This window comes from Drosophila suzukii, chromosome 3, assembly GCF_043229965.1.
Source record: "Drosophila suzukii chromosome 3, CBGP_Dsuzu_IsoJpt1.0, whole genome shotgun sequence".
In the NCBI taxonomy this organism is placed as follows: Eukaryota; Metazoa; Arthropoda; class Insecta; order Diptera; family Drosophilidae; genus Drosophila; species Drosophila suzukii.
In genome coordinates, this window is record NC_092082.1 from 47,612,451 (window position 1) to 47,684,539 (window position 72,089).

At 40.4% G+C, this 72,089-nt stretch overlaps 1 protein-coding gene and 3 long non-coding RNA genes across 4 annotated transcripts; 1 reads left to right on the forward strand and 3 right to left on the reverse strand.

Annotated features, from left to right (window-relative positions):
* Positions 1-13,587: 13,587 nt before the first annotated feature.
* Positions 13,588-15,086, forward strand: LOC139353127 (uncharacterized). The gene is made up of 3 exons (XR_011604283.1): positions 13,588-14,192; positions 14,247-14,568; positions 14,631-15,086. It is a non-coding gene; the product is annotated as an uncharacterized lncRNA (long non-coding RNA).
* Positions 15,087-30,522: 15,436 nt separating this feature from the next.
* On the reverse strand, positions 30,523-31,770 carry LOC139353248 (uncharacterized). The gene is made up of 3 exons (XR_011604422.1): positions 31,611-31,770; positions 30,937-31,060; positions 30,523-30,828 (listed from the first exon to the last, which is right to left on the reverse strand). It is a non-coding gene; the product is annotated as an uncharacterized lncRNA (long non-coding RNA).
* A 7,804-nt stretch (positions 31,771-39,574) lies between these two features.
* Positions 39,575-40,884, reverse strand: LOC139353236 (uncharacterized). Its single transcript, XR_011604406.1, has 3 exons — positions 40,725-40,884; positions 40,051-40,174; positions 39,575-39,942 (listed from the first exon to the last, which is right to left on the reverse strand). It is a non-coding gene; the product is annotated as an uncharacterized lncRNA (long non-coding RNA).
* A 7,819-nt stretch (positions 40,885-48,703) lies between these two features.
* LOC139352961 (uncharacterized) lies at positions 48,704-69,553 on the reverse strand. The gene is made up of 3 exons (XM_070995872.1): positions 49,854-69,553; positions 49,180-49,303; positions 48,704-49,071 (listed from the first exon to the last, which is right to left on the reverse strand). Exon 1 carries the CDS (start codon positions 60,147-60,149, stop codon positions 59,355-59,357), a length of 795 nt encoding a protein of 264 aa, XP_070851973.1. The 5' UTR covers positions 60,150-69,553; the 3' UTR covers positions 48,704-49,071; positions 49,180-49,303; positions 49,854-59,354.
* Between the last annotated feature and the right edge of the window lie 2,536 nt (positions 69,554-72,089).

A 72,089-nucleotide genomic window follows, 5' to 3' on the forward strand; every position in this document is an offset into this window, starting at 1 on the left:
TCGAGTTTGCAAACTTAAAAAATGTATAGACGGCGAGTTTTTCTTAATTATTCCTTAAATTCACAGCTCTTGCTCAAGTAATGCTTTTTAATTCGCCAAAGTAATGCCATTACTGAGGGATGCCCTGCGGTTGTTCTACATTCAAAAGGAAAATGGCAGATGGATTAAAAGACCCAAACGCAAAACCTGAGGTATTTTTGCAAAAAATTAAAAGCTAGAGTTGGTAAGCAAAAATATTTAATTGTTTTTGGTGTTGTGCACCTCTCTTTCAATGCTTGATACAGACGTATCGATGTAGTAGAGGTAGTTGTGCTATTACAATACAAAATTGCAAGCCTACGCACACATAACTAATAACAAATCAAATTTATATTAACAATTTTTTTTATATACGCGCGGATGCAGCATTCCTTCCGAATATTATTGCAATAACTGTTATATACAAGCAGCTGCAAAGGTGAAACTTTCGTTTTCGCTTGTCCGCCGTTAGCAAGTTTGTTATTGTTGTGTTTTTTTTTGGTTTTGCGCGCTGGCGATTAGCTGACCGTTAAGTGACGTGCTACCCTGCATTTGGTCGGGTATACTGATTTTGGACGTCATTTGCAACCACTATTATTTTTGATACATCGTGGCTAGGTATTCCATTTTTTATGTTTTGTTTTCATTGTGAATAATTATTGAATAAAATTTTTCAAGCAAATTTAATAATTTTATACAAAGTAAGTTATTATTTTGCTCTCGTTTTGTTTTGAAAAATTTTTTTTTTTAATTACTTTTTCACTACTGCTACTTTTTGTTTTGTAGATAAATTATTTATTATATATTTATCATTAGAATTTATTTAAATAAATTATTTCATGGCTTATATATATAAACGTATTTGAAATGAGTCCATATAAGAAAAATCTATTGAACTTCTTGCTGACCTTAAAACCAAGCTCAAAAAACCAGTCAAGAGCATCTGCTAATTTAATGATCGAGTAGAAACCAGCCAGCTTTCGATTCAAGAAGTAGAACTAAATTGTAGGCTAGAGAACTAAAATTCTGCAATTAACAAATCTGTTACAAGAACAGATATAAGATTTAGATGATGGCGATAAGTTCGGAGAAGGGTGAGAAGAACAAGAACAGATATAAGATTTAGATGATGGCGATAAGTTCGGAGAAGGGTGAGAAGAGCTTTCAATAGCAAATAACGCAAAATAATATCACTTATCTCGACCTTGAAGTCAGCAAGCGGAACCAAAATTCTAGGATCCGCTCCTGTAGCCCCAACTCGAGCTCGACTTCGGAATTTGGCATTGCCGAAATGCAGCGTCAAATATACAGAGTTTAAGAACTACATTAGATTTTCAAAACTTTTGTTTATCAAGACGATCGCATTCCCGTTATTGAAACATTCAATCACTTAATCTCTTGTCTTTCTGGTGAAGCTTTGTGAACTATTAAGGCAAAAAGAAAGGTTACCGCTTTGGTCCGATTTAAAAAAAAGAATTTGTCGCCGATATCAGCATTTATCCGCGAAGAATCGACGAAACCGAAGCAAGATAAAGCAAGCCACATAATTGTAGCTCATTTTGTACTTTGTACTTCGTCCAACAGCAAATCCCAGCAAGGTTGTAGCTATTGCAATGCGGTAGACCATATACTAGCGAACTATGGACCATTTGGTCGTCTTTCGGTAATGCAAAGGATAGACTTTTTAAAATCTGCTTCCTTATGCATTAATTGTAAGCGAAAGGGCCACACTGCTTCTAAATGCAAATTTAATAAATATCGAGCTTGTGGCCGCTCGCATCACGTTTTACAGTATAGATTTAAAGTTTCCGATAATAGTTTAGCGTTGCCACCACCCCGAGAGATTCTTTCTCCCTCTATAAATCAAGGTGAGCCGTCACATGTTATGGTGATGTTGGGTGATTTTGGCCACGTCGATCGTAAGCGTACGCACAAGAATCAGCGAATATATATTTTAGCCCGAGCACTTCTTGACTCTTGTTCCCAAACAAATTTTATAGCAGAGGACCTTGCTGACCGCCCACAGACCCGTAAAGAGGAGTCGTGGAAGAGTATCTTTCCTTAGGAACCAAGGTCTCCTTCAAATATAATGGAGACCTCATAGTACGTCAACCAAGTTACGTGTCGTTTTCGATGCGTCTAAATTGTCACCTTAGATCTTTCTAAATGATATTTTGATGGTTGGCCGAAAATCCAACGTTACTTCGCTTCCGGCTGCATATGTTCGCTCTGACCTAGGCAGTTTCAACTTATGGTGTGGAGAAAAGAACCCTCTGAGTCCTTGAGATTATATAAGCCCAACACCAACAGTGAGTCTGCCAAACTTTCTTTTCCTAGAGCTACTGAGCAGAGAGCCAGTGAGAACAGACCGAGAGCGAGATGAGACTACGTCTGGAAACTGCTGCTCGTTTTAGTTTGTTTAAGGAGAGGAGAGCGGGAACAAAAGGCATTGTTGTGGAGACTCGGAGGTTGCCTTATCCTCCATAGGAAGGAGAACTACTTTGTGGACCGGACGTTTGACCACTCTAACTCTGTCGTCGGCGGCGGATCTTCAGACATTGAAGAAACCAGCCTACAATTCAAGCAGGCTTCGATCTCGGCTAAAAGCGTGCAAAGCTCCTCGAATGTGTATTTGCGGGTGGCAGTGGATTTGTACGAAAGGGTTTTAAAACTTTTCAACCCAACTTCCCCCCGAACCCCCGGTGAGATGACCCGCCACACGAGTCCCTGATGGCTTCAGGTATCAGTCACGGATTCTCGGACTGCTCGCGTTAAGTCTCGAGAAAGCAACGTTGTGGCACCTACGAACGTTTTTCCATTATCGGAATGGACCCGCTAAAGACACCCTCGCCTAGCTACGAATCTGGCGAAGGCCGCGAGGACATTTTCGGTCGTTAGGTCGGAAGTGGGTTCCAAGTGGATGGCCTTCGTTGCAAAGCACACGAACACGAAAACGTACCCCTTGGTGATGAGGCACGCTCGCCCTGTATGATTATAACCGTTACTCGTAGAGTAAATGGGTATACTAGATTCGTCGGAAAGTATGTAACAGGCAGAAGAAAGCGTTTCCGACCCCATAAAGTATATATATTCTTGATCAGGATCACTAGCCGAGTCGATCTAGCAATGTCCGTCTGTCTGTATGTCTGTCCGTCCGTCCGGATGAACGCTGAGATCTCGGAAACTATAAGAGCTGGGCTATTGAGATTTGGCATTCAGATTCCTGAGCTTCTTACGCTGCGAAAGTTTGTTTCAACAGCGCGCCACGCCCACAAACCGCCCAAAACTATGGCTCCTACAGTTTTGATGCTAGAATAAAAATGTTAACTGAAATGTCTTCATCAATATCTATCGATTAACACAAAAAAAATTTACACGCCCACTTTAACGCCAACAAACCGCCCACAAACTTCAAAAAATTGTAAATATGAAAGCGGATATCTCAGAAACTATAGAAGATAGAGAATTGGGATTTCAGATGAAGATTCCATATCCTTGTACGCAGTGCAATTTAGTTACCGCCCACAAACCGCTTAAGTCTGTGGTGCTCACACTTTTTATGCTAGATAAAAAATTTTAACTGAAATGTATTAGTCTTGTTAATACCTATCGATTGATACAAAAAAAATTTGCCAGGCCCCGTCTAACGCCCACAAACCATCTAAGCCTGTGGCGACCACAATTTTCATGCTAGAAAAAAATTTAAACTGATAGTATTAGTCTCGTCAATACCTATCGATTGACCCCAAAAAAGTTTGCCACGCCCACTCTAACGCCCACAACGCCTAAGTCTGTCTGTGGCGCATTTCAATCTCGCTTTACTGCTTGCATATCTTCATTTCCCTTTGGTCCATTTAGCTGAGTAACGGGTATCTAATAGTCGAGGTAATCGACTATAACGTTCTCCCTTGTTTTTTATCTCAGAGGGGCCTGGGTAGTGAATGCCCGTGTAAGTGAAAGGTTCTGAGAAGGAAACTCGATCGACAGGCAGACCGCCCATTAGTTGGGTTTGCAACCTCCTTTTGAAAATGAATCGTGCCTTGCATGAGGTTATCGCTGCCTTTGTGTGAACTGGACTAGGAGCCGGGAAAGTCGACAACTTTATGGCAGAATGATAGGATAGCGCTCGTCATACTGCAGGTTTTTGGGATGCCGTAATACGCTTACATGCTCTAAGGTATCCTGGTCATCTATAAATGAAAATATGGAACTTTTACTTCGCAACAATCGAAGCTCATGAGCGTATGTAGGTCCTCTCAGCCTCCCGGATTTCCTGATTACTGAGCTGCTTATCTGGACTTACAGAAGCCTTACGACAGCGATTTAGGAACCTTTGAACATATGCCAGGACTCGTAGATCCTTGTCTAGTCCGGAGAAACGTTCAAGGAAATTATCGGCGGGGAGCTTTTCGAAATGAACCTTCACCGCGCGCTCCTCTAACTCAGTGACTGGGAAGGATTCGAAGTTTCTGGCCATTGAAGTTTGGGCATTTATAACCATTAACAGAGGGTTCTATCGCCCAAGGACGATCGTGGAATCCGTCCAGCGGAAAATCTCAGAGCTGGCTGTTGGCATATTTGGAAGGATGGTGGATGCCATCTGTGCCAGCAACAGGGCACCGCACAGCTCAAGTCGGGGACACAGTTTTCACAGGGGCATCTCTGGTCTTTGCCGTAAGCAGGTGGGTCATTATCTGATGACCGACTTAAACCGTGACATACAGCGTAGCCCCTTAAGCCTTTTGGGAAGCGTCACAGAACCCATGGTGCTCGACTTTCACCTAAGGCTGATAGCCGACCCATCTCGGAACACGAATTTGATCGAGATCGGAAAAGCTTCAGGAAGATGGTCATCCCAACCCACCTCCTGCAAACCAAATCTCTTGCACGAAGACTTCGGACCGGACTATAAGGGGAGCCAGCCACCCGGCGGCGTCAAAAAGCTTGGCGATCTGGGAGAGAACTTCTCGCTTTGTATAGGAGGTTTCGATAGTAATCTCTGGCGGTACGAAATATAACTCATCAGATGTGGCCTTCCACCGAATAACAAGAGTTTTCGAAGTACTTTCGGCATCTATACTAAGAAAATCATCGTGGAGAAGTTGCTCTTTCGGAATGTCCCCAAGAATACTTTTTTTGTTGGAAGTCCACTGCGGAGCTAAGAGCTTTCTGCCGACCTCGAAGGGCTAGTCGGGTTTCTTGTAATGAATTTGCTCCCGCCAGAACTTCATCGACGTACATGAAATGCCGAATAACGTGGCAAGCTCTTGGAAACTTTTCTTCTTCGTCATTTGCCAATTGCTGCAGTACGCGTATGGCGAGGGAAGGTGCACAATTGACACCGAAGGTCACGGTATTCAACTCAAAATCGCGAATTTCTTCTATCTTATTTCGGAATAGGATCCTCTGGAATGGAGTATGCTTTGGATCGACCCAGATTTGACAATACATTTTCATAATGTCCGCACTAAAAACGAATTGGAAATATCACCACTTCAAGGTCTGAATGGTCAAATCAGACTGTAAGATTGGACCGGCATGAAGAACATCGTTCAAGCTTCTCCCATTTGCTGAAGGGCTGGAAGCATTGAATACCACTCGTAGCTTCGTGGTGGTGCTGTCGGGTTTAATTACAGCGTGATGTGGAGGTATTAGTTTAGAGAATATTGAGTCAAAGGAACCTTAATTATGTGACCTAGTTCCAAAAAATCCGGCACATTGTACTGCTTTTTTAAAGGACAGTCTCTGTTTAAGCGATTCTCATTTCTCAGAAACTGAGCCAAAGCAATGAATCTTGAATACCCTATATTTGATCCGCAAAGGACTGGGTCGCGAAAAGGCAACGTTACCACGTATTTTCCGTATGCGTTTTTGGCAGTGATTCGGCGAAAATTGCTTTCGCGATAGGAATCCGACTCTTTTACCATTTTTATTGGTATATTCTCCACCTCCAAAAACTTTGTGAGAAGTTTGTCTAAGGACTCCTCAGAAGTTTCTCGAATTTGCGCTGTAAAAACTGCCACCCGATTGGTTATGGTTACATATGTTATTTCGTGGCAACACGGATGGCAAAATATCAGCTCCGATCAAAACGTATATCTGGGAACTTTGGAAAACGTAGGATCTATCAATGGAAGGTTGTGCACAGCGCTTAGGGCGCCTTGTGGAACCGGATAAGACGGCAGTTTTCCTGCCAATTCCGGTACCACGTAAGCTGCTGTATCTAACTACAGGCCCGGCTTCGTAGATGATCGAATTCTAAAATGGCATAGCCGAGTCGACTGAGCTGCCAATGTCGTATTTAAGCCCGAGATTTGGGCTTGGATGATGCGGAATGGGAGTGTAATTATATTGAAAAGGCGTTCCATAATGAGTGTAGCCTCGGAGCCTGAGTCGATCAGCGCTCGAGCTCGAAAGTTCGTTCCCATGTGACATATATTAGTTTTTGACGTACCTAATAGAAACTAGCGGAGTTTTTAGATAGGTAACTTCCCACTGGTGTGGCGCAATGTTGTGGGCTTAGTGCCGTGGCCGACGCCAAATTTTACCCATTTGGATTAGATTTGCCCCGATGAAGTAGCGTGTGGTGCTTACCTCGGCAAACAGCTGTATGTACTGGTACCTTCCCCACTGGGAAAGCTTACTCACACATAGTGGGTATTACAAAGGTTTAATAAATATCGTAAGTACAATCGTTTATATACATGTTTCTCTTGACAGATTTATCCTTCCTCAGCCCTTAAGACCGAAACCTGGCCGCCGTCTCGGATATTTACGCGGTCAAAGCAGAGAATTCGTTTTGCTGAAAAAGGGTACAGGCGCCGCGGAAACTATGCTCTACCAGCCATGTATTGGTAGAGCTCGCATGGAAACGCGGCCCTCAAAGGAACATGCGCGATGCGCGTGTGTATGGTCACCTAATCCTGAGGAGCTCCAGGGGAAAAGAAGGGACAGGCCAAAAAGGTACGTAACTGCACTGTAAGCTATACCATTTAACTAATGCTCGCGACCTTTTTAGTTTTAGGCAAACAACGAGGACAAATAAGGCTCTCGGGTCTAACTCCGGATAAACTCACAAACAGGTAAGTAGATATCAATATATACATTCGAGGTACAGGTGTATTTAATTTCCCGAAAGTTTCAGCCACCGTCGGGCCGGGCCTGGAGGCGATGATAGCCCGGGCTGATGACTTTCCGCCGGAGGCCAGCAGCGATACGGATCTCCACACGGGAAAACGGCGCTCTCCGGTGAGTGGTGCACGGGCAGTCCGAGATTCGGCTGCCAGACAAAATGGCGATACTTCTCATCGCCGCAATGCGACCGCTGGAAGTTCCCGAGAGGAGGAGGACGCGGTACGCCGGAACGGACTCACCGGGAAATGTTGACGTCGTCGGCGTCGATTGCGGAAGACTTTCCTGGCTGGTCGCTGGCACGGGTCGAACGTCCGTTCCGGTTGCTGGGCAGCCAAGTCGGGCTGGTAGGTATGGCGAAGTATGGCGATGTCAGTAGAGTCCAAATAAATTCTTCCGGGGCCCTTTGTATTGGGACCCCGGCTGCCTTTATAAATGATAAAAGAAAATTTATACTCTCACTCCTAGCTGCATCTGCCTTGATTGTTGGACAGTATGGCCGCGACTATCACGATATCTGCTGATCATCGCCCCCGCCATATTACATGGCCTCTCTCAGCATTGGGTCATTGGATACATGGGCCATTTGAAGTAATCCCAGAGCGAACCGGGATTAATCTTCAAATGGCCAGATCGCCCGCCAGACTCATCCCGCTGCTGCAGCTATCGCCCTATCGACCTAATCTATCGATAACGTCGCTCCCACTCGACTGCAATTGCAACATCAACCAAAGATTTCGAGGGGCGCTGCCCGGAGTTTCAGCAGAACGATGAAATAATTGGTAGCTTTGGAGATACGATGGGATTCAACACGGCACTGATACCATCCTGCAGTTCGATCGGCGCCTAACGCGGGGCCCACGCATGACGGGAAGTATTGCAGATGTGATCGCGATGCTCGTATACTTTGTTTTGTCCTTCTTTCAGGTCACAACCGGATGTCTTTGGCATGATATACTCCCAGACTGCGGCCTTGGAGGTCCTCCAGCAAGTATGCATTGCTGCCGACGGATTTGACCACCCTGGCTTTAAGGAACTTGCGAGCAAATTTGGCGTTGAAAGATTTGCTGAAATCACTAAGCACGAAGTTGCGGCGGAAGACTTCTTGTCCTGGCTTGGCGAGCAGCGTACGGGCTCGCTTATCGTAGCGCTGCCGGCTCGTCTGGTATGCACCCTCCAGTTGCTTCTGCACCTTGGCGTGGATAACCCGAACCTTGGTCTGCATTCCGGCCATTTCATGGTCGACCAGAGACCTGAGTCGTCTGGCTAGTTTGTAGCTGGAACCGTTGAGGAACATGTGATGGCCGAATACAGTGAAGAATGGCGCTTCCCCTGTGGCTGAGTGGACAGTGTTTCGGATGGCCACCACAATCTCCGGCAAATGTGCATCCCATTCCCGGTGATCTTCGTCCAAGAAGCTGCGAATTGCGGCCAAGGCATTCCGGTTTACCCTCTCCGCGGCATTGCTCTGTGGTGAGTATACGGGAGTCCTCATGTGCTGTATACCGAAGCCATCGATCATCTCCTCAAACGCCTTGGATACGAACTGTTTGCCGTTGTCCGAATGTATCGTCTCAGGCACCCCGAACTTGTAAAATACCTCGTTTACCAGGAAATTTACAACGTTCGACGCCGTCGCCTCCTTCATCGCCTTTAAGAAGGTGTACTTCGAGAAGTGGTCCACCACGACAAATATCCAGGCGTGTCCACTCTTGGACCTCGGATACTTGCCCAGGAAATCGATGTACAGTTTCTGGAATGGCCTCTCCGTCTCTACCCTTCTTCCGATTCCGACCTGCATCCGGAAGTTCGGCGCCTTGGATTCCTTGCACACCTCGCAACTCCGGACGTATTCCCGTACCTGGACGGTCATCCCTGGCCAATAGAACTGGCGTCGCAGGATCTCCAAGGTCTACGTCATCCCACCATGGCCAGCCTTGGGGTCCGAATGAGCACGCTCTATCAAGATGTGCGTCAGGCTTTGCGGGATCCACAGCTTCCAGTCGGATCCTTCCAATTCCTCGTCCATTTTGGGGTTACTCATGCGCTTGAAGATGAGTCCGCCGTCCACCTTGAGGTGCGGTAAGTGCTCCCTGTTGGACTCCACGTCTTGCTCTAACTCCGTATAATCCTCCGCAGCAAATTCGGTCGTCTCGAATCCCAGTAACTCCGTTGGATCTATCCGGACTTCCTCTATGATGCGGGACAGAGTGTCGGCGACTACGTTCTCGCTGCCTTTACGATGTTCAATGCTGAAATCGTAGCCCTGCAGCTGAAAGGCATCCCTTCCACATACGGTCTGAACTTCCGAATAGCTAGGATGGCCGCCAGACATTCCTTTTCCGTGACCGAGTAGTTAACCTGGTGTTTGTTCATCTTGGCCGAGAAGAACGCGATGGGCTGCTCGTCTCCGTCCTGGTTCCGCTGAAACAATACCGCGCCGACGCCAACGTGGGATGCGTCGCACTGGATGAAGAAATGCTTCTTGAAATCCGCATGAACCAGGACCGGCGCGCTCGTCAAGGCCAACTTCAGGTCATCCACTGCCTGGGTAGCGCTGGGACTTAAGGAAAACTTTGTGTTTCCAACCTTCTTCAAGGACTCGGAGAGTGGTGCGGCTAGCGTAGCGAAGTTCTTGACGAACCGTCGATACCATCCCGCTGTTCCGAGGAAGGCACGTACTTCCTTCATGGATTTCGGGTAAGGCATCTTCTGGATTGCCGTAACACGTCCAGGATCCATCCGCAGCAGTCCACCTCCGACTATAAACCCTAGGTAAGTCAAAGATTTGAAGCAAAACTTCGACTTCTTTAACCCTATGGTCAATCCGGCTGATTTCAGACTGTGGGCTACCCGACGCAAGTATTTCAGGTGCGTCTGAAAATCTGGAGCCAGGATTAGCAGGTCGTCCAAGTAGACGAAGACGTTGGATCTGAGCTCCGCTGGTATCACCCGATCCATGAGTCGCACCAAGCGTTGTGCCGCGTTGCACAGTCCGAACGGCATCATTCGGAACTGGTACAACGGCCTGCCTGGAACAGTGAACGCAGTGTACTCCTTGCTTTTCTCATCCAGTTCGATCTGCCAAAACGCAAACTTCAGGTCAACGCTGGAGATGTAATGCGTCTGATCTATTCTGGAGAGGATTCCTTCTATACTGGGCAGAGGGTATGCATCCTTGATAGTCAAGGCGTTCAACTTCCGGGCATCCAGGCAGAACCGGTCTTTCCCTGGCTTCGACACCACTGTTGTTCCGGGCTTTTGCTCTCCTCGATGACACCCAGCTCCAACATCTTGTCGATCTCGTCTTCGACCACCTTCTGCTTCGCCGGAGACATCGGATACGGACGATCCTTAAATACCCGAGCTCCTTCCATCAGTTCAATGGAATGCCTCTCCATGCTGGTGACTCCGAGGCCGTCCCTTTCAAAGGTAAGGAACTCCTCCTTGACCTTGCCTAACGCCAGCATTTCCTCCGCAGAAAGGCTCCAGGATTCGGGTTCCTCCCTTACCTGGTCCTCATCTTCCTGATCGGCATAGTGCTCCATCTGGCTGGCATGGATTTCCTCCGCTGCCTTGGCGCGTCTCGTCGCCGGCTTCCCCACGACGGCTGGAGCTAGTCCGAAGGCTCGCCAGAAGTCGACTCCGAAGTACGCCGTTTGTTCCAGGTATGGGCACAGGTAGAACGTGACCGGCTTACTTACGCCTTTGTACCTCACAGGCAGCTCCAAGCGTCCGATGATGGATCGATCTTCGCCAGAAGCCGTACGGACTACCGAAAAATGCGGTTGGACGGTAACTCCCAGCGCTTCCACGAGCTCTCGACAGCCTTTGCCCAGCACACTTACGCTGGCGCCTGTATCCAACAAGCCGGTGAGCTGCTTGCCCAAGGTCTCCACGTCGGCGAAGGGTCGAGGATCAGCGGAATCAATGCGCTTAACGGCCGCCACCACCTCTCGTCGTCTGGATCTCCTCATCCTGAAGCGCTCCCTTGCCTTCTGGACTCTCCGTGAGACTAGACGCATGCCGCTCAGCTGATGCTCCGCAAAGATCCGGTTCCGTGCCTCCATATAACGGCGAAGCCTCTCATCCTCCGGTAGGTATCTTAATAAATACTTATTACTATTAGATGGACTATGTACTTTCTTTTCTTCTTCTTCTTTCTTCGGAACTACTTCGCGGGATTCCAACCTGGGCGAGTCCCTCCCGCTTTCGGACTGCCCAGCCGACCGTTTTCCGCGCAATCGGGACATTTTGGAGAAATCACGCCCAGCTTGCCGCACCGGAAACAAAATCTCCTCCACTCCGTGGCCTCGCAATCTTGGAATTCGTGCTCCGCAGCCCCGCAATTCCAGCAACCTGGCCTAAATAGATTTCGGACTCGCCCACGTAGCTCGTCCACCTCCAGGTGTCGCTGTTCGTCGACTTCGTCCTGTACGTGCGCCTCGCTGACCCGTACCTTGTTCTGCTGCAGGTAAGCAGCACGCCCTCGACTACCGAAACTCCTCTCTACTTCGACGCACTCCTCCCGAAGTTCGTCTACCGTGAGTACGTCCATCGCGTAAACATACCTAGCGATGCCATCCCTCAAGCCCTTTTTGACCACCTTCACCAACTGCCGCTCTGGCATTGGTTTTTTCAGGCGTGAGGCGAGTTGCTGAATCGAATGGATGTAGTCATCCGCGCTCTCTCCCGGCTGTTGCTCACGTTGAAGAAGCTCGTGCATCCTTTCGTGTTCCGTCTGGTGGCCACGGAACCGATCCATCAGAGCCCTGCGCAGCTGGGCCCAAGTGTCCACTCTGGACTGGCGTACATGTACCCAGTACCACTCCTTCGCTCTGCCCGATAAGAGTACGTGGAAGTTGCGCAGAACTTCACACCACGGACATTGATGCTGCCGCTGCAGGAACTCCAGACGGAACACGAAGTCGTCCACGGAATGGCCATCGTCCTCGCCGCCGAATGAGAGGTTCCAGCGGTCCACTCGGATGAAGCGGTTTCCGTTGCCGGCTCCCGCGTTGGCGTATAACCGCGGCTCGTCCCGAAAATCCGCCGTCCTTCGGTCCTCAATGCGCCATGGCCGTGCGTGGCGATCGCTCCTGCCTGCCGGATGATACTCCGGTTCCTGGCTCAGGCTGCTGTCGATCCCTGGCGAGTCATTTACCGGCAGTCGAGGTCGCTGCCTGGGCGGCAATTCCGGCGGCCTTCGGTCGCATCCTCCTGTATCCTGCCGCTGCTGAATCCCCGCTGGGCCATTTGCGCCGCCTTCTGGACACGACGGGGTGGGCACCATCGACACTTGGCGACTCGCGCCCTCCTGAAGCGGCTGCGGTTTGCTCTCGGCTGGCCTCAGGACGTCGTTCAACAACTTCATCATGTCGATGAATCCGTTCCTGATTTCTTCCCGCAACGCCTGGCTTACTCCTACCTCCTGTGACGCGCGATAGGTTTGGGCAGCCTGTGCCAGAGCTGCGTTCATCGCCGACTCCGCCGCTGTATCCCGTTCCGTGTTCAGCTTTTGTGGTGCCGTCTGCTCCGGAACCAGAAGTCGATCCTGCGCCTCGACGATAGCTTTGAAACCCAGGACCCTGGGCGACCGATGGGGCTCCAGATCCGCCGGTTGATCCCGAATCCAAATCACCGCACTACCGCCTACCGGCGTTCTGGGTAACCCCTCAGCCAGCGATATCCGCGGCAACCCAGCAGCACCCTCTACATCCGTGGACCAGACATCGTCTCTGTCGTCGCCAGGAGGACCCATCGACCTAAGCTAGTGACCGTGCCTATCCCTGACGTCCTTACCCTCGGACATACTTCCCAAGAAATTTTGAATAAATACTTAATAGCTACTAATACGATAATAAATGTGATAAATAAATAAATAATTAAGACAACAAATAAATACAATAATAAATAATATAATAAATATCAAAATAAATACGAAAATAACTAATAGCAAAAATAAATAACAATAAACAAATCTTCCTCACTTTCCAACACCTTTCAAAATCTCCTATTTTTTCGTATTATTTTTTTCTTCCTACTACTCTTGACGTGGGGAGATGGAACTGACCCTCGCCGGTGGGCTTCCGACCTACTTGTCTTGCGCTTTCTCCAAAAATCCTATTTCCCGTCTCCGCCTAGCCGATCGTCAACTGGACTAGCTATCACCCGTGGTGATAGCCGCCAGTTAAGGACATCGGCTCGGTTTGGCTCCTGTTGGCTTTTCTTTCCCGCCCTCTTTTTTTATTTTAAATCGAGGTAACCGTCCAGCGCGTAGGGTTGCTACGGGTCACGATTACGCAATTAAGTTCACAACCGATATAAAATTAGAAGTCCAGGACGGGGAGAAAAACCCAGGAACACCACATCCTAACAAAAAAACATTTCAAATAAATAAATAACAACATACAAGCCTTAAAACTACTCTATCACAGAAATTATCACAGATTCTCTTCAGTGCATCCCGTGATGCAAATCTTGGTTTGCCCCAAGATGCCATCACCGGTTCACTGGTAAACCTGTGACCAGGAGCAAATCGTCGGCAATGTCGACGTGCCTCCCGTTCTACTTCCAACTTCCCTACTCAGCTGACTTCCCCGTCACCACTCCCTAGCAATTGCAATCTATGCCATAGGTCGTGATGGCGGGGGCGTCAGGGTTACGAACTGCTTTTTTCGGTGGCAGTGCCGCTAGCTCAGTCGTTCCTCAGGGCAGAGTACCTTTAATGCCACAGCTCGCAAAATAAAAATCGATACTTCACGGTCTCACATTACTAAATTATCGGACATCACTAATGACAAAAAAACGTAAACAAAGCAAAAATCTACAAATATTGACGGAAAAATGGATTACATTTGGTGGCTATCGATGTCCTAGCCAAGCGCTCCCACCCATCCATGGATGCCCTCAAGATGCTGCAGGGCACCACCCATTCGCTGTCGGCAGGAGCCCCCTCCTCGCGACTACGGCTACGGTTCCATCTCCCCCACTGGGAAAGCTTACTGACACATAGTGGGTATTACAAAGGTTTAATAAATATCGTAAGTACAATCGTTTATATACATTTTTCTCTTGACAGATTTATCCTTCCTCAGCCTTTAAGACCGATACCTGGCCGCCGTCTCGGATATTTACGCGGTCAAAGCAGAGGATTCGTTTTGCTGGAAAAGGGTACAGGCGCCGCGGAAACTATGCTCTACCAGCCATGTATTGGTAGAGCTCGCATGGAAACGCGGCCCTCAAAGGAACATGCGCGATGCGCGTGTGTATGGTCACCTAATCCTGAGGAGCTCCAGGGGAAAAGAATGGACAGGCCATATATACCATTTAACTAATGCTTGCGACCTTTTTAGTTTTAGGCAAACAAAGAGGACAAATAAGGCTCTCGGGTCTAACTCCGGATAAACTCACAAACAGGTAAGTAAATATCAATATATACATTCGAGGTACACGTGTTTTTAATTTCCCGAAAGTTTCAGCCACCGTCGGGCCGGGCCTGGAGGCGATGATAGCCCGGGCTGATGACTTTCCGCCGGAGGCCAGCAGCGATACGGATCTCCACACGGGAAAACGGCGCTCTCCGGTGAGTGGTGCACGGGCAGTCCGAGATTCGGCTGCCAGACAAAATGGCGATACTTCTCATCGCCGCAATGCGACCGCTGGAAGTTCCCGAGAGGAGGAGGACGCGGTACGCCGGAACGGACTCACCGGGAAATGTTGACGTCGTCGGCGTCGATTGCGGAAGACTTTCCTGGCTGGTCGCTGGCACGGGTCGAACGTCCGTTCCGGTTGCTGGGCAGCCAAGTCGGGCTGGTAGGTATGGCGAAGTATGGCGATGTCAGTAGAGTCCAAATAAATTCTTCCGGGGCCCTTTGTATTGGGACCCCGGCTGCCTTTATAAATGATAAATATTAAATACCGAACTACTATAGAAATCTAAAATAACTCACTATTAAATTCAAAGCACAAAGAAAATTTATACTCTCACTCCTAGCTGCATCTGCCTTGATTGTTGGACAGTATGGCCGCGACTATCACGATATCTGCTGATCATCGCCCCCGCCATATTACATGGCCTCTCTCAGCATTGGGTCTTGGATACATGGGCCATTTGAAGTAATCCCAGAGCGAACCGGGATTAATCTTCAAATGGCCAGATCGCCCGCCAGACTCATCCCGCTGCTGCAGCTATCGCCCTATCGACCTAACCTATCGATAACGTCGCTCCCACTCGACTCCAATTGCAACAAACTAAAACTCTGCCTTATATCCTCAATAGTTTCTAATGTCCTATACCTATCGCTAAGAAAAGCGTTAATTTCATCCCACTTAGGAATATCGGACTTGGATGTAAGGGATTGTTCCCACAAGGAAAGGTTCAGCCTTGGCAACTTACTGGCGCACAGGTATACCAGCACGCAATCCCAATTTTCTGGGGATATTTTGAAATAGGCTAATGCTGCTAGGCATCCTTGGATGGTGCTCTTTAGCTATTTTATGGCGCTGCCAGTTTCAGCATTGACGGAACTCAAGTTTAATAGAAGCTTGAGTTGGGTATTCACTAAGAGTCTTTTGTTTTCGAAACGCATTCGAAGCGACTCCCAAGCAGAAGCGAACACATTATTGGTCAGCGGGGACTTAGCAACGATTGCATTTGCCTCACCGGTCGTCTTAGCGTTGAGATGGAATAACTTCTCGACCGGCGTCAACCCTGTGTTGTTGATATACACAGCAGTAAAAAGGTCTCAGAATGTTGGCCATTTGAGATAGTCTCCCTCGAATACTTCTGTATCAAAGGGAGAAAAACGGCTCCCTGACGGAATGTAAGTGGGCGGATTATTTGTGATGGCTATTGCCTGCGGCCGTAATATTGGCAATAGTTCTAGACAAGCTTCAAATTCCTTTACGCCTTTGTCCCAGAGCGAGCGAACTTGTCCTTTACGGACTTGGCAGGTGTGGACAGACGGAAATGACGGCCTGGAGATTCAATCGTTGCTTTGGAATGGCTCATACGATGGAATACGGTAATGAACGTAGCTAGGGCTGCAATTGCAATTTTTTTACTAATGATAGACTTTACGGACGTTTCGGTCTGGACTTGCGGCCTAACTTTCGGTGTCAGCAGATTCAAGACGATCGTTTCTGATTGGTTGTTGGATGTCTAACGAAGTTATCGTAATCGATTTGTGGGCAATTGAACAAGTTGTAGGCGCGCGGGGAGATGCAGAAAGTAATCTCGTTGTATTTCCGAAAACTTTTTATTGTCTCCTCCTGGCATTTTAGAAATCAGAGTAACTGGGCAACCGCTATTGTTTCTGTATGATTAATAAGGCCCGAAAAAGTCTGTGCCTGGAATGTGGTTACAGTATCGCGGATCACAGGATTGGATTCCGATGAAAAAACGAAAAAACCGCAGATAACTTAACGATAACCCCGATTCTTAATACCGGAATGTAAATAATGTAAATATCGTGTGGAGCGAAGCGAAAAATCGTCTGGAATTAATTTAATTTAATTTTGAAAAACCAAAAAAATGTACGGTGTAGCAGTGTTTGTTAATGGGGATTCCTCGTTATATTACAAGCCGTCCGCTTGTGTTTACTCTTAGCGGTACGGCTTAGGTCTAAATGGAACAGTAATACAAATTTAATAGTTCAGGAAAACTACTTTGATGTACGTTTTCGGAAAAGTAATCTAGGAAATATCCCAAGTTGGTTGCTGAGCTGTGGAAATAAGTGCTAGGAATAATTGGAAAATATATGTATATATTTATCGCACCGTCACTGCTTGCACAGAAAAAAAATGTATTTATTTATTTTATTCAAATGCAAATCATGCATATGTTGGAAAGGCGTATCGGAGGAGATGTATTCGATGAAATCAGGTTATAATCAGATATTTTTGACAAAAATATTTATTTAAAATTTTACAACTCCAGTTGTTCAGTGGAAATAGGTTATAAATAGAAGTCAGCCGTTAATTGCCCTGCAGTACCATTCAGCGCTTATTGAGCACTCAATCACTGCAAAAAGCTCATCACTGAGCGCTCAATGAGCGCACAATTTGTATGGAACTAAGTGCTTAAATTAACATAGGCATGTCCTAGGGTTCATCAGTGCTCATAAAATAGCACGCATTGAGCGCTTTTTTGAGCACCCTTTTGAGCGCTTTTTTGAGCAGCAGAAAAAGCACACGTTCAGCACATGTTGAGCGCTCGATTAATCAGCGGAAAAAGCACACATTCAGCACATGTTGAGCGCTCATTCAAGCAGCGAAAAAGCGCACATTCAGCACACGTTGAGCGCTCATTCAAGCAGCGAAAAAGCGCACATTCAGCACACTTTGAGCGCTTAGCAGCAAATAAAATTTCAGTTGTAATTTTTATTTTTATTTGTTTATTTTAAAATTTGAGCTCGGGGGTTTCCAGTGTTATCGGGGTCGCTGGCACCTCCTTCTCAGCATCTGGTGCCGGCGTTGCCTTTTTTTTGGTACAACTCAAGTTTTTAACGCACCGCATTGCCTTCAGCAGCGCCTTTTCGGGAGGCTCCGAGGGATCCACCAGGGCGATTGCATCTAGTATTAGAAAAAAATTAGTTTTCAAAATAAAACAAGACGAGAATAAAAACGAGTGACCGAAAGTAATCGTTATTTGTAAGATTTATTTATAATAAAAGAAATGTTATGTTTGGCATTCAATGTAAAAATCCCTCATAAGTTATAAAAACAAACATCTCTTATTTTTGGTCCCTAGGAACTTAGCACTCAATAAGATTTTCAAATTTTTTCACAGATTCATTCATTTGTTTATTTATATGCATCGTTTGTTGTTTTTCACGTCAAAAATTAATATTTTTCACAGCTATTTTTTTTGCGCCACGTGTTTTTTTGTTAGTCTTCTATTTTCCATTTTTTCAATATACTTTAACTTGTTTTTACTCCCACTGATTAAATAAATATTGGTCTGCGACAGATTTACCTGGGAATCGTATAGGTATCACTTTTAAACCACTGGTTTTTTTTATTTAACTACCTTAATTGCGTGCAATTCTAACTCCTTCACATAAGTAAACCCAAGTGAAAAAGACGAAAAAAGTCGCGTGCCTTCCAGAAAAACAACAAGCAACAACAACAACGGTTCCGCTAATCCGTTGTTGTTCTGTTTTTTTGGCATGTCCCGTTTGGTCTATGCATCTTGCACATAAAAGCAGCGTATTTATAGACATATCCGACTATGCAAATCGGTTTATAAAAATATATTCTTAAAACTTCACATAATATTAAATAATATTAATAAGCCTATACATTTTTTTAAGAAATACAAATATTTTAAAACAGAAACCTATTATTTTAAATGGTTGTTTTATCATTTACGAACAAATGTCGCATTATTCAAAAGGCAAGGGTGCACAAAAGTCTATATATTTTAGTTGCTGGGCCTCCTTCCCATCACACGCACTTTTCCGTCTGAGACATGGCGAGAGAGGGAGAGCCCAAAATTACTTTTTGTGCGTTCTCTTTGCGGACCCGACTGAGAGCGCGTCGCTTTGCCGCCGTTGCGCTCAGCTCGCCGGCGTCGCTGGCTTCTGTGCCGACGTCGCAGTCGGCTTCGTGATGATTGGGCGCTTAACTCAATTGTGGAACTGCAGGGCAGTCTTAGGGGCACATATGATGTAACAAACATAATGCTGTCTGCTAGGTCGGTATCCATCATCGTCTGTTTATATTCTGCATGCCCAGTACTACCATCGAATCCCCATTTGCCGAATAAAATCAAATGATCATCATTGACACTGTTGATAACCTCATTTTGAAGTTCCAATATGCGTGTCGCAGTGTGATTCAATAAACTTTGAAGTTCAACTTCTGCTTGAGATTCGCTGATAATAATATTATCCAGATAGCTTTTTTGTTTAGCAGACAGCATTTTATCATAGCTGGGCAACATTTCATATGATAATTTTGAGTTAATAAATGACCGTATCATTAAATACTGGTGTTTGGTTAACTGACATTCCATGAAAAGAGCTAAAACTTCTTCATTTCTTGGTTCGGAAATTGATTTATTCCCTTGCAAATCAGATATCCGTAAAAGGGATGCAGCAGACTCATTTCTAATCGCAACCTCTGCTATGCGTCGGCGTTTCGTCCTATTCGAAATGTCTGCAAAATCCTTTTTTGGCCGTCCACGACTATTATTAGTTGCTTTTAGTGGCAAGGAGTATCTTATAATTATAGTTTCCTTGCACTCCAGCCAATCAGAATTTTTGTTAAGAAATCTCTCTTTATTCCAATTAGCAATCTGCCAAAACGATGCCAGCTATTTACAAATATAGCTTATTTGTGTTTGGAATTCCTCCAAATTCGGCTCATATCTTTTATTTCTTATGTCCTTAATTAGGGCATCCAGTACATTTTTAAATCTTTCCGCAAGTGTGCCAGATTCCTCAATCCAAATGTTTAAAACATCATTTCGAGTGTACTCGCTTTGAATTTGGATACCTAAGAAAATTAAAAAATCAAACAAAAAAAATTCTTAAAACACATAACAAACAACGCAAAAACAACAAAAAACTACAATGGCAACAACAACATAACAGACACAGAACAAAAAGTGCGTCCCTCCTAGATAGAGCTGCTGAAAAATAAAAGAGGTTATGTTGAATTTTGCAATGGCAAATGTGGAGACGCAGGTTGTCGCAGCTTAAGTAAACATTTTTATAATCTAGAAATATTAATAAATAATATAATGTGTACTTTATTGGGGGACCAATGTAATGGACAACAAATACAAACTAAAAAAGACGCACTTCTTTAAAAATAGATATACACAAGAAGCAGCACAAAATATTTATATATTTATCTGAATAAATAAAGTATATACATACCACAATGAACAATATTCATTTGAGTTCTATTGATTTTACGGGTGTTTTATAATTAATTTGCCTTTTTTAAATTTGGGCTGTTGCACCTGACTGCTGGCAAATTGCAAATACGTAAACACGTGCTCGCTCTTTTCGTTCTATTTTTAGAGAGTCCCGTTAGAATTGCCAAAAAAACGGTATTGGGTCGTTAAGTTTGGACAATCAGCTGTTCGAAAAAGTGGGTTGCGTTGGAATAGCTCAAAATCAATTTTTTGATTTATGGCCTATGGCAGCGACTACTGTGCGATGGATCATGTAATGAAGTGGGGTGGATTTTCCTCTGGTTTCCTCAAGCTGTTGGGAATTTTCTGGAAGAAATATACTTGAGGGCACAGAAACAGACGTAGACTTCGTTTCACTTTGGACTTCACTTTATTAATGCTTGAGCTTACTGAAAGCTATTGAAGTGAGCGTAGGGCCACTGAAAACATCCCGAGAGCGAGATGAGAGTACATCTGGAAGAAAACTGCTGCTCGGTTGTTCCAGTGCACTGCTCCAAAAGCCTTAGGAAAAAGCCTACAAGTTAAAAATGATATTGCTGTACCCATGACGAGCGACAAAGCGGAACATACTATCGGTGACATTGAAGCTGTTAGAACCCCTCCGCTCGTTAAGTCCTATTTTCAGGAACTTTGGCTAAACAAGTTCGATTGGAATTAGTCGACTCCGATGCATTTGGAAACGGCATGGAATATGATACAAATGACAGTGTCTAAACTAGAAGAAATATCTACTCATCGGTTTGTGCATACCGATCCAATGTCACCGATTAGATTACATACCTTTGCCGACGCATCTTCAAGAGCTTATGGAGCTTGCGTCTATATTCGTAGAAAAACTGCTGAAGGCTAAAATATAGTTTTTGACTTCGAAGTCAAAAGTAGTGCCGCTCAAGACTAAGACACTCCCAAGGCTAGAGCTATGTAACGCTCATCTTCTCGCAGATCTCTGTCGCCAAATCAAGCCCCTAATGAAAGTACCTATCGAAAGAATTTATCGGTCGGATTCTGAAGTTACGCTTCATTGGATCCGGTGTCATCCATCATCGTTGTCCACATTTGAATCAAATAGAGTTGCTGGCTGTCCGCTGATGTACGAAATTTAGTTTTCGTAGATGTCATCGTGGGATTTCCATAACATTTTGGACTGCTTAGGGTATTCGTTTACATTTATATGAAACTTTTATTTTGTTTGTCAGTCTGCAGCTCGTCAGTTTGTCCCAAAACGATTTTTTAGGGTCCTTATGATGATGCTAGACAGCTTAATATAAAAAACTTTAGTCCTGCCAACTTGGGAAAAACTCGCTGGTTCGACGGAAAAAATATATATATGTATAGCTAAATTTCGTAGGCCCATTACATGTGAATTGGGGTGCTGAGACCAAAACGGACTCGGGTGTGTTGGTGAAGCTGTTTATGTCTTCTAAGTTGTTCTGCCGTGGACTCAGGTCAGTTCGTTCTGTTTGACGTTATTTTGGAAGGGTTGTCTTTGGTTTCTGGCCGCTGGTGTAGACTAAGAAGCACAGGCGAGTGGTTAGATGATAGGTCTGACAATGGACTGGCGCTGATCAGATTACGTGGGATGTTTTTCGTAACTGCGAAGTCAATCAAGTATGGCCGATTTCTGGAATCTGTTGGCCAGTATGTGTGTGAAGCAGGTGAAACAAGCCACCGTATTGCCAACCTTAATAATGGCGTTGTACAGTTCCCTTCCTTTTGGAATCGCAAGGCGAGATCCCTAGCGCGTGTGCTTGGCGTTATAGTCTCCTGCAGCTATGAAGTGTTCGCCTAGTATGTTGAAGTAGTTCATAAACTGTGCTTCGGTTATTCTGAAACGGGGAGGACAGTATACAGCCGCTAGAGATATATTTTAACCTTCCATTTGCTGTTGTTGCGGTTGCAGTAACTGTTACTGTGCTAGTAACCGTAGCCAAGCACATAGGCAATTGATGGGGGGAAGATGAGTCGGGGGGGAAGCGGACTTATCGCTTACCATGTTTTGGGTCGAAGATAGCACCGACGGGGATAGGGAACGGGATCTGCCGTTTACTATTGGCTTGAGTTCCGGTCCTGCCAGACGCTCACTCAGGATCGGCATGATGCGCCAGGGCCACGTCTGTCCAATTCCTGGTTAACTACTAGAGCAACCGTCCGAAGTAGCTAGATCAGTCCTCGTAACAGTCGACTTGGTTTTCTCTGTACTCCTCCCGAGCCTGCGTTTTCTCGTTGAGATTGATCGTCTCCACAATCCATTAGTCAAATAGTCCTCGCAACAGTCGGTCGAGTCTCCACTCAACTTAGCCGTATATTTGCCTTTAAAGACCTCAGCTACCTGAATCTCAATTTGGAGAATTATTCTGTCCCGAACGTCTCGACGTAGCGACCCGGCTCCTTTCACGACTGACGTTGTTCTCTTGCGTTTTGATTCTCGATGACTGGTCAATCTTCCAGTGCTGGGCCTCCTTAAATAGGCCTCCTGGTACAGTTATCCTCGGCCTCTGCCTTTCGCCCTCTGCGCAAAGCAACACACCACGGTCCAAAGTGTACGGTTTTACCATTCGAACTTTCATTCTCTGCGCACGGCACCACACTAAGGTGCAAAGTCCGCGGTGATATACTGTTCTTTCTTTCACTGACGGCATGCTGGAATTCTTTTGTCTCTCGCCCTCACGTTCATACTACTGCTGTCTCGCTCTGTCGCCTCTTTCCGCTTCCTCTCTCCAAGCTCTCTTGTTCCAAGCTCTCCATCCCGCATTGCCGTTACAATGAGACTTCGCTGCGTATTTAGCAAATGGTAGGCCTCCGTAAAGTTATTTCTCACATTGTTTAAGCGCAGTTATTTAACTCTTCACCCCGCGAATTTGGTCAAAAGTTCCTTTAAGCCTCAGATCAACTTAGAGGTTCCCTAGACGAATAATCGTATTCCTTGTAGTACTGGTGCACAAAGAAATAAATATACATGGAATAATCAAAGGATGTTTATACCCGTAAATCGTAGAGTAAAAGGGTATACTAGATTCGTCGGAAAGTATGTAACAGGCAGAATGAAGCGTTTAGGACCCCATAAAGTGTATACATTCTTGATTAGGCGAGTCGACCTAGGCATATCCATCTGTCCGTATGAATGCTAAAATCTCGAAAACTATAAGAGCTAGAGTGTTGGGACTTGGCATGCAGATTCTTGGGCTTCCTGCACAGCGCAAGTTTGTTTCAGCAGGGTGGCACGCCTACTCTAACGCCCACAAACGACTACAACACTAAAACCCGTCTAGCGCCCACAATTTTAAATATTTTTTACAAATTTAATTCGGACCAGTCATAAAAACGTTACAACCAAATAATAATCCATATTTTTGAATCAATTGAGTTGACTATGCAGCAAATAAGCTGTTTTCACTAATACGCCAACAAGCAGCTATGGGCGCTGTAGGCTAGTTTGTGCTGTAGACCAAGTGGCGCTATAGAAGAAGTAGATAGAAGATAGGTGCTATAGGCTAGGAGTGTTATTGAACAAAACCGAGCTGCATTAAGCATATCTACATCCCTCTCGCACTCCCTTATGCTGGTTAACGGGTATCTAATAGTCGAGGCCATCGAATATAGCCTTTTCTCTTGTTAAAACTGCCAATTGACTGTACTTTTGGGGTAAAGCCTAGAAAAGGTATTTTTCTTCACAAAGCGTTTGTCAGAAGTAAGCTAGTGTATGCATACTCTTTTTATAGCAAACACAGCCTTTGATAAAATTAAAGGTCACGCAAACCTGAACCTTAGAAAAGTTGTGGGTCTGATGAAGTGCACCCAATACCTATCACGTACCACGGCTGAGCTTTCGGCTGAACATCCCAGTCGGACCGCCAGGCATGTGGTGCTTGATCCCAAAATAATTTCCATAAGAAAAATTCAGGGGTTGGCACCACGTGAACTTTTTTAGGGGGTTCAGGTCTTTTTCCATTGGAATTTCCTATGTAAAGCGGTCGCGAACGTTTCAGTACTAAACATTTTGGACAGCCTTAATAAAAGCGAATGGACTTTGCCCATAATGAGGATGTGAACCTGCAGGCCCTATCGATAGGAAAAATGTACAGACGGACAGGTCCGACTGGGATAGGATACGTTTCCAAGCCGAAAGGGAACTAATTAAAGTCTTTGCACACGAGCTGCCTGCCAAAGAAGTTTTACTCACTAACATCAAAATGAACACCAGCTACGCAAAATCTTACTAAGACTTTAAAAATATATTAGACCAAGTAAAAGTCTGTGATTCGGAGCCAACCCGCAATAACAAAATAAGGGAACAGCCGAAAGAAATGTGATAAAGACCAAGGAAGTACTAGGAAATTATTTAAAGGAAAAATTATAGAAGTAAGCAAAAACAGCTTTGAGATTATTTTTACAAACGGATCAGTCACTTCAAATCATTCAAGAGCAGCATTTAAGGATAACAGTACAAATCATGTAGAAAACTCTAACCTCCCTGTCCGTCGAACTCTAAGCGATAGACAAGGACATTGACCCTGTCATCTCGGTAGGCATGCCTCGAATAGCCGTCTTAAGGGATAGCAAAAATAGCAATTCAAAAAGCCAGCCATAACAGCTATATAACCTATAATATGCAAAATTAAATAGCGAGTAACTGAAAACTGATAGCATTAGAAATTCACCACATACCCAGTCACATCGGAATACCGCAAAATGATCTCGTGGGATGGATCATCGCCTAACTCAAGAGGGAGAAGGATTACGCCCACTTTGTTGCAGAAAAGCAGCGGGGTTATTGTAACCTCTTGTTGTTGACCCACATCAACAATAGCAGTTCTTTAAACACGATAACATAGACGCTTTCCAGCCGATAATTCATTTTCTTAACGAAATAGAAATAACTATATAAACAGCCAGCTTAAAATTAAATTAAATTAAAAGCAAAAACAACAAAGGAAGTAAGCTTCGGCAAGCAAGAAGCTTGTATACCCGTGCAGTTATATTTATTAAATTTAAAAATACAAAAAATGATATTCCCAATAGTATATATGTCAGAAAACAGCAATTTTCCGATCGTTCCTGTGGCAGTTCTATGATATAGTCGTCCGATTTTGATAAAATTAAATTCGAAATTCAGAACTAATTAAAAAATGTTATTTCCAAGCGTAGGAGGTTATATGTTAAAAAACACGGAAGCTATAACTTGTTTCATATTATTTTCCAACCAATTATCCGATCGTACCTATAACAGCTATATTATGTAGTCGTCCGATTTTGATAAATTTCAATTCAAAATTCAGAACTACTTAAAAAATGTTATTTCCAAGCGTAAAAGGTTATATGTTAAAAAACACCGCAGCTTTAATTTGTTTCATATTATTTTCCCACCAATTCCTATGGCAGCTATACGATCCGATCCGATTTTGATAAAATTTAATTCGAAATTCAAAACTAATTTAAAAATGTTGTTTCCAGGTTATATTTCATATGTTATGACATGGCTAGATCGAATCGTCTAGTCATGCTGATCAAGAATATATATACTTTATGGGGTCGATGCAAACTTCTGACTGAAATCAATATACCCTCAGCAAGGGTATAACAAGGAAGAACGCTATAGTCGAATACAAAAGGGAAATGGCGGTATGCAAGCAACAAAGCGACATTGAAATGCGCCACCTACCCGCGATCTCATTATAGGGTTATGTGGGCGGTAGACAGATTTATGCGTTATGGGCGTTAGAGTGGGCGTTTCTGGGTCAATCAATAGGTGTTGGCGAGACTAATACATTTCACTTAAAATTTGTTTCTAGCATTAAAATTGTGGGCGCCACAGGCTTATGCGGCTTGTGGGCGTTAGAGTGTTCTTCATTGTTTTTCTTTAGGTAAATGTAGCTGCTTGTTGGACTGCTGCGGCTGGCGTGGTTTCTGGTTGGCCGCTCAACGACCGAACAATAATTGAACGGAGGGTAAGTATACAAGGCTGGTCAAAAGTATTTACGCAAAACAAAAGTTAAAAATACTCATAATTTGAACTTACATATGTACATATTGTCATCAATGGAAAGGTCATTTAAATTCCGTGAAAATCTAGTTTTTAAACTTTATCCACGTCTTGAAAATTAAAACAAAGAAGAACGCTATAGTCGAGTACCTCGACTATCAGATGCCCGTTACTCAGCTAAATGGAGATATGCAAGCAGCAAAGCGAGATCAAAATGCGCCACCTACCGGCGGTAGACAGATTTAAGCGTTATGGGCGTTAGAGTGGGCTTGGCAAATTTTTTTTTGGATCAATCGATAGGTATTGACGAGACCAATAAATTTTTTATCTAGCATGAAAATTGTGGGCGTCACAGCTTTGGGCGGTTTGTGGACGTTAAAGTGGGCGTGGCAAACTTTTTTTTAGGTCAATCGATAGGTATTGATGAGAACAATACATTTCAGTTAAAATTTTTATTCTAGCATCAAAACTGTAGGAGCCACTGCTTTGGGTGGGTTGTGCGCGTTGGAGTGGGCGTGGCACAAACTTGCGCTGCGTAAGAAGCTCAGGAATCTGCACGCCAAATCTCAGTAGCCTAGCTCTTATAGTTTCCAAGACCTCAGCGTTCATCCGGACAGACAGACGGACAGACGGGCATGGCTAGATCGACTCGGCTAGTGATCCTGATCAAGAATATATATACTTTATGGGGTCGGAAACGCTTCCTTCTGCCTGTTACATACTTTCCGACGAATCTAGTATACCCTTTTACTCTACGAGTAACGGATATAATTATAGTAACAAAACTTATAGTAGCTGAAAAGAAAATTTTTAAAAAATCGTTTGGCTTATATTTTTGCCAGATCTTTGAAAAGAACAATCTTCCTTTTACGTTTATGCCTTCATATCTAATTATACCCGTTACTCGTAGAGTAAAAGGGTATAATAGATTCAACGGAAAGTATGTAACATGTAGAAGGAAGCGTTTCCGACCCCATAAAGTATATATATTCTTGATCAGGATCACTAGCCGAGTCGATCTAGCCATGCCCGTGTGTCCGTCTGTCTGTCCGGATGAACGCTGAGATCTAGGCTATTGGGACTTGGCATGCAGATTCCTGAGCTTCTTGCGTTTGTTTCAGCAGGGTGGCACACCCACTGTAACGCCCGCAAGCCGCCCAAAACTGTGTTCCTACCCTTTTGATGCTAGAATAAAAATTTTAACTGAAATGAAATGTTCCTAACAATACTTATCGATTGACCCAAAAACAAGTTTGCCACGCCCACTTTAACGCCGACAAACTTAAAAAAATCGTAAGTATGAACGCGGATATCTTGAAAACTATCAAAGATTGAGAACTGTGATTTCAGATTTAGATTCGGTAGTCTTGTGCGCAGCGCAAGTACACTCTATACTCTAACGACCACAAACCGCCCAAGCCTGAGCCAGCCACAATTTGTATGCTAGATACAAAATTTTAACTGAAATGTATTAGTCTCGTCAATACCTATCGATTGACCCAAACGTTTGCCAAACGTTGCCACGCCCATTAACCATTCTACCGCCCACATAACCATATATTGAGATCACGGGTAGGTGGCGCATTTCAATCTCACTTTGCTGCTTGCATATCTCCATGTCCCTTTGGTCCCTTAAGCTCAGTAACGGGTATCTGATAGTCGAGGTTCTCGAATATAGCGTTCGTCCTTCTTATATTTAACTTTATATAAATATTATATTGAATATTTAAAAGAAAAAAAGTTTATATTCTTCACTGTCTTCACAAAAATTTCGACAAATTTTTAAAAAAAAGGACAGATGCCCTTAATGCAGTGGTCGGCAGCGGCCTATCTAGTGAGCATAGGGAAGTGTTCTGCCCATCCTCTGCTCGCTGACGTATAACGTACATGTTCGTGTGACTTCGGCATGGGTCTTCGGGTAATTTTTTTCTCAACTTCGGCGCGCTTTTTTGTTGCTGCGGCAGAGGATCTCAGTGCAAAGCAGAGAAACGTCTCGCTTCACACTAATGCAAGGCAAACTTGTAATGGTATGTGTGTGCCGACCACTGCCTTTATGTGATTAAAGTAAAGATACTGTTATTCAATCAGAAGAATTTAAAACCCATCTAAGAGACAAAGATGAAATAAAAAGTATTTTCTTAAATAAACAAAAAAAAATAAAAGAAAACATTTTTTTTGTTTGCCACTTTTGATCTTCAAAAATTGAAGTATTTAAGAATAAAAATTTGGGAAGAAAAATATGGACGTCGTGGATGCAATGAATAATAATAAATACCTATTAATATTAGATACACGAAAAACTTTCAAGGAAATAAGTTTGAATTGCGATAGTTGCTCACAAAATCGTAATAAGGCTATGATAGTTTATTTTCTAAATTCAGCGACATTTACTAAATCTATTAAAATAACATACTAATTGCCAGGTCATACAATGATGCTCTTTGACTCCGTTCATAGCACAATTGAGTAATTTACTCGAAATAGAACAGTGTGGGATCCTAGTGAGTGGCATACAATTATAACAATTATTCGAAGTGCAAGAACCAACCCTTTTTCATATGGATGTATACCGCTAAAATATATAGATTTTAAGATTTGTAAATTATTTTCTAATATACTTACATAAAAGGTTAATAAATTACAATTAAGTTTGCTTCGGTCAGCTACTTATAACAAATAGAGCTTTAAATTTAAACACGGGTATTTTGAAAACAGCCATAAAAAATCCATTAATATGAGTTTTACTCAACATCCAATTAGTTTATATACTGGAGAATTAAAAATATTTGAAAATAAGTTTAACGACTTAAAATTACTTTCCCAAAAACAACTATCCCAAGCCAATTTCATGACTAATATTATAGCCTTAACACATCGAAACAATTTAGAGACACTTTAAACGAAAGCGACGAAGATGATTGAATATTTATAAAAATAAATATATAAACATTTTTTTTTTTTTAATTACCAATAAAAATAAGTAAAAATCATTTAACGTAACCGCCATTTTCTAACTGAGCTTTAGAAAATTATGTTAGAAAAAAATTGTAACTGAAATGTATTAGTCTCGTCAATACCTACCTGCCACGCCCGCTCTAACGCCCATAACGCTTAAATCTGTCTACCGCCCACACAACCACATATAAGGTGGTAGGTACACTGGTAGAAAAAACATCGTAATGTCACTATTTCGCCAACGTTTCAACTATTTTTTCCCAGCGGTTTAGAACCTAACATGAAAATCGTAAAAACGAAAACGCAAATAGTTAATTATTTTTTGAATAATCTCGTAGTAAATCCAACGATTTTTTAATTTCGATCAAATATGTTAAAATAGTACAAAATAATTAAATTAAATATGTTTCCATAGTAAAAAGTATTATATTTATACCCGTTACTCGTAGAGTAAAAGGGTATACTAGATTCGTCGGAAAGTATGTAACAGGCAGAAGGAAGCGTTTCCGACCCCACAAAGTATATATATTCTTGATCAGGATCACTAGCCGAGTCGATCTAGCCATGTCCGTCTGTCCGTCTGTCCGTCTGTCCGTCTGTCTGTCCGTCCGGATGAACGCTGAGATCTCGGAACTATGGGAGCTAGGCTATTGAGATTTGGCGTGCAGATTCCTGAGCTTCTTACGCAGCGCAAGTTTGTTTCGGCACAGTGCCACGCCCACTCTAACGCCCACAAACCGCCCAAAACTGTGGCTCCTACAGTTTTGATGCTAGAATAAAAATTTTAACTGAATATATTGTTCTCATCAATACCTATCGATTGACCCAAAAAAAAGTTTGCCACGCCCACTTTAACGCCCACAAACCGCGAAAACCTGTGACGCCCACAATTTTCATGCTAGATAAAAAATTTTAACTGAAATGTATTGGTCTCGTCGATACCTATCGATTGATCCAAAAAAAAATTTGCCACGCCCACTCTAACGCCCATAACGCTTAAATCTGTATACCGCCGGTAGGTGGCGCATTTTAATCTCGCTTTGCTGCTTGCATATCTCCATAAAGCTGAGTAACGGGTATCTGATAGTCGAGGTACTCGACTATAGGGTTCTTCCTTGTTTTATATTTATTTTAAATATTTTTCATATTTAGTTCCAGTAAATAGAATATTTCATTTGAATGGTTTTTATAGTTAAAATAATTATAGCCCGCCCTCAAACTCAGCATATTTTTATTTGGATTAAATAATTCTCATATTTAAATCAGACTGGGATGAACTTTAATACAAATAAAAATTGTATTTAAATTAAATATAATCCCCGTTAAAATAACTGTACTTTATGTTTGATTTAAATGTATTATTTAACCATACTGTTAGGGTGCGTATTCAATTTAAACCAATCTGTAGTTTAAAACAAGCGTGATTTATATTTAATAAAGAACCAAATAAGTATTGTGGTTTTATTGAAAATAAACTTAAACTTATAATCCAAACAATTGTTCTGCTTAAACTCTATTTTTACCATGCTAACACGTCATCATTACTTTTGTTTTAAATACATTTGTACTCAACGTAACTCTTAGAATTTATATGATACATATATACATATACATATTATACATTATTATACATATTTTTTATAATCACACATTTTTTTTGTTTTCCCACATTCGTACGTCTGCATGTGCGTACAAAACTTTCCTGCGAGTCATAGTCGTGATAATTTCTTTCGCTTGTTGGTTCCTTTAATGACGGTCCACGAATTATTTAAGATGACAGATGTGAGCAATACGGTGTAAATGTAGTCCTTGTAATCTGTGAATAAGAATATGTTATTAGATTTTTGGTAATGGCATAATTTAGAAAAAGTCAAGCTTATCATAAAAAGATAAAATTTATAAATTTAAAAAAATTATACATTACCAAGTGATACAGTTTTCTGAACTGTCTTTAATAGTTTAAGTCGCTCTTTGTTTTGCATTTGCTCTTCGTAAAAGCAAAAAACCTTTTCCTTAAATGGGTCCCATATATAAAATTGCTATAGTTGCTATAAAGAAAAAGTTAAATAGTTTTATAATAAGTTTCGAGTAGGTGTTTTTATATAAAGGGATTTAATAAGACAATAATATTGTTTTAATTTATTTCGTTTTTTATTTTTTTTTTAATTTGAAAATTAGTTACATTTAAAGAAAAATCACGTGAAAGAACCAAAAAATATTATAAAGAAATAGATGAAACGACTGCGACGCCACAGAACCGAATGCAACGGCAGCAAAGCGTCTTTTTTGCGTCTTTTTAGTGTTTTCCTTCTCGTGCATTCTACTCATTTTATCTAGTTTTCGCGCGTTTTCACTTAACTTCCTTTCATATTCTTCATTTCTTTCGCGTATTTTTTATCCACTTCATGTTTATTACCCAATCGTATATATTTTATCGTTTTTAAATGTAATTTTCTTTTGAGCTTTGTTTATTTCGTTAAATGTATTATCTAAATTTTCACGAAATAATAACGCGCTCAACAAAGAAGAAACTCAAAAAAAACGTGGACATGCACATGCCTTAATATTAAGTAATTATTGTATTTTTATTTGACTCACCTTTTTTCAGTACTTTTAACTTTTTTATTACACTTAAATTAACACTTGTATATCGAGCTCTATTAATCACTTTTACATCCGATCAGGAGAACCGCTTGCTTCGAAGTGATCGCGGGATTCGCTACAAAGCGGAGTGTCAAACTATTTCGTATATACATACATACATATGCATGTGTGCAAAAAGGACGCACAAAATCTGTCGCGTGCCGTTACTTTACAATAGAGGTCAAAGTAATGGGGAAGAAAATAAGAAAATATGTACAAATAAGTCCTTAAGTTTAATAACTTGTATATGTCAATTTAGTATCATTTATTTTATTTTATTATATTTATATATTATAAGAACATATCTTATTGTCAAAACATCGGTACACAAGAAATATTTATGTTCTTATGCACATACATATTTTCTTGACCGCCAATGTACAAATGCGAATGGAAGAAGAAGACGCGCTTGCACATTGTGCCGTTGGTTTTAGTTTTTGGTTACGGCCCAGCGTTTACAATGCACGCACATTTTTTCTTTGGCTAAGCATGTTTTTGTACTTTTAATAGTAAATTACAAAGCCAAATCTTATGTTAATTGTCATGGAAATTGAAAGAGGCTGCCGGTCGTTGGGCAGCCGTAACTAAAACCCTTTTCTTTAAATATTATTTTATTATTTATTTTTATATTATATTATATATTATTATTTATTTTATTTATATATATTGTTCTTTTGAAAATTACTAATAATTTAAATTATTTTGTGTATATGGGTCACAAACTTAATACATATACATACCTATGTAATTTGATTTATAATTTACAATTATTTGGTCAAATACAAATTTTTAAAACGTTCTATATTTAAAATAAAAGAGTAAATATTCCGAACAAATTGAAAAAGTATTTACTTGAAATATAAAAAACCATCAAATATACTATGAATTTAACTACTTATTATAATAGTTAAAACCAAGATGGCAACATTGAGTTTAAATGTGACTAACTTGTTTTTAAATAAAAATCACTTTGATTTGAATGTTTACATATTTGACATAAGGCTTAAATATGTTTTTTATTTAAATGAAAGGTTTTTATATTAAGTATGACTATGCAGGGAAGTAAAAAAAATCAAATAAAAATATATTTGATTTCACTACGCGTTTTTTCTACCAGTGTAGGTGGCGCATTTCGAGGCCATCGAATATAGCCTTTTCTCTTGTTAAAACTGCCAATTGACTGTACTTTTGGGGTAAAGCCTAGAAAAGGTATTTTTCTTCACAAAGCGTTTGTCAGAAGTAAGCTAGTGTATGCATACTCTTTTTATAGCAAACACAGCCTTTGATAAAATTAAAGGTCACGCAAACCTGAACCTTAGAAAAGTTGTGGGTCTGATGAAGTGCACCCAATACCTATCACGTACCACGGCTGAGCTTTCGGCTGAACATCCCAGTCGGACCGCCAGGCATGTGGTGCTTGATCCCAAAATAATTTCCATAAGAAAAATTCAGGGGTTGGCACCACGTGAACTTTTTTAGGGGGTTCAGGTCTTTTTCCATTGGAATTTCCTATGTAAAGCGGTCGCGAACGTTTCAGTACTAAACATTTTGGACAGCCTTAATAAAAGCGAATGGACTTTGCCCATAATGAGGATGTGAACCTGCAGGCCCTATCGATAGGAAAAATGTACAGACGGACAGGTCCGACTGGGATAGGATACGTTTCCAAGCCGAAAGGGAACTAATTAAAGTCTTTGCACACGAGCTGCCTGCCAAAGAAGTTTTACTCACTAACATCAAAATGAACACCAGCTACGCAAAATCTTACTAAGACTTTAAAAATATATTAGACCAAGTAAAAGTCTGTGATTCGGAGCCAACCCGCAATAACAAAATAAGGGAACAGCCGAAAGAAATGTGATAAAGACCAAGGAAGTACTAGGAAATTATTTAAAGGAAAAATTATAGAAGTAAGCAAAAACAGCTTTGAGATTATTTTTACAAACGGATCAGTCACTTCAAATCATTCAAGAGCAGCATTTAAGGATAACAGTACAAATCATGTAGAAAACTCTAACCTCCCTGTCCGTCGAACTCTAAGCGATAGACAAGGACATTGACCCTGTCATCTCGGTAGGCATGCCTCGAATAGCCGTCTTAAGGGATAGCAAAAATAGCAATTCAAAAAGCCAGCCATAACAGCTATATAACCTATAATATGCAAAATTAAATAGCGAGTAACTGAAAACTGATAGCATTAGAAATTCACCACATACCCAGTCACATCGGAATACCGCAAAATGATCTCGTGGGATGGATCATCGCCTAACTCAAGAGGGAGAAGGATTACGCCCACTTTGTTGCAGAAAAGCAGCGGGGTTATTGTAACCTCTTGTTGTTGACCCACATCAACAATAGCAGTTCTTTAAACACGATAACATAGACGCTTTCCAGCCGATAATTCATTTTCTTAACGAAATAGAAATAACTATATAAACAGCCAGCTTAAAATTAAATTAAATTAAAAGCAAAAACAACAAAGGAAGTTAGCTTCGGCAAGCAAGAAGCTTGTATACCCGTGCAGTTATATTTATTAAATTTAAAAATACAAAAAATGATATTCCCAATAGTATATATGTCAGAAAACAGCAATTTTCCGATCGTTCCTGTGGCAGTTCTATGATATAGTCGTCCGATTTTGATAAAATTAAATTCGAAATTCAGAACTAATTAAAAAATGTTATTTCCAAGCGTAGGAGGTTATATGTTAAAAAACACGGAAGCTATAACTTGTTTCATATTATTTTCCAACCAATTATCCGATCGTACCTATAACAGCTATATTATGTAGTCGTCCGATTTTGATAAATTTCAATTCAAAATTCAGAACTACTTAAAAAATGTTATTTCCAAGCGTAAAAGGTTATATGTTAAAAAACACCGCAGCTTTAATTTGTTTCATATTATTTTCCCACCAATTCCTATGGCAGCTATACGATCCGATCCGATTTTGATAAAATTTAATTCGAAATTCAAAACTAATTTAAAAATGTTGTTTCCAGGTTATATTTCATATGTTATGACATGGCTAGATCGAATCGTCTAGTCATGCTGATCAAGAATATATATACTTTATGGGGTCGATGCAAACTTCTGACTGAAATCAATATACCCTCAGCAAGGGTATAACAAGGAAGAACGCTATAGTCGAATACAAAAGGGAAATGGCGGTATGCAAGCAACAAAGCGACATTGAAATGCGCCACCTACCCGCGATCTCATTATAGGGTTATGTGGGCGGTAGACAGATTTATGCGTTATGGGCGTTAGAGTGGGCGTTTCTGGGTCAATCAATAGGTGTTGGCGAGACTAATACATTTCACTTAAAATTTGTTTCTAGCATTAAAATTGTGGGCGCCACAGGCTTATGCGGCTTGTGGGCGTTAGAGTGTTCTTCATTGTTTTTCTTTAGGTAAATGTAGCTGCTTGTTGGACTGCTGCGGCTGGCGTGGTTTCTGGTTGGCCGCTCAACGACCGAACAATAATTGAACGGAGGGTAAGTATACAAGGCTGGTCAAAAGTATTTACGCAAAACAAAAGTTAAAAATACTCATAATTTGAACTTACATATGTACATATTGTCATCAATGGAAAGGTCATTTAAATTCCGTGAAAATCTAGTTTTTAAACTTTATCCACGTCTTGAAAATTAAAACAAAGAAGAACGCTATAGTCGAGTACCTCGACTATCAGATGCCCGTTACTCAGCTAAATGGAGATATGCAAGCAGCAAAGCGAGATCAAAATGCGCCACCTACCGGCGGTAGACAGATTTAAGCGTTATGGGCGTTAGAGTGGGCTTGGCAAATTTTTTTTTGGATCAATCGATAGGTATTGACGAGACCAATAAATTTTTTATCTAGCATGAAAATTGTGGGCGTCACAGCTTTGGGCGGTTTGTGGACGTTAAAGTGGGCGTGGCAAACTTTTTTTTAGGTCAATCGATAGGTATTGATGAGAACAATACATTTCAGTTAAAATTTTTATTCTAGCATCAAAACTGTAGGAGCCACTGCTTTGGGTGGGTTGTGCGCGTTGGAGTGGGCGTGGCACAAACTTGCGCTGCGTAAGAAGCTCAGGAATCTGCACGCCAAATCTCAGTAGCCTAGCTCTTATAGTTTCCAAGACCTCAGCGTTCATCCGGACAGACAGACGGACAGACGGGCATGGCTAGATCGACTCGGCTAGTGATCCTGATCAAGAATATATATACTTTATGGGGTCGGAAACGCTTCCTTCTGCCTGTTACATACTTTCCGACGAATCTAGTATACCCTTTTACTCTACGAGTAACGGATATAATTATAGTAACAAAACTTATAGTAGCTGAAAAGAAAATTTTTAAAAAATCGTTTGGCTTATATTTTTGCCAGATCTTTGAAAAGAACAATCTTCCTTTTACGTTTATGCCTTCATATCTAATTATACCCGTTACTCGTAGAGTAAAAGGGTATAATAGATTCAACGGAAAGTATGTAACATGTAGAAGGAAGCGTTTCCGACCCCATAAAGTATATATATTCTTGATCAGGATCACTAGCCGAGTCGATCTAGCCATGCCCGTGTGTCCGTCTGTCTGTCCGGATGAACGCTGAGATCTAGGCTATTGGGACTTGGCATGCAGATTCCTGAGCTTCTTGCGTTTGTTTCAGCAGGGTGGCACACCCACTGTAACGCCCGCAAGCCGCCCAAAACTGTGTTCCTACCCTTTTGATGCTAGAATAAAAATTTTAACTGAAATGAAATGTTCCTAACAATACTTATCGATTGACCCAAAAACAAGTTTGCCACGCCCACTTTAACGCCGACAAACTTAAAAAAATCGTAAGTATGAACGCGGATATCTTGAAAACTATCAAAGATTGAGAACTGTGATTTCAGATTTAGATTCGGTAGTCTTGTGCGCAGCGCAAGTACACTCTATACTCTAACGACCACAAACCGCCCAAGCCTGAGCCAGCCACAATTTGTATGCTAGATACAAAATTTTAACTGAAATGTATTAGTCTCGTCAATACCTATCGATTGACCCAAACGTTTGCCAAACGTTGCCACGCCCATTAACCATTCTACCGCCCACATAACCATATATTGAGATCACGGGTAGGTGGCGCATTTCAATCTCACTTTGCTGCTTGCATATCTCCATGTCCCTTTGGTCCCTTAAGCTCAGTAACGGGTATCTGATAGTCGAGGTTCTCGAATATAGCGTTCGTCCTTCTTATATTTAACTTTATATAAATATTATATTGAATATTTAAAAGAAAAAAAGTTTATATTCTTCACTGTCTTCACAAAAATTTCGACAAATTTTTAAAAAAAAGGACAGATGCCCTTAATGCAGTGGTCGGCAGCGGCCTATCTAGTGAGCATAGGGAAGTGTTCTGCCCATCCTCTGCTCGCTGACGTATAACGTACATGTTCGTGTGACTTCGGCATGGGTCTTCGGGTAATTTTTTTCTCAACTTCGGCGCGCTTTTTTGTTGCTGCGGCAGAGGATCTCAGTGCAAAGCAGAGAAACGTCTCGCTTCACACTAATGCAAGGCAAACTTGTAATGGTATGTGTGTGCCGACCACTGCCTTTATGTGATTAAAGTAAAGATACTGTTATTCAATCAGAAGAATTTAAAACCCATCTAAGAGACAAAGATGAAATAAAAAGTATTTTCTTAAATAAACAAAAAAAAATAAAAGAAAACATTTTTTTTTGTTTGCCACTTTTGATCTTCAAAAATTGAAGTATTTAAGAATAAAAATTTGGGAAGAAAAATATGGACGTCGTGGATGCAATGAATAATAATAAATACCTATTAATATTAGATACACGAAAAACTTTCAAGGAAATAAGTTTGAATTGCGATAGTTGCTCACAAAATCGTAATAAGGCTATGATAGTTTATTTTCTAAATTCAGCGACATTTACTAAATCTATTAAAATAACATACTAATTGCCAGGTCATACAATGATGCTCTTTGACTCCGTTCATAGCACAATTGAGTAATTTACTCGAAATAGAACAGTGTGGGATCCTAGTGAGTGGCATACAATTATAACAATTATTCGAAGTGCAAGAACCAACCCTTTTTCATATGGATGTATACCGCTAAAATATATAGATTTTAAGATTTGTAAATTATTTTCTAATATACTTACATAAAAGGTTAATAAATTACAATTAAGTTTGCTTCGGTCAGCTACTTATAACAAATAGAGCTTTAAATTTAAACACGGGTATTTTGAAAACAGCCATAAAAAATCCATTAATATGAGTTTTACTCAACATCCAATTAGTTTATATACTGGAGAATTAAAAATATTTGAAAATAAGTTTAACGACTTAAAATTACTTTCCCAAAAACAACTATCCCAAGCCAATTTCATGACTAATATTATAGCCTTAACACATCGAAACAATTTAGAGACACTTTAAACGAAAGCGACGAAGATGATTGAATATTTATAAAAATAAATATATAAACATTTTTTTTTTTTAATTACCAATAAAAATAAGTAAAAATCATTTAACGTAACCGCCATTTTCTAACTGAGCTTTAGAAAATTATGTTAGAAAAAAATTGTAACTGAAATGTATTAGTCTCGTCAATACCTACCTGCCACGCCCGCTCTAACGCCCATAACGCTTAAATCTGTCTACCGCCCACACAACCACATATAAGGTGGTAGGTACACTGGTAGAAAAAACATCGTAAATGTCACTATTTCGCCAACGTTTCAACTATTTTTCCCAGCGGTTTAGAACCTAACATGAAAATCGTAAAAACGAAAACGCAAATAGTTAATTATTTTTTGAATAATCTCGTAGTAAATCCAACGATTTTTTAATTTCGATCAAATATGTTAAAATAGTACAAAATAATTAAATTAAATATGTTCCATAGTAAAAAGTATTATATTTATACCCGTTACTCGTAGAGTAAAAGGGTATACTAGATTCGTCGGAAAGTATGTAACAGGCAGAAGGAAGCGTTTCCGACCCCACAAAGTATATATATTCTTGATCAGGATCACTAGCCGAGTCGATCTAGCCATGTCCGTCTGTCCGTCTGTCCGTCTGTCCGTCTGTCTGTCCGTCCGGATGAACGCTGAGATCTCGGAAACTATGGGAGCTAGGCTATTGAGATTTGGCGTGCAGATTCCTGAGCTTCTTACGCAGCGCAAGTTTGTTTCGGCACAGTGCCACGCCCACTCTAACGCCCACAAACCGCCCAAAACTGTGGCTCCTACAGTTTTGATGCTAGAATAAAAATTTTAACTGAAATATATTGTTCTCATCAATACCTATCGATTGACCCAAAAAAAAGTTTGCCACGCCCACTTTAACGCCCACAAACCGCGAAAACCTGTGACGCCCACAATTTTCATGCTAGATAAAAAATTTTAACTGAAATGTATTGGTCTCGTCGATACCTATCGATTGATCCAAAAAAAAATTTGCCACGCCCACTCTAACGCCCATAACGCTTAAATCTGTATACCGCCGGTAGGTGGCGCATTTTAATCTCGCTTTGCTGCTTGCATATCTCCATAAAGCTGAGTAACGGGTATCTGATAGTCGAGGTACTCGACTATAGGGTTCTTCCTTGTTTTATATTTATTTTAAATATTTTCATATTTAGTTCCAGTAAATAGAATATTTCATTTGAATGGTTTTTATAGTTAAAATAATTATAGCCCGCCCTCAAACTCAGCATATTTTTATTTGGATTAAATAATTCTCATATTTAAATCAGACTGGGATGAACTTTAATACAAATAAAAATTGTATTTAAATTAAATATAATCCCCGTTAAAATAACTGTACTTTATGTTTGATTTAAATGTATTATTTAAACCATACTGTTAGGGTGCGTATTCAATTTAAACCAAACCGTTATTTTATATTTAATAAAGAACCAAATAAGTATGTGGTTTTATTGAAAATAAACTTAAACTTATAATCCAAACAATTGTTCTGCTTAAACTCTATTTTTACCATGCTAACACGTCATCATTACTTTTGTTTTAAATACATTTGTACTCAACGTAACTCTTAGAATTTATATGATACATATATACATATACATATTATACATTATTATACATATTTTTTATAATCACACATTTTTTTTGTTTTCCCACATTCGTACGTCTGCATGTGCGTACAAAACTTTCCTGCGAGTCATAGTCGTGATAATTTCTTTCGCTTGTTGGTTCCTTTAATGACGGTCCACGAATTATTTAAGATGACAGATGTGAGCAATACGGTGTAAATGTAGTCCTTGTAATCTGTGAATAAGAATATGTTATTAGATTTTTGGTAATGGCATAATTTAGAAAAAGTCAAGCTTATCATAAAAAGATAAAATTTATAAATTTAAAAAAATTATACATTACCAAGTGATACAGTTTTCTGAACTGTCTTTAATAGTTTAAGTCGCTCTTTGTTTTGCATTTGCTCTTCGTAAAAGCAAAAAACCTTTTCCTTAAATGGGTCCCATATATAAAATTGCTATAGTTGCTATAAAGAAAAAGTTAAATAGTTTTATAATAAGTTTCGAGTAGGTGTTTTTATATAAAGGGATTTAATAAGACAATAATATTGTTTTAATTTATTTCGTTTTTTATTTTTTTTTTAATTTGAAAATTAGTTACATTTAAAGAAAAATCACGTGAAAGAACCAAAAAATATTATAAAGAAATAGATGAAACGACTGCGACGCCACAGAACCGAATGCAACGGCAGCAAAGCGTCTTTTTTGCGTCTTTTTAGTGTTTTCCTTCTCGTGCATTCTACTCATTTTATCTAGTTTTCGCGCGTTTTCACTTAACTTCCTTTCATATTCTTCATTTCTTTCGCGTATTTTTTATCCACTTCATGTTTATTACCCAATCGTATATATTTTATCGTTTTTAAATGTAATTTTCTTTTGAGCTTTGTTTATTTCGTTAAATGTATTATCTAAATTTTCACGAAATAATAACGCGCTCAACAAAGAAGAAACTCAAAAAAAACGTGGACATGCACATGCCTTAATATTAAGTAATTATTGTATTTTTATTTGACTCACCTTTTTTCAGTACTTTTAACTTTTTTATTACACTTAAATTAACACTTGTATATCGAGCTCTATTAATCACTTTTACATCCGATCAGGAGAACCGCTTGCTTCGAAGTGATCGCGGGATTCGCTACAAAGCGGAGTGTCAAACTATTTCGTATATACATACATACATATGCATGTGTGCAAAAAGGACGCACAAAATCTGTCGCGTGCCGTTACTTTACAATAGAGGTCAAAGTAATGGGGAAGAAAATAAGAAAATATGTACAAATAAGTCCTTAAGTTTAATAACTTGTATATGTCAATTTAGTATCATTTATTTTATTTTATTATATTTATATATTATAAGAACATATCTTATTGTCAAAACATCGGTACACAAGAAATATTTATGTTCTTATGCACATACATATTTTCTTGACCGCCAATGTACAAATGCGAATGGAAGAAGAAGACGCGCTTGCACATTGTGCCGTTGGTTTTAGTTTTTGGTTACGGCCCAGCGTTTACAATGCACGCACATTTTTTCTTTGGCTAAGCATGTTTTTGTACTTTTAATAGTAAATTACAAAGCCAAATCTTATGTTAATTGTCATGGAAATTGAAAGAGGCTGCCGGTCGTTGGGCAGCCGTAACTAAAACCCTTTTCTTTAAATATTATTTTATTATTTATTTTTATATTATATTATATATTATTATTTATTTTATTTATATATATTGTTCTTTTGAAAATTACTAATAATTTAAATTATTTTGTGTATATGGGTCACAAACTTAATACATATACATACCTATGTAATTTGATTTATAATTTACAATTATTTGGTCAAATACAAATTTTTAAAACGTTCTATATTTAAAATAAAAGAGTAAATATTCCGAACAAATTGAAAAAGTATTTACTTGAAATATAAAAAACCATCAAATATACTATGAATTTAACTACTTATTATAATAGTTAAAACCAAGATGGCAACATTGAGTTTAAATGTGACTAACTTGTTTTTAAATAAAAATCACTTTGATTTGAATGTTTACATATTTGACATAAGGCTTAAATATGTTTTTTATTTAAATGAAAGGTTTTTATATTAAGTATGACTATGCAGGGAAGTAAAAAAAATCAAATAAAAATATATTTGATTTCACTACGCGTTTTTTCTACCAGTGTAGGTGGCGCAGTTCGAGGCCATCGAATATAGCCTTTTCTCTTGTTAAAACTGCCAATTGACTGTACTTTTGGGGTAAAGCCTAGAAAAGGTATTTTTCTTCACAAAGCGTTTGTCAGAAGTAAGCTAGTGTATGCATACTCTTTTTATAGCAAACACAGCCTTTGATAAAATTAAAGGTCACGCAAACCTGAACCTTAGAAAAGTTGTGGGTCTGATGAAGTGCACCCAATACCTATCACGTACCACGGCTGAGCTTTCGGCTGAACATCCCAGTCGGACCGCCAGGCATGTGGTGCTTGATCCCAAAATAATTTCCATAAGAAAAATTCAGGGGTTGGCACCACGTGAACTTTTTTAGGGGGTTCAGGTCTTTTTCCATTGGAATTTCCTATGTAAAGCGGTCGCGAACGTTTCAGTACTAAACATTTTGGACAGCCTTAATAAAAGCGAATGGACTTTGCCCATAATGAGGATGTGAACCTGCAGGCCCTATCGATAGGAAAAATGTACAGACGGACAGGTCCGACTGGGATAGGATACGTTTCCAAGCCGAAAGGGAACTAATTAAAGTCTTTGCACACGAGCTGCCTGCCAAAGAAGTTTTACTCACTAACATCAAAATGAACACCAGCTACGCAAAATCTTACTAAGACTTTAAAAATATATTAGACCAAGTAAAAGTCTGTGATTCGGAGCCAACCCGCAATAACAAAATAAGGGAACAGCCGAAAGAAATGTGATAAAGACCAAGGAAGTACTAGGAAATTATTTAAAGGAAAAATTATAGAAGTAAGCAAAAACAGCTTTGAGATTATTTTTACAAACGGATCAGTCACTTCAAATCATTCAAGAGCAGCATTTAAGGATAACAGTACAAATCATGTAGAAAACTCTAACCTCCCTGTCCGTCGAACTCTAAGCGATAGACAAGGACATTGACCCTGTCATCTCGGTAGGCATGCCTCGAATAGCCGTCTTAAGGGATAGCAAAAATAGCAATTCAAAAAGCCAGCCATAACAGCTATATAACCTATAATATGCAAAATTAAATAGCGAGTAACTGAAAACTGATAGCATTAGAAATTCACCACATACCCAGTCACATCGGAATACCGCAAAATGATCTCGTGGGATGGATCATCGCCTAACTCAAGAGGGAGAAGGATTACGCCCACTTTGTTGCAGAAAAGCAGCGGGGTTATTGTAACCTCTTGTTGTTGACCCACATCAACAATAGCAGTTCTTTAAACACGATAACATAGACGCTTTCCAGCCGATAATTCATTTTCTTAACGAAATAGAAATAACTATATAAACAGCCAGCTTAAAATTAAATTAAATTAAAAGCAAAAACAACAAAGGAAGTTAGCTTCGGCAAGCAAGAAGCTTGTATACCCGTGCAGTTATATTTATTAAATTTAAAAATACAAAAAATGATATTCCCAATAGTATATATGTCAGAAAACAGCAATTTTCCGATCGTTCCTGTGGCAGTTCTATGATATAGTCGTCCGATTTTGATAAAATTAAATTCGAAATTCAGAACTAATTAAAAAATGTTATTTCCAAGCGTAGGAGGTTATATGTTAAAAAACACGGAAGCTATAACTTGTTTCATATTATTTTCCAACCAATTATCCGATCGTACCTATAACAGCTATATTATGTAGTCGTCCGATTTTGATAAATTTCAATTCAAAATTCAGAACTACTTAAAAAATGTTATTTCCAAGCGTAAAAGGTTATATGTTAAAAAACACCGCAGCTTTAATTTGTTTCATATTATTTTCCCACCAATTCCTATGGCAGCTATACGATCCGATCCGATTTTGATAAAATTTAATTCGAAATTCAAAACTAATTTAAAAATGTTGTTTCCAGGTTATATTTCATATGTTATGACATGGCTAGATCGAATCGTCTAGTCATGCTGATCAAGAATATATATACTTTATGGGGTCGATGCAAACTTCTGACTGAAATCAATATACCCTCAGCAAGGGTATAACAAGGAAGAACGCTATAGTCGAATACAAAAGGGAAATGGCGGTATGCAAGCAACAAAGCGACATTGAAATGCGCCACCTACCCGCGATCTCATTATAGGGTTATGTGGGCGGTAGACAGATTTATGCGTTATGGGCGTTAGAGTGGGCGTTTCTGGGTCAATCAATAGGTGTTGGCGAGACTAATACATTTCACTTAAAATTTGTTTCTAGCATTAAAATTGTGGGCGCCACAGGCTTATGCGGCTTGTGGGCGTTAGAGTGTTCTTCATTGTTTTTCTTTAGGTAAATGTAGCTGCTTGTTGGACTGCTGCGGCTGGCGTGGTTTCTGGTTGGCCGCTCAACGACCGAACAATAATTGAACGGAGGGTAAGTATACAAGGCTGGTCAAAAGTATTTACGCAAAACAAAAGTTAAAAATACTCATAATTTGAACTTACATATGTACATATTGTCATCAATGGAAAGGTCATTTAAATTCCGTGAAAATCTAGTTTTTAAACTTTATCCACGTCTTGAAAATTAAAACAAAGAAGAACGCTATAGTCGAGTACCTCGACTATCAGATGCCCGTTACTCAGCTAAATGGAGATATGCAAGCAGCAAAGCGAGATCAAAATGCGCCACCTACCGGCGGTAGACAGATTTAAGCGTTATGGGCGTTAGAGTGGGCTTGGCAAATTTTTTTTTGGATCAATCGATAGGTATTGACGAGACCAATAAATTTTTTATCTAGCATGAAAATTGTGGGCGTCACAGCTTTGGGCGGTTTGTGGACGTTAAAGTGGGCGTGGCAAACTTTTTTTTAGGTCAATCGATAGGTATTGATGAGAACAATACATTTCAGTTAAAATTTTTATTCTAGCATCAAAACTGTAGGAGCCACTGCTTTGGGTGGGTTGTGCGCGTTGGAGTGGGCGTGGCACAAACTTGCGCTGCGTAAGAAGCTCAGGAATCTGCACGCCAAATCTCAGTAGCCTAGCTCTTATAGTTTCCAAGACCTCAGCGTTCATCCGGACAGACAGACGGACAGACGGGCATGGCTAGATCGACTCGGCTAGTGATCCTGATCAAGAATATATATACTTTATGGGGTCGGAAACGCTTCCTTCTGCCTGTTACATACTTTCCGACGAATCTAGTATACCCTTTTACTCTACGAGTAACGGATATAATTATAGTAACAAAACTTATAGTAGCTGAAAAGAAAATTTTTAAAAAATCGTTTGGCTTATATTTTTGCCAGATCTTTGAAAAGAACAATCTTCCTTTTACGTTTATGCCTTCATATCTAATTATACCCGTTACTCGTAGAGTAAAAGGGTATAATAGATTCAACGGAAAGTATGTAACATGTAGAAGGAAGCGTTTCCGACCCCATAAAGTATATATATTCTTGATCAGGATCACTAGCCGAGTCGATCTAGCCATGCCCGTGTGTCCGTCTGTCTGTCCGGATGAACGCTGAGATCTAGGCTATTGGGACTTGGCATGCAGATTCCTGAGCTTCTTGCGTTTGTTTCAGCAGGGTGGCACACCCACTGTAACGCCCGCAAGCCGCCCAAAACTGTGTTCCTACCCTTTTGATGCTAGAATAAAAATTTTAACTGAAATGAAATGTTCCTAACAATACTTATCGATTGACCCAAAAACAAGTTTGCCACGCCCACTTTAACGCCGACAAACTTAAAAAAATCGTAAGTATGAACGCGGATATCTTGAAAACTATCAAAGATTGAGAACTGTGATTTCAGATTTAGATTCGGTAGTCTTGTGCGCAGCGCAAGTACACTCTATACTCTAACGACCACAAACCGCCCAAGCCTGAGCCAGCCACAATTTGTATGCTAGATACAAAATTTTAACTGAAATGTATTAGTCTCGTCAATACCTATCGATTGACCCAAACGTTTGCCAAACGTTGCCACGCCCATTAACCATTCTACCGCCCACATAACCATATATTGAGATCACGGGTAGGTGGCGCATTTCAATCTCACTTTGCTGCTTGCATATCTCCATGTCCCTTTGGTCCCTTAAGCTCAGTAACGGGTATCTGATAGTCGAGGTTCTCGAATATAGCGTTCGTCCTTCTTATATTTAACTTTATATAAATATTATATTGAATATTTAAAAGAAAAAAAGTTTATATTCTTCACTGTCTTCACAAAAATTTCGACAAATTTTTAAAAAAAAGGACAGATGCCCTTAATGCAGTGGTCGGCAGCGGCCTATCTAGTGAGCATAGGGAAGTGTTCTGCCCATCCTCTGCTCGCTGACGTATAACGTACATGTTCGTGTGACTTCGGCATGGGTCTTCGGGTAATTTTTTTCTCAACTTCGGCGCGCTTTTTTGTTGCTGCGGCAGAGGATCTCAGTGCAAAGCAGAGAAACGTCTCGCTTCACACTAATGCAAGGCAAACTTGTAATGGTATGTGTGTGCCGACCACTGCCTTTATGTGATTAAAGTAAAGATACTGTTATTCAATCAGAAGAATTTAAAACCCATCTAAGAGACAAAGATGAAATAAAAAGTATTTTCTTAAATAAACAAAAAAAAATAAAAGAAAAAATTTTTTTTTGTTTGCCACTTTTGATCTTCAAAAATTGAAGTATTTAAGAATAAAAATTTGGGAAGAAAAATATGGACGTCGTGGATGCAATGAATAATAATAAATACCTATTAATATTAGATACACGAAAAACTTTCAAGGAAATAAGTTTGAATTGCGATAGTTGCTCACAAAATCGTAATAAGGCTATGATAGTTTATTTTCTAAATTCAGCGACATTTACTAAATCTATTAAAATAACATACTAATTGCCAGGTCATACAATGATGCTCTTTGACTCCGTTCATAGCACAATTGAGTAATTTACTCGAAATAGAACAGTGTGGGATCCTAGTGAGTGGCATACAATTATAACAATTATTCGAAGTGCAAGAACCAACCCTTTTTCATATGGATGTATACCGCTAAAATATATAGATTTTAAGATTTGTAAATTATTTTCTAATATACTTACATAAAAGGTTAATAAATTACAATTAAGTTTGCTTCGGTCAGCTACTTATAACAAATAGAGCTTTAAATTTAAACACGGGTATTTTGAAAACAGCCATAAAAAATCCATTAATATGAGTTTTACTCAACATCCAATTAGTTTATATACTGGAGAATTAAAAATATTTGAAAATAAGTTTAACGACTTAAAATTACTTTCCCAAAAACAACTATCCCAAGCCAATTTCATGACTAATATTATAGCCTTAACACATCGAAACAATTTAGAGACACTTTAAACGAAAGCGACGAAGATGATTGAATATTTATAAAAATAAATATATAAACATTTTTTTTTTTTAATTACCAATAAAAATAAGTAAAAATCATTTAACGTAACCGCCATTTTCTAACTGAGCTTTAGAAAATTATGTTAGAAAAAAATTGTAACTGAAATGTATTAGTCTCGTCAATACCTACCTGCCACGCCCGCTCTAACGCCCATAACGCTTAAATCTGTCTACCGCCCACACAACCACATATAAGGTGGTAGGTACACTGGTAGAAAAAACATCGTAAATGTCACTATTTCGCCAACGTTTCAACTATTTTTCCCAGCGGTTTAGAACCTAACATGAAAATCGTAAAAACGAAAACGCAAATAGTTAATTATTTTTTGAATAATCTCGTAGTAAATCCAACGATTTTTTAATTTCGATCAAATATGTTAAAATAGTACAAAATAATTAAATTAAATATGTTCCATAGTAAAAAGTATTATATTTATACCCGTTACTCGTAGAGTAAAAGGGTATACTAGATTCGTCGGAAAGTATGTAACAGGCAGAAGGAAGCGTTTCCGACCCCACAAAGTATATATATTCTTGATCAGGATCACTAGCCGAGTCGATCTAGCCATGTCCGTCTGTCCGTCTGTCCGTCTGTCCGTCTGTCTGTCCGTCCGGATGAACGCTGAGATCTCGGAAACTATGGGAGCTAGGCTATTGAGATTTGGCGTGCAGATTCCTGAGCTTCTTACGCAGCGCAAGTTTGTTTCGGCACAGTGCCACGCCCACTCTAACGCCCACAAACCGCCCAAAACTGTGGCTCCTACAGTTTTGATGCTAGAATAAAAATTTTAACTGAAATATATTGTTCTCATCAATACCTATCGATTGACCCAAAAAAAAGTTTGCCACGCCCACTTTAACGCCCACAAACCGCGAAAACCTGTGACGCCCACAATTTTCATGCTAGATAAAAAATTTTAACTGAAATGTATTGGTCTCGTCGATACCTATCGATTGATCCAAAAAAAAATTTGCCACGCCCACTCTAACGCCCATAACGCTTAAATCTGTATACCGCCGGTAGGTGGCGCATTTTAATCTCGCTTTGCTGCTTGCATATCTCCATAAAGCTGAGTAACGGGTATCTGATAGTCGAGGTACTCGACTATAGGGTTCTTCCTTGTTTTATATTTATTTTAAATATTTTCATATTTAGTTCCAGTAAATAGAATATTTCATTTGAATGGTTTTTATAGTTAAAATAATTATAGCCCGCCCTCAAACTCAGCATATTTTTATTTGGATTAAATAATTCTCATATTTAAATCAGACTGGGATGAACTTTAATACAAATAAAAATTGTATTTAAATTAAATATAATCCCCGTTAAAATAACTGTACTTTATGTTTGATTTAAATGTATTATTTAAACCATACTGTTAGGGTGCGTATTCAATTTAAACCAATCTGTAGTTTAAAACAAGCGTGATTTATATTTAATAAAGAACCAAATAAGTATGTGGTTTTATTGAAAATAAACTTAAACTTATAATCCAAACAATTGTTCTGCTTAAACTCTATTTTTACCATGCTAACACGTCATCATTACTTTTGTTTTAAATACATTTGTACTCAACGTAACTCTTAGAATTTATATGATACATATATACATATACATATTATACATTATTATACATATTTTTTATAATCACACATTTTTTTTGTTTTCCCACATTCGTACGTCTGCATGTGCGTACAAAACTTTCCTGCGAGTCATAGTCGTGATAATTTCTTTCGCTTGTTGGTTCCTTTAATGACGGTCCACGAATTATTTAAGATGACAGATGTGAGCAATACGGTGTAAATGTAGTCCTTGTAATCTGTGAATAAGAATATGTTATTAGATTTTTGGTAATGGCATAATTTAGAAAAAGTCAAGCTTATCATAAAAAGATAAAATTTATAAATTTAAAAAAATTATACATTACCAAGTGATACAGTTTTCTGAACTGTCTTTAATAGTTTAAGTCGCTCTTTGTTTTGCATTTGCTCTTCGTAAAAGCAAAAAACCTTTTCCTTAAATGGGTCCCATATATAAAATTGCTATAGTTGCTATAAAGAAAAAGTTAAATAGTTTTATAATAAGTTTCGAGTAGGTGTTTTTATATAAAGGGATTTAATAAGACAATAATATTGTTTTAATTTATTTCGTTTTTTATTTTTTTTTTAATTTGAAAATTAGTTACATTTAAAGAAAAATCACCTGAAAGAACCAAAAAATATTATAAAGAAATAGATGAAACGACTGCGACGCCACAGAACCGAATGCAACGGCAGCAAAGCGTCTTTTTTGCGTCTTTTTAGTGTTTTCCTTCTCGTGCATTCTACTCATTTTATCTAGTTTTCGCGCGTTTTCACTTAACTTCCTTTCATATTCTTCATTTCTTTCGCGTATTTTTTATCCACTTCATGTTTATTACCCAATCGTATATATTTTATCGTTTTTAAATGTAATTTTCTTTTGAGCTTTGTTTATTTCGTTAAATGTATTATCTAAATTTTCACGAAATAATAACGCGCTCAACAAAGAAGAAACTCAAAAAAAACGTGGACATGCACATGCCTTAATATTAAGTAATTATTGTATTTTTATTTGACTCACCTTTTTTCAGTACTTTTAACTTTTTTATTACACTTAAATTAACACTTGTATATCGAGCTCTATTAATCACTTTTACATCCGATCAGGAGAACCGCTTGCTTCGAAGTGATCGCGGGATTCGCTACAAAGCGGAGTGTCAAACTATTTCGTATATACATACATACATATGCATGTGTGCAAAAAGGACGCACAAAATCTGTCGCGTGCCGTTACTTTACAATAGAGGTCAAAGTAATGGGGAAGAAAATAAGAAAATATGTACAAATAAGTCCTTAAGTTTAATAACTTGTATATGTCAATTTAGTATCATTTATTTTATTTTATTATATTTATATATTATAAGAACATATCTTATTGTCAAAACATCGGTACACAAGAAATATTTATGTTCTTATGCACATACATATTTTCTTGACCGCCAATGTACAAATGCGAATGGAAGAAGAAGACGCGCTTGCACATTGTGCCGTTGGTTTTAGTTTTTGGTTACGGCCCAGCGTTTACAATGCACGCACATTTTTTCTTTGGCTAAGCATGTTTTTGTACTTTTAATAGTAAATTACAAAGCCAAATCTTATGTTAATTGTCATGGAAATTGAAAGAGGCTGCCGGTCGTTGGGCAGCCGTAACTAAAACCCTTTTCTTTAAATATTATTTTATTATTTATTTTTATATTATATTATATATTATTATTTATTTTATTTATATATATTGTTCTTTTGAAAATTACTAATAATTTAAATTATTTTGTGTATATGGGTCACAAACTTAATACATATACATACCTATGTAATTTGATTTATAATTTACAATTATTTGGTCAAATACAAATTTTTAAAACGTTCTATATTTAAAATAAAAGAGTAAATATTCCGAACAAATTGAAAAAGTATTTACTTGAAATATAAAAAACCATCAAATATACTATGAATTTAACTACTTATTATAATAGTTAAAACCAAGATGGCAACATTGAGTTTAAATGTGACTAACTTGTTTTTAAATAAAAATCACTTTGATTTGAATGTTTACATATTTGACATAAGGCTTAAATATGTTTTTTATTTAAATGAAAGGTTTTTATATTAAGTATGACTATGCAGGGAAGTAAAAAAAATCAAATAAAAATATATTTGATTTCACTACGCGTTTTTTCTACCAGTGTAGGTGGCGCATTTCAATCTCACTTTGCTGCTTGCATATCTCCATTTCCCTTTTGTCCCTTTAGCTGAGTAACGGGTATCTGATAGTCGAGGTACTCGACTATATCGTTCTTTCTTGTTTTATTTTTATTTTTCTGGGGTCACGGGCGTCGTTTAATTAGCGTGTAGAACGGTCGAAACCAGTTCGTTACAACATAATTTTAAAAAGAATAACAAGAAAAGACTGATATGATTTTTATTTAATATAAACTGTTTTCATTAATTCTGCGGAAACTCATAGAGGTCCCACGACAACATTTAAAGGGTTCAACAAGGATTATGTATAGAACATTATACTAATTTTTTATACAAATTAAAATTGCCGATTTGCAGAAATTGCGATTGAATTTTTTTTTATGTTTGGACTATAAGTTGCTTAGAAACTGTTATGGGAGTTATTTTTATAGGAAAGGTTGGCAAAAGTAATAACTAAGGAGTACTTTTTATTACTCGTATGAGTATACTGAGTATACTATATTCGTCGGAAAGTATGTAACAAATAGAAGGAAGCGTTTCCGATCCGAGAATAAAAATTTTAACTGAAATGTATTGTTCTCATCACGCCACTTTAACGCCCACAAACCGCCCACAAACAGCCCACAAACTTCAAAAAATCGTAAATTTGAACGCGGATATCTCGGAAACTATCAAAGATAGAGAAATGGGATCTCAGATTTAAATTCCGTAGCCTTGTACGCAGCGTAAGTTTGTTACGCGAATATGCCACGCCCCTCTAACGCCCACAAACCGCCCAAGCCTGTGGCGCCCACAGTTTTCATGCTAGATAAAAATTTTAACTTAAATGTATTAGTCTCCTCAGTACCTATCAATTGATTAAAAAAAAAAGATTGCCACGCCCACTCTAACGCCCACAAACTAACCAAGCCGTGGCGCGCACAATTTTCATGGTGGATACAAAATTTTAACTAAAATGTATTTGTCTCGTCAATACCTATTGACTGATTAAAAAAAAAGTTTGGCACGCACACTCTAAAGCGCATAACGCTTAGATCTCTCTACCGCCCACATAACCACATATTGAAATCACGGGTAGGTGGCGCATTTCAATCTCGCTTTGCTGCTTGCATATGTATCTCCATTTCCCTTTTTTCCCATTAGCTGAGTAACGGGTATCTGATAGTCGAAGTACTCGACTATAGCGTTCTTTCTTGTTTTTATTAAATCCTATATCAATGGTATAATATCGTGATACAAATATTTAATTGTTTTGAGACTATAAAGATATTCTCGAAACTTTTTACAAAGAATCACTCGTATAGTATAATTTCCCTTGGTGTCACTTGTATTATGATTTGCGATTGCTACTTTTTAACTCTTTCATGCAGTTCGATCTGCCACCTCGGTGTACTTTTTGACTATTTTTCCGAGTTCCCGACTAATTAAAGACGCCGCATTCTGATTACCTGCATCTGGATTATTGGCCAAGTCCTTACATAAATATATTTTACCCAACACTTTGTCCAAGAATGTCTTGTTTGGTTCGCTGAAACGGAAACATTAATATTCTACAGGACACGTTTCGTGTTCGAAATTGTTAGAGTTTTACGATATCACCAGATGCCACACAGACACTAAATTGATAATATAATCAATATCGTCTTTATTTATTATTAATAAATGGTGGCATTATACATAGTTGTAAACTAAAAAACATACCAGTAAGTTTGTTGTAAGTAAGTTTGTGAGGCGGAATTCGAAAAATAATTAAGAACACGGAGATCCAAAAAAAATTTCTTTAAAACTTCTTTTAACTTCATTTTTGTGCTCTACTAGTCCAACTCAACCAAGAAATACCATCATTCTTCTTGGTTCTGTAATAGGCAACAAAAGTACTCCGGCGATAGCTTTGGTTTAAACTCTTTATTTGGTAATTTCACAAGCGCTTTCCTTGAAGAGTCCCGCAACGATTCTCCCTCTTCTTCTTCTCGCTCATCTGTGTGAGCGAGGCTGGTATACGTGTCTGCGATCTCTTATGCTGCAGTACTCGGTAGAAAGGGATGACAATATAACGTTTACAGTTAACTTAAACTAGGTTTCCCGCTTATTCTATAGTACAGTGGGTGTCGTATTAATATATTACATCATATGTCGTACAGTGGGCCATGTCAGTATATGTCCTACTATAACTCGGCCATCCTGACTGTACGATCCCCTGATCACTGTGAACATCAATTAAAGTTTATTTATTTACAAAATGTGTTGCAGTTCTTATTAATTTACCTTATAAGTGATGGTAATTATTTTTTAACATATTTTATCTACGTTTTTTTTTCCTTTCATTTTGTAACATACCCAGTGCTTAATATTATTTATGCTCCATACACCTTGGTAAGGGTTGCGTGATACCTGGAATCCTTCAACATCTTTTAACAAAAATCTGTAATTTCTTAGTACTTTTGAAATTACGTACGGGCCCTTCTTCGGAATTAACTTTCTAGAGACACCAGTTGTGCTGTCGAAATTCTTGACCATAACGTAATCTCCCCTTTTATACTGTGACGGCTTTCTAGCTTTCTTATCATAGTGCAGTTTGTTGTATGCTTGTGCTTTTTCTTGACATTTTTCTGTTTTTATTCTAACGTTTTCCAGGTCTCTGTCCTCTTGTGCATCATCTAATTCTTCAAGCTTTTCTTTTAATTCGTCTACTACTTTTCCTCTTTGCTCTAAACCGAATAACATTTTGCTTGGACTTTGTTTAATACTGTATACTATATATACCAGTGTATACCAGTATATACTTACTCTGGCTCTACCAGTTTGGTTATCATTGGTCCAAGACTTCTGTTTATTCTTTCTACCTGGCCATTTGCTTGACGTGATCCTATTGCTATTTTCATATGCTTAATATCAAACTCTAACATAAAATCGTCAAGCTCCATGGAACACAGCTTCCTCTATCTGAAATAATGCACTTGCGCTTGCTGTATGCTCTAAAATAATCCTTAGGGCTATGATAACTTCTCGGGTATTTGTTGTCTTTGTGGTATATAAGCGTACACTCTTAGTAAAACCGTCCACGAAGACAAATATATGTTTCTTTGATCTTCCCGAATCGACTGGTCCATAATGGTCAATGTGGAGTTCAAAGGGCTTACTACCTTTTGGATTTGAATGTAAAAATCCTTCTTTACCTGTATTGGGGAAAATGCTACAAATTTTAGTCAATTATTTATATGGCTTACACACTTCTCCTTGGCGTTTGGAAGCCAATAACTTTTTGCAATAATATCTAACATTTTGTCTCTCCCTATATGACCGATTTGATTGTGGTATTTGAAGAGTATATGCTCTTCCATATCAATAGGTACGGTACGCCGGGGGGTAGCGGGGTACCGGTGGCGTGGTGGAATGGCGTGGGAGGCGTCGGCGGGCTGCTGCGTTGGGCTTCGGCGGTTTGCTGCTGGTGCGGTTTGCTGCTGGTGCGGTTTGCTGCTGGTGCGGTTTGCTGCTGGTGCGGCGGAAAGCGTCTAGGCTGTTGGGGAGAAAAACACTCGAAACGCGAAGTGCCCCTTGACCGAAAAGTAATACGCGAAAAAGTTCACTTGTAAAATAGGCGGGGGTACGACCGCGGTTTATTCAATATGACTGCCAAAATTTAACTACTTAAGTCTAAGCTCCGCTCTGCGCTCCAAAGCGCAGCGGACACTTCACGGAGGGGAGCTGGGAACAGCTAAACGGAACTTCGGCCAGTCGCCTACGCCTTAAGCCTGCGTACAGGCGCCGGAGAGGACCCACCCGAACACCGTCTTCTGGGCTTCTGGCAGTCCCTCGTCGACCATGTGGAAGCCCGGCTGTATCACAACAAATTGATTTAGCGTCGCTTGTGAACGGTTGTGTTTACTCTTGTGCTCTGAATTTTTTGTCTATTCTGTGATTTTTTGCGAGTGTTTTGTGTTTGTTTATTAACAAAGCTTAGTCTAACCGCTGGGTTAGTGTGTTTAGTGTTTTTTACTAGATCTCCCAGTGATTATAGTTATTTTAACATTTATATTAGATTTGTTTAATCTACTAGCTTTGTTAGTGTAATTCTTATACTCACTAAACTTGCTAAAACTCTTCGATTCTCACTCTCTCTCCCGCTCTATATTACAACTGTAACTTAAAGTCTCTCTGAACCTGCCAAATTTCTGGTAGACTTTTGGTGTGCAATTCTCTTGTCTCTCTCTCTCTCTCTCTCTTGCTTGCTTTACATTGTAACTGTTCCTGCGTAAAGTTGTCAGTGTCCCACAAGCAACGCTCAATCGATAGAAGATTTTTTCTCTCGTGCTCTCTTACGTTTAAATTATTACGCGATCTCGCGCTCTTATTTTTTTCGTGTTTTGTGCCTTTGTGGTTTTGGAATTTGATCCCAGTGCCAAATTTACTCGAGGTATTATTCATATATTATTCTATTTTATTTAATCTCCTTAAAATGGCTCTTGTCTGCTCTAAGAAAAATTGTACTCTTTCGTCTTCAACTAAAGACCCTTTTATTTTCTGCTGGCTCTGCGAGTCGATAATGCACGTTAAATGCGCAGGATTTTCTGGTAGAGTCAAAGACTTTATTGATCAGAATTCTGGACTCATGTGGTCATGTGGATCCTGCAAGGAAATGGTTGTTGAGATGAGCGGCTTCATGAAGCAGACTCGAGACAGCCTTTTGAATCTCTCTGGTGCTTTTAAACAGCTCAATGAGGGGTTCAATTCCGTTTGTGCCCAATTTAATAATAAAAAATTACTAACTGAGTCGCCTAAACGTAAAAAAACCAGCTCAGCGGCAGTTAATACGGTCACGGTATCCACCCCAAATCCGAACTTGGTGGCTGCAGCAGTCTCTGTTGACACTGTGGTAAGTGAACCTACTGCGCCTATGGATACAGCTGTTTTAGGTGAAGTCACTGCTTCTCGAAGTCGGGTGGTAAATAAACCTTCAGTGCCGACTACGGTGCCGACCGTACCTATAGGTACAGAAGTTACCGTTTCTGGTTCTCAGCTTAGTGAGGTGTAATCTGCTGCTGGGGGTCGTAAGAAATTATCAGTTGTTCCACAAAGAAAACAATTATTTGTTTCGAGATTCACTCTAGATACCACATCTGAGGATGTTTTGGAATTTATTCGTGAAAAATTCCCATCCGAGAATATTTCAGTGGAACAATTTAGATTTTCATATGCTCGTAGTATATCGTCGTTTAAAATATTTGCTCCGCCTGATGTGTTTAAGGTACTACTTTCTGAAAGCTTTTGGCTTAATGATGATTTAGTAATAAAAGAATTTGTTCCCAATAAACCGAGAACAAATAACAGACCTTCCACGGCGCCAAAAAACTAAAAAGTTTATTTTTGGCCTATCAAAATGTTAGGGGACTAAATATGAAGCTACCCAAGCTTTATGCTGACTCCTCTGCATTTACTGCTGATATTTTGGCTTTTACGGAAACTTGGTTGAAGCCAGAGATATCTGACAATGAAGTTCTGTCAAACAATTTTAATGCCTATAGGACCGATCGCTCCTCACGTAGGGGAGGCGGTGTGCTGATTGCCGTTAGCACTAGCCTAACTTCCGAGAGAATTCACTCTGATACTCCTAATGAAATTGAATTTGTTAGTGTGAAAGTTTCCTTGCAATCATTCTCAATATTTGTTACATGCTCCTATATTCCACCTGGCTCTGATTTAATAATTTATGAGCACCACCTGTCTGCGATAAAATCTGTTCTATCCCTTCTTTCTAACAGTGACCTTTTGATTGTTTAGGGTGACTTTAATCTCCCTGGTATTTCTTGGTCTCCTCCTACTGACTCACTAGTCGCTACACCTCTATCCGCCCATGATTTTGTTGATGGTCTTCTAGAATTATCGTTACAGCAAGTAAGCTTTATACGGAATTCATTAAATAGACAACTAGATCTTGTGTTTGTTTCAGACCCGTCTGAAGTCACGGTATCTAGAATTGACGCTCTTGTTGTACCTGAAGACCGATATCATCCAACAATGGAATTGACAATCTGCCTCCCATGCGTTGAGAGGGTATCAAACTAAAGTGAGATGTTTCCGAAAATGTAACTTTAAAAAACTTAACGACATGATTTCTCAATATAATTGGACAGAATTGTACAATTGTATCGATATTGAAAGCGCCACTGAACACTTCTTTATAGTGTTAAATACCTTTTTTAATGAATGCGTTCCTGATAGGTTTCCTTCAAAGACAAACAGGCCACCTTGGTTTACCAATGCGATTCAAAGACTTAAAAACCTTAAGACAAACACTTATAAAAAGTATAAGAAATCGGGTAAGCCATCTGATTTTTCGAAATATGTGGTGGCTCGATCGGATTTTAATGTTCTTAATAGTCATTGCTATTCTATATATTTAAGTCGATGTAAATTTGAATTTTCAAATGATCCGAAGCAGTTTTATAACTTTGTCAATGCCAAGCGTAAGTCGTCAGCATTGCCTTCATCGGTACGTTTTAACTCAATGGAGGCATCGACGGATTCTGAAATTGCTGATTTATTTGCCGAGTTTTTCCAAACTACTTATAGTTCGGCTGCTTGGTCAAATTCTAACTACCCTAATCCCTTAAATAAGGCAAATTGTATCTTTACCCCTGAAATTACGGAAATTTCTCTCGTAAGAGACTTAGAAAAAACAACGCCAACTTATTCTCCCGGTCCTGATGGACTCCCCGGGTGTGTGCTTAAGTTTTGTGCGTCAACCATATGTAAACCGATTCTTAAACTTTTTAATTTGTCTATTTCATCGTCAGTTTTTCCTACTATCTGGAAGCACTCTTTTATCATTCCACTTCACAAAAAGGGTGCGAAGGCGGATGCCCAGAATTACAGAGGTATTTCTAGATTGTCGGCAATTCCTAAAGCATTTGAACGTATTATTACTTCTCATTTGCAACATTTATGTTCCTCGCTAATATCACCGTGTCAGCATGGTTTTGTTAAGCGAAGATCGACTACCACCAACCTTCTGGAATTGTCATCTATTGTAATAATTGGATTTAAGAATAAAATGCAGACTGACGTTATATACACTGATTTTAGTAAGGCCTTTGACTCTGTCAACCACTCTCTTCTCTTATTCAAATTAAATCAGCTTGGGTTTCCATGTAATCTATTAACTTGGATTTCAAGTTATTTGAATGGTAGGACTCAGAGGGTTATATTCAAGAACGCTGCCTCAAAACTGATCTATGTGACATCTGGAGTGCCTCAGGGTAGTCATTTGGGCCCTTTGCTGTTTACTTTGTTTATTAACGATCTTCCCTCTATCATAACACACTCTCGTGTACTAATGTATGCTGATGATGTTAAGCTTTGTTTATCACATAATGATATAGCGTCGGGTTTCAACTTACAGTCAGATATTGATTGTTTTCAGGGATGGTGTGAGTATAACCTTTTAAATTTGAACTGCCTTAAATGCAACGTTATGACTTTTCATAGAGGTACTCCTACTTTTGTTAGTTACTCTCTTCAAAATACGCCACTCGACCGTATATATTCAGTTAATGACTTAGGCGTTCTTCTGGACCCAAAACTTAAATTTGACTGCCACATAATGTCCACTGTCAGCAAGGCCATGAGTGTTCTTGGGTTTATAAAGCGTTGGTCAAAAGAATTTGATGACCCTTATACAACCAAATTATTATTTACCTCCCTTGTCCGTCCTATTTTGGAATATTGTTCTTCGATTTGGAGTCCACAATACCAAGTGCATATTGACCGTATTGAGTCGGTACAAAAAAAATTTCTTCTTTTTGCCCTTCGTAGTTTGAACTGGGATCAAAACATAAGGCTACCTTCCTATCAGAGTAGATTACTATTGCTTAATTTACCTACCCTTGCAAATCGTAGAACAATGCTTGGTACTATTTTTATGCAAAATCTTATAAGAGGTGATATTGATTCTGTAGAACTTGTAAACCGCCTAACTTTCAATGTTCCTGTTAGACTAACACGAAATTATTATCCCCTAAATTTGCCACGATGTACATCTAATTTTTGTCTGCACGAGCCCTTTCGCGTTCTATGTAATAATTATAACAACCTTTATCATTTAATTTGCACTTCAACTTCTATCCCGGTATTAAAAACTAATATTTTAACTCATTTGCTTCATTCTTAGATGCTTCTTTTATTTTCATTTGTGTCCCGTCTCTATTTGTTTTTTGTATCTTCCTCGCGAACTCGTATTTTTTGCCCAAATTGATAAAAGGGCCCCGCGCATAACAAGCACGTGCTTGGTGTCGTTGGGCCACTTGTTTGTACTGCTCGTAGTGCATCAACGTCCATCATATATCACCTTCGGGTAGACGTCCGCGCCCAGGTTCAAGAAAATAGTGGCTGGCCGATGGAAACGCTCATCCGCGAGCGGTACCTCCTTAAACTTCTTGACGACGCTCTCACTGAGCGCACGGATGGGGGTGCAAATGCGCACGTTGGGCTCGATCTTGAGGACCACTTCGAGCTTGATGGCCTCGTCGACCTTCGACCGAATCGTCGCCTTACAGATGCTCTCATCGCCCACGTTTGTTGTCGGCAGATGCAGGGATGCATCGATGGAGTTTGTCGGGGTGCACGGATCGATGAGTGCGGCGGTGTCGAACGCCTTCTCCCCTGTCTCGACGATCACCAAAGCAGTCGGGAGGACGTTGACGCTATGACGCTGGAGAAGTGCCGCGAGCGACGGAGCTGGTGTCGAGGATGCTGAGCGCGGTGGAAGGGCAAGCGTTTGGCGAGTTTGCGGATCTTGCCGGCGCGAACGCTGCGGAGAAGTGGGCTGTTGCTTGGAGCCGGACTTTTTCCGGGAAACAAGTTCGTGCATGTGGAGCAGCGTGTGATGGTTCCGGTTGCACGTTCTGCACCGGTCACCGCTACGACAGCTCCCAGTGGAGTGCTCGTGTGCGAGACAGTTCGCGCAAGCGGCTGCCTGCAGCCGCTTCTCTGTGCTCAGCTTTAGGAACCTCTGACACTTCCGACGAGGATGGATTCCGCGGCAGACTCGGCATCGGTAGGACTGAGTACCTCGAGTACGTCTGCTATCCAATGCCTGAGCGCTACGTGGACGGGGAGCCATTTTCCCGTTTAGAGTGTGGATAAGGAAAAAACAAACAGGGCTGATTAACAATGACGTGGATAATGGCTACGGACTTAGGTGTGTAAGAAACGCGGCTCGTTACGAAGTAGTTTTGGACGGCTCTCTTGGAAGAAGAACCACCTTGTTCCCAGATGTAGGAAGTAGAACCGCGGAGTTAAGAGGTGTGTTGATAACTGATTTATTCTTCATTTGGTACATGTTTATATACTACTTGGAACACGGAAGTTTGGTGTAATGATTAGTGAAGTAAGATATATTCTAAAGTAGGTCAGAGAATAATGATTATGATAGCAGTTTGAGTAGTTGGCTTTGCGTAGTTGGCTGACACTGCAAAATGTGTTGACTGCATTGGCGGGTCAGTGTGCCGTTGAGTCGGTGAGACGGTGAGTTAGTGAGACATATAATATGCTGATCAGCAATTCTCATATGCAGTGGGTGGTACTGAGCGCCTGGTACTGTTCCCAACTTGGCTACTGCTTGATTTGTTGGGTGTGGTCATGTTGAGTACCTTTGGGTACGAACATTCTCCCCCCCATTGAGGGGTTCCCTCAATTAAGTCGTGATGTCAGCTCTTGGCCGAATTGTATAGGAAACACCTAACAAATCAATGACCGAGGTGGATCCTTCCTTAAACTGCGGCGGCTCATGTTTGTGATTCAGGTCACTCATACCTTCTTGATGCTGCTTAACACTCCCCGTTGCGATAAAATTTACATTGGATACGGCTACATGCTCTAAGATTATGTTGTCCTAGGTGACAAATCTTACAGCTCTTTTCGTTGTGAACTGACTGATGGCGGAGTGTTGCTGTAGGTTGAGCGCTTATCGTCTCCAGCATGCAAGCGCGCCGCTCAATAAACGTCAGTACACTCCATAACGTTGGTATTTCCGTTGGTGCATCCGCTGAATTTTCTAGAGCAGCTAGAGACTGCTGGTCTATTTTTCTTCTGATAAGAAAACACAGGATTGGATCCCAGGATTTTGTGCTCACATCGAGGTTTTTAAGAGTACTCACTGAGTTTTTGATAGTGTCATGTAAGGCCCTTAGTTGGCGCGAGGAGCCGTCTATAGGCTTATGGTCCATAATTTTTGCAATGGCGGCGAATACTAGTATTTTTCCGTTCTGGTACCTGGCCTTTAAACGCAACCAGGTGTCGTCATAGCCACCCTGTGAGAAGGCTGTGTCTGTCAAGACGTTTTTCGCTTCACCATGAAGTGAACTCTGTAGAATATGTAGTTTTTGACTTTCCGAATATGGTTTATTATGTACCAATTCCACAAAGAGATCATGGAACCGTGGCCAGTCTAGATACTCGCCGTTGAACTCCGGAATGCTAATTGGCGGAAGTGCCAAGTTTAGGGTCATTGGCGAGTCGTTTTCTCGAAGCAAATTTATTTCGTATTCCTCGTATAATGTGTGGAATTGAGCTAGCTCTGCTTCTGCCGGGGCTGCGGCCCCAGGTGTGCTGTCCAATTCGTCGTGAGCTTGCCTCAGCAACGCCCAATGGAGATCCTGGTGCCTTTGTAGGGCTGGGGTGGGGGGCTAATGTTAATGATGACTCCAATTCGTTGCATCTTCTCTGCAACTGTCGGATCACCGTGTCAATTGTGGAATCTCCTTTGACTTGATCTCTTGTTGAGATCTTGATGTTGGCCGAAGTTCGTCTCGGGGCCTTCGGAAGCCCGCTTCCAGTCGGCATGTTGTCCAGAAAGATATTCTGATATTTTTCGACCAGCTCCTTAAGTGCTACTACTCGTGCATAGTACTCACTTCCAGTGGGTAATGCCGCTTGCTGGACTTCTTCATCTAGGTCGCAAATAGGTCGAATAATAGCCGTCTCGGTGGCGTCGGTCGGCAGAATCCTTGCCATAATTCTTAATGAGCTGTTGGATTTTACCTTGCAGCTAGTTTTGGGTGTCTAGTAATCGACTGTGTGATTGGATGAAGCTGAGTATCCTGTGAAGCTGGATGAAGCTGACGTTCCTTTGACGCTGGAAGAAGAAGCGTATCCTGTGAAGCTGGATGAAGCTGTTAGTCCTGTGAAGCTGGATTAAGCTGAGTATCCTGTGAAGCTGGATGAAGCTGAGTATCCTGTGAAGTTGGATGAAGCTGACGTTCCTGTGACGCTGGAAGACGAAGCGTATCCTGAGAAGCTAGATAAAGCTGAAGTTCCTGTGACGCTGGAAGAAGAAGCGTATCCTGTGAAGCTGGATTAAGCTGAGTTCCCGTGACGCTGGAAGAAGAAGCGTATCCTGTGAAGCTGGATTAAGCTGAGTTCCTGTGACGCTGGAAGAAGAAGCGTATCCTGTGAAGCTGGATTAAGCTGAGTTCCTGTGACGCTGGAAGAAGAAGCGTATCCTGTGAAGCTGGATAAAGCTGAGAGTCCTTTAGTGGGGGGGGGGTTGCTTGAGTGTAATCCGTTGTTGTTAAAGGATCATGTCGGGGTCACCAATGTTTGTGCCTAACCGAAGTAGACACTTCTGGGTCACACCGCAGGACACGGGGGTAATGAGCACTTGACGCTGGCATGGGGACGCTTTGCTGGCAGGACGATCGCGTTGCGGCAATGGTAACGATGGTTACCGCGATGCCGGACCACAGGCGATGCTGAACTGCGCTGAGGTAGAGCTAACGTGGTTAGCTGCCAGTTGAGATAGTGTATTACGAGCCCTGTTCCCAGATGTAGGAAGTAGAACCGCGGAGTTAAGAGGTGTGTTGATAACTGATTTATTCTTCATTTGGTACATGTTTATATACTACTTGGAACACGGAAGTTTGGTGTAATGATTAGTAAAGTAAGCTATATTCTAAAGTAGGTCAGGGAATAATGATTATGGTAGCTGACACTGCAAAATGTGCTGACTGCATTGGCGGGTCAGTGTGCCGTTGAGTCGGTGAGACGGTCAGTTAGTGAGACATATAATATGCTGATCAGCAATTCTCATATGCAGTGGGTGGTACTGAGCGCCTGGTACTGTTTCCAACTTGGCTACTGCTTGATTTGTTGGGTGTGGTCATGTTGAGTACCTTTGGGTACGAACAGAGTCTATTCTTCCGAGTCGCCACTCATTTGAGGGCAAATTGTCATCCTTAATGATGACCAAATCGCCGACACGCAGATTTTCTGTGGGGACTTGCCACTTCTTGCGCTTGTGGAGCTCCTTAAGGTACTCATCCTTCAATCGAGTGCGGAATTGTTGATGGAGAGACTTTTAGTGCAGCCACCGTTTCAGAATTTACTTGAATTCGCCCTTTACTTCAGATTCCACTATGGATAGAAGAGGTCCACCAACAAGAAAGTGTCCTGGTGTCAACGCTAAGAGATCAGTTGGATCCTCGGACATGGGAGAAAGTGGTTTGGAATTCAGACAAGCTCAGATTTTCGCTAGCAGAGTGGACAGCTCTTTAAAGGTGTACTTCCGTGTAGCGGTGGACTTGTAAAACAAGGTCTTGAAGGTGCCCAAGGAGGAATGAATTGAAAGGTGAGCTGCTGATGACTATACGCATCAGTCACAGACTCTTTAACGGTTTACAGAAAGTCTCGAGAAAACACGGTGGAAGCGCCGACGAAGGTCTTTCCATTGTCGGACTGGACTTGGCGAGGATACCCTCTTCTAGATACGAAACGAGCGTAAGCGGCAAGAAACCTTTCAGTCGTTAAGTCGGATGTAGGCTCTAGATGGATGGCATTTGTAGAAAAACAAACGAAAACCAACACATACTCTTTCGTAATGAGACAAGCTCTTCCGGTATAATTTTTTATATCAAACGGGCCTGCGTAGTCCATCCCTGTGTACGTGAACGGACGGGAAAAAGACATCATCTGGACTTGCAATCTCTTTTTGTGGATAACGCTGACCTTGCAGGAGTTAACCACTGCTTTTACCAAGTTCTTTATTCTCGGATCCCAGTATTTGGACCGGGTGAGACGCACCACTAACTGGTTACCACCATGTAACGAAATGAGATGCGTGAATTTTACCAGAAGCCGCGAGAGTGCACATTCGTACAGCAGGATTATCGGATGTCGTTCATCATACCGCAAACTGTCGGAGGCCGTTACGCGGCCGCATGCCCTGAATAGCCCTTTCTTATCTAGAAAGGGGTTCAGGGAGAGAATCGAACTTGCCGCGGGCACAGGACGCTTCTGACTCAAGCAGCGGTACACTTCAGAAAAATACCTGCGCAGAGTGCAAATTGTCATGAGTTCTTCCGCGGTGGCAACGTCCTGGGCCTCTAGACGGACCCCGGAAAGCGGTGATTGTCTTCGACATCGTTGGAAAAGTCGATGGACATACGTGAGGACCCACAAAGCTCTATCTAAATTGGAAAAGCGATCTGGGAAATCTTCTGTCGGCATAGACGCCACATGGACTTTAACGGCACGCTTTTCGATCTCAGTCACCTCAGGTCAGTTCCCTGGCTGGGCCAATGATCGCGTGGACGTTGCAGCCAAGTGGGTCCATGCCACCAAAGCGGGTTATCCACCAGCTCTTGAAGGGGAACTCCTCGACTAGCCAAATCAGCTGTATTATGTTCGGGTTGAACGTGCGACCAATTGGCCGCCTCAGTGGACTCGGTAATCTTCGTCACCCTGTTGGCAACGAACGTTGTCCAATGGCACGCTGGTTTGGCTAACCATGCTAGCACAATCGTGGAATCGGTCCAACAATGGAATTTTGAGGTCAGCCTCGGCATACAAGGTGAGTTCCAAGGTAAACAGGATTTTTTTAATCTAGCGCCCTCTAGTGCCGCTATCTATATGTCAACAGGTGCGTCAGAATCTGCTATCGTTTATCGACTTCTAGTAAAAATTTCATGACATTTCATCTATTGGAAGTGAGGTTATTGCGTTTTAAGTGTCAGTATGTTTTTGTCATCGGTGCGAAAATGAGCTTCGAACAAAGAGCCAACATTAAATTTTGTTTTAAAATTGGCAAAACTTTTACCGAAACGTTTCAATTGATGAAACAAGTTTATGGCGATGATTGCCTATCCCGTAGCAGAGTGCACGAGTGGTTTCAACGTTTTCAAAGTGGTCGTGAGGACATAAATGACGATGAACATGTGGGCCAATTAAAATCCGTGATCACCGAAAATTCCATCGAAACTTTGCGTGAATTCATAAAAAATCAGCCGAAATCATCATTGAAATTCATGGAAATAGAATTGAACATCTCCAAAAGATCGATTTATCGCATTTTGACCGAACATTTGGGCTTACAAAAGGTGTGTGCACGGTTTGTTCCGCACAAATTGACTGACGTCCAAAAATTGCTCAGAATTCAACATTCGAAAGACATTAAAGAGGCAAAAAAAGACCCGAACTTCCTTTACAAGATTGTGACTGGTGACGAAACGTGGTGTTTTCAATATGATCCCGAAACGAAACGCCAGAGTGCTGAATGGAAGGCGCCGGACGAGCCGAAACCCAAAAAATCGCGCTTTTATGATTCCAAGGGTATTGTCCACAAAGAATTTGTTCCACCCGGCCAAAACGTTAGTGCGGTATTCTACCTTGGAGTCTTGAAGCGTTTGGTGCGCCCTACTCGACGTGTTCGGCCCGAATATCGCGAAGATGGAAGTTGGCGTTTGTTGCACGATAATGCGCCGTCTCATCGATCGACGCTTGTGTCCGACTGTTTGACCAAAAATCACATTTTAAACATCAACCACTACCCGTATTTACCTGATATGGCACCGTGCAACTTCTACCTTTTCGGAAAGAAGCATTTGCCGATGAAAGGAAAGCGTTATGCAGACGTAGAGGCCATTCAAAAGGCTTGCACCGGCATACTGGCGGCCATACCGGGCCATACCATACCGTTTGGACCGTGCAAAACGCTGTATTAAAGCAGAAGGAGACTATTTTGAATAAAATAAATTGATTTTGCCGAAAAAACTATTTGTTCTGTCTTTTTATTTAAAGTCCTGTTTACTTTGGAACTCACCTTGTATTAGGAAGAATGGCTTCAGCCATCTCGGACAAAAGGAGAGCCCCACATAACTCCAGCCTGGGAAGGGACACCGTTTTGACTGGCGCCACACGCGTCTTGGCCGTGAGCAAGTGCACCATCGTCTTATGGCCCACTCCTAAGCGCACATAGATCGCAGCACCGTATGCCTTTTGCGAGGCGTCACAGAATCCGTGATGCTCTACGCGGAACTCTGGACGGCAGGAAACCGACCTGGGTATTCTGACCTGGTCTAGCTCTGGAGAAAGCTGTTCCACCTTTGGCACATCTCAGTTGGAAGTTTATCGTCCCAACCTAGATCCTGGAGCCAAATCTCTTGCATAAAGATTTTGGCACACACAACAAATGGGGCGAGCCAGCCTGCTGCATCAAACAGTTTGGCAATTTTGGAAAGGACTTGGCGTTTCGTGGGGGAGATTTAACGTTTTCAGGATCACGAAACGGAAGACTTACGACATACCTGCCGCTATAATTTCTCGTAGTCGTCCGGAGAAAATTTTCCTCACAGGTCAATTCGGAAGATTTTGTCACTTTTACTGGCAGATCCTCCACCTCCCAAAATTTGATGAGAAGCTTATCCAGGGACGTGTCAACCGTGTGGGAGATTCGCGTGGAAAAAGCGGAAATCTGATTTTCCCTTGGAGCAGGAACGGTTCCTGTTAGGATCCACCCGATGGCAGTACGTCTGCCCCGACCAGAATATCTATCTATGCGTTCTCGTAGAACTTTGGATCCGCTAGTGGCAGTTCGGGAAGATCCGTAGAAACTGTTGCGGAATCGGACAAGATGGGAGGTTTCCAGATTATTGAGGAAGAACAATAGGCCGTGGTACTTATTTGCAGGCCAAGCCTGGTCGGAGAACGGATGGTAAACTGACAGAGCTTTTTGGATTCAGCGGATACTGTCTGGTTTAAGCCTGATACTTGGGCTCGGATTACCTGGTGAGGCAACTTAATTAATTTGAACAGCCGCTCAGAAATAAAGGTTGCCTCTGATCCTGAATCTATCAAGGCACTAGCTTTAAAATTCGACCCCAGGTGACATATGTCAATTATGGCCTGTCGGCCGTACGTCGTCTATGGCTTCTAAGGTCCGGTGACGCTCCGTAAGGAAGGCGTTCAGTTCCTGCCACGTCGGAATCTCTGCCTTGTTGTGCAGGGACTGTTCCCACAAGGATAGCGTGAGCTTAGGAAGTTTGGAGGAGCACATGTACACTAAGAGGCAATCCCAATTTTCGGTTTCAATTCCGGACATTTCTGAAGCCGTAAGGCAACCCTGGATGGCACGTTGAAGTTCACGGATAGCTGACCCAGATTCCTGATTAACGGACTGCACATTGAAAAGTATTTTTAATTGGCTATTTACTAACAACCGCTTGTTTTCGAAGCGCTCAGTTAGTTTAGCCCAAGCTGAGCGAAAGCCGTCGTTAGTAAAGGGGGAGTTCGACACTATCGTGTGTGCATCGCCGCATGTTTTGGCATTTAGGTGAAACAGTTTTTCGACTGGCGTCAGCCTTGGATTGTTTATATAAATGGCCGTAAACAGAGCCATCATCCAGAGGAAATGTAAGTCTGGGTAGGAACAGCTTGAACTTGGGGAGCCTGGGCTATCATATCCGCGATCTGAGCCCCACATCTCTCGTAAACGGAATAGCAGTAGCCGTATTTAGCCTTGGGAACTGGCAAACTATCAGCTGCACTGTCTCCGGCTTCTGCTATGCACCCGGTGCATTCATCGTATTCTACCTTGATGCGGTCCCTTAACGCGCGTATTTCTTCGCGGCGGATGTTCAGCATGGATAGAGTAGGAGGGAGCGGCGAAGGAGTGTTTGTTCTGGATTCAAACTCACTCAGCCGATCTGAGACCGGAATAAATTTGCTTAGAGCGATTTGGGAAGGTGCTAGTGCCATTTTGAAGTTTGCACGGGTGACCCTTTTTCGGGGCGACGAGGTCTTGGCGCTTATTTCGGGTGTGGGCGGATCTACGGATATGCCTGGGACCTGGAATATACAACTTGTTGTTATCCCTTCCAACGGACATTTAAAAGAAATTACCTTTTTTTTGGGTCAGAATCTGCTTGCCTTTGTTTATATCGGATAAATAGGAAACCTGGCTCACTTCTAGAACAGTGGAACGAGGTGGCGACAAAAAAAGTAGTGGATCGGAGAAATAGAAATGGAAGCAAGTACCGACCTGGTTACTTTGCGAAATTAAACCCAATGATACGGATTGGGAACGGTGAGTGATGAGTTCGTATATCACCCGTGGAGAAATAAAACTATAATATCTAACCGTTTTGGTATATGTATATTGTAGTTGTGATCAAGTTTGGTATATACTTTGTTTTTTAGTGCTGGTATTTTTTGCGTTTGAAATAAATTGAGGGGGAAAAATACCAAATATGTGTTAATATGTAATCCCCGGTGGAGTAATTGTATTATTTCGCCTTTATTTAAACGTCTGAATGAAGACAAATACCAAAATATGCCAATAAGTTGTTGGCCGGAGGAAGCTATTGGTTGATTATTTAGTATTAGAGTGTTGTTTTAATTTAATTTAATATTCCGACGGAAAAAATACTAAAATATATCAAACAAATTGGTGGTCGGAGGATGCTATGCATGCGGTGGAGTGCTGGTATTATTTTCCCTGGATAAATAAATTTTACGGAATAAATACCAAATACCGAAATAATTCTAAAAAGTTTGACGGTGGTAAATAAAAAACAATGACCAAAAAAATGTTCACGTCGGTTGGTGTAATTTTAATTTTATTATTTTTAACCGGATGACCGACGGAAAACTTTAATTAGTCTGAACGGGATGGTGGAGTTAAAATTATATGTTAATGTACGTAGATATTTGTGTATGTAGATTTGGATATGTATGTAGATATTTGTGTATGTAGATTTGGATATGTATGTAGATATTTTTATGTATGATATGTGTGTATGTATGTAATGTTCGCAGTTTTTAAATTTATTAAATAATTATTGCAGGCGGTATATGTGTTGTGGTGAACGTTTTCGATTTATTGTATGTGGACTGTATTTGGAAAAACGAAAAAATATGTGCAAGTATTTTAGCGGCTGCGGATATACAGTGAGAAAATCTCGGAAAGTTTTGGGGGTCTGAATTGGCAGAACACTGGAAATTAATTAATTCTCACTGTAAGCTTGGCTTATATTTGCAAAATGTTTTTTCTAAGCTTGGAATTTTTTCTCAATTTTATATATGTGTATGTAAGTATGGATGAGCGGCCAAATGCAATTAAAAACGGAGTCGGAAAAATTGGCAATATGGCCGCACGTAGCAAAAGGAAAATCGAAGAAAAAAATGGCGAAGTAATTTATAAATTGCCATTGTCGAATTTAATCAGACTTAGATTTTGGACAAATCGTACAGAAAGTCAAACGAATTATTTATTTATTTATTTACAAACTGCTTGCTTAAAGTTAAAACTAAAGCAACAGGGGTAGGCAGCCATAGCTACTTAGGCTTTAGGCTGGCTTAAAGTCTATAGTTCAATTTTCTATTCGGTTCTTAATTACTAAGGGTATAGTTCATTCATGGTATTCGCTTCTTAATTAATAAATTACATTTCAGGTGTATTAACAAAGTATCTTAATTATAAAAGGTTTAATAAGTTAGATTTCTTAAGGAAATCGAGAAGTTGAAGGAGGTTGGTGGTCGTAGGATTGGAAAGAAGTGGAGTAAGGTTATTATTCGGGATGTGGGTTCGGTTGTAATTAAATGCAGTGCATTCGTTAAGGATATGGTCTATTGACATTGAGTTATTATTGCAGAACTTACAGGGGTTGTCTGTAGCCTGAAGGAGTCTGAATTCATGGGTAAGTCTGGTGTGGCCCAGGCGTAATCTTATGATTCGGGTTTGGTCTTTTCGTGTTAGTTTGACTATTTCTTTAGCTTTTGTGTAGTCGCTTATGTTAAGATGGTTGCTGTTTATGGATTGGTACCAACTGGAGGAGTATTGGAAAAGATTGAGGGAGGTGCTACAGAAATGTTTTTTTAAAAATCTGTTTATGTCGGATTGGTTAATATTGTGTGTGGTGATCAGCGGTGCGATAGTTGCGTTTTTTGCGGCTTCGTCAGCAAATTCGTTGCCACTAATACCAACATGGCTCGGAACCCACAGGATTTTTATTTTGGGGTAGGCGTTATTTATTATACCACGAATTTTCGTGGGATAATAAGCGGAATTGTCTATGTTTAGAATCGAGTGAATTGCGGAAAGGGAGTCAGAGCAGATACAGATTTTTCCTTTGTTATTAAGGCCTATCTCGGTGGCTTCTAGTATTGCGATAATTTCTGCAGTATAAACTGATGTATAGTTTGGAAGGATGGCTCTTTTTAGAACAATGTTCTCTGTGGTTATGGCATAAGCAGTTGTGTCTTGGTTTTGTGATGCGTCCGTGTATATAAAAGTGTAGTTGGTCAGTTTTGATTTTATGTCGAGAAATTCTTTTCTTAATATTGGCATGCTTGTTGTTGCTTTTTTATATTGGCTTAAATGTGTGTCTATAGCATCTGATTGTAAGTGCCAAGGGGGTTTCGATTTTGGTAAGATTTTTGCTGGGCTTATAGGGAGACCTAGGCTTGCACAGGACATAATAGTTTTGTGTAGGACTGAGTTCCTGTATTTCAGAGTATGCTTTTTTGTAATTTTATCTATTATTGATTTTAGAGGGGTATCCGATGATTGCGTTATTGTATTAGACATTTTGGCTTGAAGATGATTTGTTCTAATGTCTAAGGGTGGTATGTTCGATTCTAAGTGTAAGTTAATGACGGGTGTTGAGCAGAAGGCTCCTAGTGCTGAACGGATTGCATTGTTGAGAAGGGTTTGGATCGGTTTGATTTGCGATTTCGGAGCTAGACCATAAAATGGTAAGCCGTAGTCTATTTTTGACAAACATAGACATCTGACTATTTGGACTAAGGTCAGTGGCTGGCAGTTATATTTATCGTTTGAGAGGCATTTTATAATATTAATTGAGTTTGTTAAGGATTTTGCTAGTTTATTTATGTGGGGTTGCCATTTGTATTTTGTGTCGAATGATAAGCCTAGCATTGTTAGTTCCGCTACTGTGCATATAGAGTTTGTTACTGTAGAAAGTTGGCAGACACAGTTATGTTTTCTGCAGATGTGTATATGTTTGCATTTAGATAGGGATAACGACGCTCCAGATAAGTTGCACCAGTTACTGATGTCCTCGAATAGACTATTTAAGTTTATTGTTGGGTTTTTCTGTTTCTTTAGGTCAACTATAATGTTGTAGTCGTCTGCAAATGCTGTAAAGTTAAGGTTCTTGTGTTTACTTATTGTGTCTGATAGGCTGTTATATGCAATTAGAAAAAGTATCACAGATAGGGGGGATCCCTGCGGTATTCCATTGTGAAGTGGTTGAATTAGTGAATGACTGTGGTTGACTTTAACTCTAATTTTTCGGCATGTCATAAATTGGGTAACGTATTTGATTAGCCTTGGCCCACAGCCCCACTTAATCAATTGGTTTTTTATCGTGTGCAGTCCTACTTTCTCAAATGCTTTTTCAAAGGCAAGAGATATAATTGAGGCGTGTCTTTTTTCTGAGAGGGCCTTGCTGATCAGAGAGTCTACATATAGTAGACAATCTGTCACAGATTTCCCCTTTTTGAACCCAACTTGACGACTGTTCAGAAGTTTGTTGGAAGTAACAAACCACCAGAGCCGTTTGGAGATGATTTTATCAAGCGTTTTTGAAATACATGGGTTAAGGGAAATGGGTCTGTATGATTCAATAATGGTTTTGTCTTTGCCAGGAGTATGAATTGGGACTATTGTACTTATTTTAAAGGCCTGAGGTATAAAAGATTTTAGGATAGAGTTGAAGAAGTTTATTATTCTAATTTTAACTGGTTTTGCCGTTTGCTGTAACATTGT

Bases quoted from the DNA above. Each gene is read 5' to 3' on its own strand.
- LOC139352961 (XM_070995872.1), bottom strand. From the start codon at position 60,149: ATGGCTCCCCGTCCACGTAGCGCTCAGGCATTGGATAGCAGACGTACT.